Source organism: Macrobrachium rosenbergii, chromosome 20 (genome assembly GCF_040412425.1).
Source record: "Macrobrachium rosenbergii isolate ZJJX-2024 chromosome 20, ASM4041242v1, whole genome shotgun sequence".
NCBI lineage: Eukaryota > Metazoa > Arthropoda > Malacostraca > Decapoda > Palaemonidae > Macrobrachium > Macrobrachium rosenbergii.
Window position 1 is genome coordinate 35,842,667 of NC_089760.1, and position 72,089 is coordinate 35,914,755.

At 37.0% G+C, this 72,089-nt stretch overlaps 2 protein-coding genes across 13 annotated transcripts in view; both read left to right on the forward strand.

The window, feature by feature from the left end:
• Window positions 1-1,137: 1,137 nt before the first annotated feature.
• LOC136849259 (retinol-binding protein pinta-like) lies at window positions 1,138-56,151 on the forward strand. Of its 11 annotated transcripts, none has more exons than XM_067122546.1 (7): window positions 1,138-1,300; window positions 2,586-2,734; window positions 6,350-6,509; window positions 8,918-9,176; window positions 54,278-54,388; window positions 55,186-55,291; window positions 55,893-56,151. In XM_067122546.1, the coding sequence occupies exons 2-7, from the start codon at window positions 2,587-2,589 to the stop codon at window positions 56,042-56,044; spliced, it is 936 nt and encodes a 311-aa protein (XP_066978647.1). In that variant the 5' UTR covers window positions 1,138-1,300; window position 2,586; the 3' UTR covers window positions 56,045-56,151. The 11 variants fall into 11 exon arrangements, with proteins under 11 accessions (XP_066978647.1, XP_066978638.1, XP_066978641.1 ...); XM_067122537.1 differs by lacking the exon at window positions 8,918-9,176 and adding an exon at window positions 13,945-14,203; XM_067122540.1 differs by lacking the exon at window positions 8,918-9,176 and adding an exon at window positions 16,375-16,633.
• Window positions 56,152-71,478: 15,327 nt separating this feature from the next.
• Window positions 71,479-72,089, forward strand: part of LOC136849261 (cytochrome P450 3A31-like) — a 6,638-nt gene continuing 6,027 nt past the window's right edge. The window contains exon 1 of one of the 2 annotated variants that reach the window (XM_067122547.1): window positions 71,479-71,826. The gene's annotated coding sequence lies outside the window, so the exon portion shown is untranslated. Of the gene's footprint in view, window positions 71,827-71,953; window positions 72,061-72,089 lie in introns of those variants that run through there. The other variant, XM_067122548.1, reaches the window with a different exon arrangement.

Below are 72,089 nucleotides of genomic sequence, written 5' to 3' on the forward strand. Positions count from 1 at the left end.
GCACACGTGTGTGTATATATATATATATAATATATATATATATATATATATATATATATATATATATATATTATATAATCATATATATATAATATATATATATATATATATATATATAAAACATACATATTATAATTATATATACTATATATACTGTATATGTATAAGTATATACTGAGAATACATACATTATATATATATATATATATATATATATATATATATATATATATATATATATATATATATTTTGTCTCCTCAAAGGTCTCCCCTATTTTGATGGTATACATTTAGACGGAAGTGGACGCTTTCGTCTAAGATTTTCTCGCCCTGCAACCCGCCTCCCACCCACCCCTACCCCGCCCAAACCATAGCTACGACTCCCAACAGTCGACTAACAACTAAGGTAAATCACTCTATCATAAGATCAACGAAGCATCCTGGATTTTGGCGAATGCGCCCACTGGTCCCTCCTAGCCCTTGTCGGGAATCGAACACAGGTCCCTCAGTTTGAGAGCCTGGCGCCACGAGACCAGTAGACAGTCAGAGAGAGAGATAAATGTACTGTTCTAAATATCATGGTGACTCGGCATTCATTATTCATGTCTGCTAAAGGTATATCTATCTATAGTATAAAATCCTGCGGTTACAACAGCTCTAAGATTCAATGATAATGAAAATTTTTGGAAGGTACTCGAGGGGGAGCTAAATCTTTTGAAGATATTAATAAATATTACTGAATCTTTACGCCACTGGGAAACGTCGTAAATTTCTCTTGACTTTAGGTAATTTACACACAAACCCCTTTTTTCATCCCCCGACTCCTATCAGCCTTCGTTCACAGATAAGCGGCTTAGAGACAGATGTAGATAACTCTTATCTATGATTATTTTCTGATGGCCTCGTAGTCTAGTCATTGAATTTCGCTCACGGCATTATTTTTCAGTCTACTTTCATTTCGAAGGGAACTAACAAGATTTACCCTAGCGGAGGGAAACCACCAAACCTCCTCAGACTATCATGTAGGCCTAACAGACTTCGCAAAGATTTACCAGACCACTTGTCCCATTTCAGTTACTGCTGGCTACCACGAATACTGTAATAATAACGCTGTTCTGACGAAATCAAATGGGAAACGACTGAAACAAAACGGTACAAACAAAGGCCAGAAGTGGTTAGGGAGCATGGGCGTATAAAAAGATGTTTGTTTAGCGCCACAAACTTCGGTCAGTTAGTTCTTTTTTTGGGAGACTCCTCTCTCTCTCTCTCTCTTTGTCACAGTCTTCGTACAGGCAAACAGGTGGGACCTCTTCCTCGTGTTTTTCAGTTAGGAAAATTTCTGCTAATAGAAATGCTTGTGTAATTTTGTGGTTGTTGACATTCTCCTCTAGGGCTCAACTGAACAATTATTCTTGGTTCTTGTGTGATGAATTCGTTATTTTTGACATGGACGGTGGCTTACATAAATGCTGAATGCTGTTCTCACAGCATACAGCTTGTGATTACGTTAACATAACCATAGTCGTAAACTACATAAAGCTACCGATGATGTGACGTATTACGCAGGAATACGTGTGAGGTTTATTTTGAGGAAAAAATCTTTCATCTTGAGTTAAATATCATCTGCATTGATGGCTGGGGGCAACTGAGGAAACCAGAGCATTACTGTTATGGATCCAAACTTTAAAAAAATGGGCATGTCTTCTTCCCACTTACTTATGTCTATTTATGGATCTCCCTTCCATGTGAGTTCTGATAAGAAGTAAATATTGTCACTTCTAGCAATTACATTACTTGATTGACATTACATGCGCATCTTGAGGTTAGGTAGTGCAATGAATTTCTCTGTAGGGTTGTAATTTTCATTACAATCATCTGAGAAAATCAGTGATTACCAGTGTTCTTCATTTACATGATACTGAAAATCATATCGCAATTATTAGCAACCAAAATATTAAAGAAATGAAACAGAGTTTCGAAAACTGTTGTCTTCCACGCGAACTGTTCCAGTTTTCTCTGTGACTCATCAAGCTTGAAAAGAACATAAACAACAAGCCTTATTTATCCCCAAACATATAAGGAGGTAGAAGTAAGAATGTCAGGCAAGTCAGCCTTCCCTCAGTTTGATGGAAGTTAGATTACTGATGGTGGCTTTTCTTAATAACTGTAATAAATCTTACCATTTAGCAGTTTTTGATGTTATCAAGGAAAGAGCTAATGGCCCACAAGAGGGCTTGTTACTCTGCTTATTTGGTAATGCTAATCGACATTTCAACTTTCTCCGCTTCTCCCAAATAGGTTTAGCTGACACTGTCAAGGTACTGAAAATTGTTCAACCGCAATTTTTTTTTTTAGCTGATAGGTAAGATGGGTGAAAGAAGAATGAGGGCAGTTGGCTAAGTAACCGTGGTAGGGAATAGTTTAGAAAGTTAAGTACAGTATTAGTAAGAGTAATGTAAAGTGTGGTTTAGCCACAATTCTATTCAGATAAAAGGTACAATTTTTCTTACTATGGTCTTAATATTAACATATTACAATAATGATTTTGCACTATATTAACACCGTGAATTGTATTGTCTTTTCAGAATGGGCGGAGAATACGTGTGCAACCTGAGTCCAGAGCTCATTCAGAGAGCTAAAGATGAGCTCAACGAGGACCCTGAAAGAAGAGCTGCAGACATCCAGCACATCAGAGACTGGCTCAAGAAACAACCTCACATCAAAGCCAGGACAGGTGGGTGGAAATTCGATTAGTTTTTTAATATAACTTTTTAGTTTTCTGTACAGGAAAACTATTGTGCCGGTTTTGTCTGTCCGTCCGCACTTTATTCCGTCCGCAATTTTTCTCTCCGCTCTCAGATCTTAAAAACTACCGAGGTTAGAGGGCTGCAAATTGGTAGTATGTTGATCAGCCACCCTCCAATCATCAAACATACGAAATTGCAGCCCTCTATCCTCGATCATTTTTATTTTATTTAAGTTTAAAATCAGCCATAATCGTGCATCTGGCAACGATATAGGATAGGCAACCACCAGGCCGTGGCCAAAGTTTCATCGGCTATGGCTCATACAGCATGATACCGAGACCACCGAAAGATAGATCTATTTTCGGTGACCTTGATTATACGCTGTAGCGGCTGGGCAGAATACTCGATTGCGCCGAAGAAACTTTGGCGCATTGTTTTACTTGTTAGTATTTAACATCACTTTCTGTTTCTTCTTTCGAATGAACAACATAATATTCTTTGGACGCTTGAATTTCAAGTCATTGGCCCCTTTGGTGGACTTGTTCCATATGAATAGGTTTCATCTTCTGAATAATGATAAAAATAACAATAATAATAGTTGTCAAGTGTAAATTTTGGAATACCGACTGTTATCCGTTGTCATAATTCTGTTATTAAGATGCTTTGCGTTGATGCACTAGCTTTAAGTCGGGGTTGTAATATCCTTTGAGAAGCAATGTTCTTGAGACTTATATAATTTAGCTTATCAATATCTTAGCTTTCATGATTATATATATATATATATATATATATATATATATATATATATATATATATATAAAATCACACACACACTCATTATATATCTATATATATATATATGTATGTATGTGTATGTACTGTATATATAGATGTACATATATATGTGTATGTATTGTTATACATATACTGTAATATATGTATATATATATATATATATATATATATATATATATATATATATATATATATATATATATATATATATATATTGCACATTTTGAATAATAACAACAACAACAATAACCATAATAACTGCTATTGTTACAGTTTTTTCTAATGAGGAGCAAAATCGCCTAACTTATCAAGTTTAGTGAAATTTACATTATCTCTTTAAAACCTTGAACTTGTAATCTGTTACCATAAAACCTCATTATATTTGGTCAGTTATACTAACTTCCTTTTCTGCTCTTTAAAATTTCAAACCAAAACAACAAGCGAAGAGTAAAAAGAAATTAAAAATATTTTTACACGAAATCTGATCATTATGGCAACCGATTACATAAGTACATGATATCTTGTGTTAAATATATACATCTGATATCTCAGCTACTGGATGACAGGACATCATGTTATTATCTATGCTACTTAAAGACCAAGGATTTTTTGTAATAAGCATAAAAGATAGTTTGATTTCTTTCATGTGCAATACATAAGCAAAAGGGTACGTAATCTTAAACATTTATAGTAAACTGCAAAGTATACCTGGGCAACCAAAACGTGCTAAACTCTTAAGAGTATTTCACAGACGACCAAAGATAATTGTTTTTCTTATCTTAATCATTAAAATGTCATTACAGTCACTATCTAGGTCTCAGAAACTTTCGAATATAAATCTATTTAAAAACAGCACTTCTGAACGATAATTACTGAAAAGTGGTCCGCGTCTATTTTGGTCTGTCACTCAGCAGAATTTGCTTTCAGCAGGAAAATCTGGCACAGAAAAATACATGCAATACAAAGATAGAAAACGAACTACTGTACTGCACTCTTGAAAGTTTATAACTGCCAGATGTAATGTTTTACGAACTCTGCGGCAAAACACGCTTTCTGCCATCCTTGAAATGTAGTTTTCAAGCTGAAAATGAGCAGGACTATTCTATAAAATTAGAAAGCTATAATTACCTCAATTCCTCCATTGGATTTTGGTCTCTGCTCCTGACAAGGCCCGTTATCAGCTCATTCTTATCTCTTATGTGGTCATGCGTGCCTGGGTACGTTACACATTGTTGCCATGTTATCGGAGATAGTTGTATAAGTTCTGATAGTGTTGGCTTTTTTTTTATATGATAAGATCTCACAGAGGTAAATTTATCCACGAGCAGTTGTCTTTGTAAGGACATTTTTTTTATAATAATATGATCACAATAGCCCCTCAATTTATCAGACTTCAGCTTGTCAGATCAATGGTGAACTAATTAAAAGAGATATTTTTACGGTTGGATATTTCCTGGAACTGCTTTTGGCCTTAGGGTACCCTGAGTCTTCAAGTGTTCGCTATACCTCAGTCGTTCTTACTACGCAAATTTTGTCGCTTATCAGAAAGGCAAACCTTTGTGCCTCTCTGTGCCCCTGATAAGCTGATTTCTGGCTACTGTTTTATTATTATTATTATTATTATTATTATTATTATTATTATTAATATTATTACAACTTTACGAGTTGTAATGTGAACATTTAATTAGACTTGTACAAAAGGGTCAACTGCGCCCATCCTTGGGTTATACAAATCCAGCGTTTTATAATGCTTTTTGATTCTCTTTCAAGACAAAAAAATGTATAAATTACTTTGAAAAAATGCGGCCCTTGTTTTCTTATGGAAATTTGGTCGCATCAAAGAAAACTATTCTATCAGACTGCCCATGTAAAAAAAAAAAAAAGTAAAAATAGGCGATGTAAATATTAGGTTGACTTGAAGCAGATTATTAAGATATAATTTTTCCTGCTCAGCCGGCTCTCGCTGTGGAAATTCAAGGACATTCTAAAAAAGTCGGTTTTGGGACATTCTGGGATATTTGGGTGTACAGTGAGACCTAACAAGGATGCTCAACTAAATAGGAGTAAAACTGTACTGATTTCACTTCTTCCAGGATATTTTGCCGAAACTCAAAAGAGATTCTTCAATAGAGTAGTCCTTTTCATTGAAAGAGATACCTTCTTGCAATGTTCTCACTCCACTCACACTAATAAATAGCTTACAGAATTATACAGTCAGATCTGTTTGTTAAGCAGACAAAATAGTTGGTATACAAGCAATCTATCATCACGCAGTCAGAGTACTATGGTATTTTGTCATGGGAGTTGTTATACTGCCAAAACAAGATAAAATCGGACCTTAGTTATGAAATCGAAAATTTGGCCTTAGATTTTAGTCACCAATGCATAGTATGCAATTGCAACCCCGTTCACCTATAGTCAGAGCTTCTGAGATACTGTCAGAACAGTAAAGTATGCAGCCTGGACAAGGTCACTTCAAGTTAAAAAATCACAGGGACAAAAACATCAATATATATCGGTCCTAAAAAATGCAGTGGGTTTTGGGGGGGGGGGGGGAGAAGAGACGAAAATTTGGTTCTCATCTCCAAAGAAGATAGGAATTTACCTTCAAAAGAGGTGAAATGTATGAGTTCTGTTCAGCTATTAAACGCTAGCTAGTCTTTTAAAACTAATTTTAGGATCGTTCCTTGCTATGCAATTGCCAGTGCAATTGTCAGAGAGAGAGAGAGAGAGAGAGAGAGAGAGAGAGAGAGAGAGAGAGAGATCTAGCTTACCCACAATCTCCAGAAGTTTTTCTTTTTCTTCAGATGACTGGACAATCCTCCGGTTCCTGAGAGGATGCAAATTCTCTCTGGAAAAGACCAAGCAAAAGATAGACATGTTCTATACGTGTAAGTCTATGTGTCCCGAATGGTATACGAACAGGGATCCACAGGACAAGAGGCTGAGAGCCATCTTGGAGATGGGGTGAGTGTTAATATTTTTTGATTTACTGATTTTTCATTTTGTTGTCTCCTGTTGATTTCTGTTTTTAAGTTCTAAATCTCTCTTGAAAAATGTGAGTTTTTTATGCAATTCTATTCTTCCATTTATTTAGTGGCATTTTAAAATGCTTTTAAATGCTTACCAATTGCAGGATAAATAACATAATTTTATGCCATTTTAATCTTCCATTAACACTGTGCCATTTTAAAATACTTTTATTTAAATGCTTCTCAGCTGCAAGATAAAAATAATTTTGTTTTGTGTGGGATATAAGGTAAGGATATCTTATGAAGTATGTTTATAGAAACAAAAATGATAATATCTGGTGAAATGTTGTTAAGTGAATACATTGCTTTTATCTTTTTTTAAATCATATTGATTGCACCAAATTAGCCTTGTAGGTGTTGTATGTATACCATGTATTGTAAAGTATATTACTGTCCATTTAATAACTACTGAATCATCTAGGCTTCATTTTGATGACATGCACCACAAGATTTTGGAATTGACGTTTCTGCCAGTCGCCTTGGTTGGCATGCTGTAAATAGAATGTACATTTCAAAACAGGTTTTTATCTTGTTTACCAATGCTGTGTTCCTCCAACACATCCTCTCCGACTGCCTGCCAGTTTGGGCACAGATTTGGGTGGGCGCGGAGTCTCTGTCAGATTGTAAATTCAGCTTTTTTTCATAATCTCTACTCCTTGTTCCTGTCGGTAACCCGGTCTTTTCTGCTTTTGGTCTTCGTGATAAAACTGATTCGTGTGATTTTATTTTCTTAAAAACGTGATGACAATGGCGTCTTAATGACGCAATGTTGAATGTTTGTTACGTCAGTGTCGTATGGTAGATGAAAATGGAATCTTGAATTGAATTTGTAATTATTTTAGGAATAACATAACTCAAGCAAGTAATTAAATCCAATCTGCTTTACTGTATAGTAGCTGTCGAATTTCTAAGCTTTAATGGATTAATAATGAATTCATCCTAATTAATTCATAAATAAAAGTCTGTGATATTCTCAAAACTGCGATGTGAAAAAACTCAAAGTATTTGCATGCTAATGCTGGTCCGTCGAGTTTACAAGTGAATCTCAGTTGTATATATAAAATAACGCAAGAGCAATTGTTTCTCGCGCCAAAAAAATTAAAATATTCATACTCGAAATTTTGCATTACTTCCTTTATTGAAAGTTAGCGGGAAACTTTTATCCCTAGAATATGTATACTGATATATATACATATATTTGTATATACTATGTATATATATATATATATATATATATATATATATATATATATATATATATATATATACTGTATATATATATATCTCTCTGAAACACGTTCCCATGTGTTCATTTCTATATATATATATATATATATATATATATATATATATATATATATATATATATATATATATATATATATATATATATATATATATATATATATATATATATATATATATATATATATATATATATATATATATATATATATATATATATATAATATTAGCTCCTTCTTTTAGTTTTTGTACTAACACTGAATGGTATGGAGCAAAAAGTGAGTTATGCTACATTTTATATCGAATGTTTAAATGCTATCCTCCTGATAGCTTTCAGTGAGGTTTAGACAAATTTGACATTCATTTCCAACGCGAATATTTACTTAGCCCAATGCAACACCGCAGTTCTAACAATGACAGGTGACCTCAGTGGGGAAGTTATATCTTTAGAGTCAGATTAGGTTTCAGGTTACGATTCCTATATTTTTTTTAGTCAGGCTAAAACCCCGCGTGCAAATTCCTGAGATGTACAGTATGCTAGTATTGAATCAGGCCCCCATAGTTCCTCGCTGGGTGAGCGGGTTCCGTTCTCAACTACCACTCTGTTGGTCGTGAGTTCGAATCTCCGACCGGCCAGTGAAGAACAAGAGGAATTTGTTTCTGGTGATAGAAATTAATTTCTCGCTATCATGTGGTTCGGATTCCACAATAAGCTGTAGGTCCCGTTGCTAGGTAACCAATTGGTTCTTAGCCACGTAAAAATAAATCTAATCCTTCGGGCCAGCCCTCGGAGAGCTGTTAATCAGCTCAGTGGTCTGGTTAAACTAAGATATACCTAACTTTGCCATGCCCCTAGGTGAGGTTAGGCTAGGTTAGGATAGGCATTCTATGGTTAGTTTTTAAGGTATGGCGTCCTGATTTTTTCAGGGAAAGGTCTCGGTACTTGGTTACATCTCGGGAAAATGCACAGCGCGCCGTAGGTTGGGTTAAGTAACTGTGCACCCCAATTTTTGACCAGTTTTACTTCTCCCCCACCCAAAGACCTGTCGACATTCCATAATACTAACTTCAGCAACTGCTTCCTGCCGTGCCCTATAGCCTATTTCTGCCACTACCGGGATACGACTATTTAGGAAGGAAAGTCGTCTTTGGTCGCTGGGGAGCCTACGACCCAGCTGAGGTTTCTATGTGTGAGTTCCTGAAAGCGTGTTCCGTTATCTTTGACATCGTGATTGAAGAAGAAGAGCAGGGTAGCGTCACAGGTGTGGTTATTGCAGGAGACTGCAAAGGTCTGTCAGTGGGTCATGCTGTTCAATTTACGCCAAGCCTTGCAAAGCAATGTGCTGTACTTTGGCAGGTACGTTCTTCTTTTGCAAAAGCAAAATAAGTTAAATGGGAAAGTGGTTATGCTCAGCACTGCTTTACATTTCTTTTAAATTCTATTTTACTGTATATTGATTGTTTTGAAAATATGATAGGTAACTTTGGGGGAACAGAATTGGAGCTTAACTACCAAGGACAATAACAGCTATCTATTGAATGGCAGACGGCTGTAAAAGCCATTGGAAATCAGAAGGACCGAAAGGATACCGAAGCTTGCAAGAATGAGAGGTAGGGAGTGGTACAAGCTCATTTTTGGCTTCCTCTCTAAATTCAAAACAGCTAAATTAAGTCCGGACTAAGAATTCGCTCTTGGATATAGGTGTATGAAAGTGCTCCAGTTTAGAATGAGTTAGGGCCTTTATTAAAAATTTTCAGCATGAAATTGGTGGTTACTACAAAAGGGCTTTGTTCCATAATTACATCTAGGCCAGTGGTTCCCAACGTGGGGCGTACGCCCCTACAAGGGGGGCAATTTGATTTTTAAGGGGGGCAATTCGAGAATGTTTATACCAAGTTAATGGCCTTTTAGGCTTCCTCCATGTGAATATAAGAATTGTATACTGGCCTACCTGTCTTTCGATTGACAAATGAATTAAGTTTAACACAAGCTGCATATGACAGCTATTTACGAAGAAAACCAATAAGACAATGTACCAAGCACTCCCATGTACTGTCTATTGTAGACGTCTGAAGATGTGTACAACATATACGAAGGTACTGAGCACACAATCTTTTATCTTCCGAGCTCACAAAGCTTTTCTGGCGCCACGAAGGAAAATTAAACAACGGAGTGGTGCTAGGCCTTTTGACACAAAGGTCCTGCTAGTAAAGGACTGTTGTGTCGAAAGGCCTTGCACCACTCCGTTGTTTCTTTCCTTCGTGGCATGTGCATTTATTTATATATTCATCACGTCCCATATTTTCGTGATTCAGTTATACATACATACATAAATATATATATATATATATATATATATATATATATATATATATATATATATATATATATATATCTTACTAATAGGCAATTGCAGATATCTACGGTGGAGACTCACATCATCTATTTTCAACTTCAGTATTCGGTATTCTCACTGGGAGGCATTTCAATGTATAATGAAGATATTCATCACTTTAGAGAATTATATTCATGTAAGACATTATAGGTAAAGGACACGAATAAAATTATAAGACAAATATAATATTAGCGAGTCATCAGCGACAACAGAAAGGAATGACTGTACTGTTAACAAAATACAGAACGAGAAGAGAAAAATTAAAAGTAAGGAATAATTGCGATATAGCAGTTGAAATGCAAGCATTAAAGAAAACGCATATATCAGTATACGTTACATATATGATTTACCAAATGAATAGCCATTAATACGTGAACAGGCTGGTATAAGACGAAAATATCTGTACAAGGAAAATAATCTCCCGAATAACTATGTAAACAAGACAGCTGATAACAAGCTTCCCATGAACACAAATAACAATGGTTATTTTGAAGTGGTCTTGAAATGTATCTAATTCGTGCAACAATGCTCAGTAAGTGATTTGACCAAGCGGGAATATTTGTAGCAGTACAAGGATGTTTAGTGGTTGATAAGATTCATCCTATCTTTACAAAAGTCCACTGGTTTACTGTAATGAAGTTGACATAACTTAGCGGTTAAATGGCTTCGCTTCTTTTTCACCATTACCTGAAATACCTCGTAGGGAGTTAGTGCTGTAAGTGCACCTCACGAGATGCACTGTAGGCATTACTAAAGGTTCTTTGCAGCCTCCCTTCGGCCCCTAGCTACAACCCCTTTCATTCCTTTTACTGTACCTCCATTCATAATATCTTTCTTCCATCTTGCTACCCACCCTATCTTAACAATTATTTTATAGTGCAACTGCAAGATTTTCCTCCTGTTACACCTTTCAAGCCTACCTGCTCTCAATCTCCTTTCCAGCACTGAATGACCTCGTAGGTTCCATTGTTTGGACTTTGGCCGAAACTCTATATTCCATTCCATTACCCGAAATACAACAAAAATTGTCAGCATTCAAAGGGTTGACCCTCAACTACTGAGATGATGTTTTAAAAATTTTAACGTCTAACTATTGAAATGTGGATGACGCAAGTAGGTGCCGTAGTTCACTATGATCGAGTGCTTTTTCCATAGAGAGATCATCTGTCTTGACTGGTGTTAGCGCACTTGGTTTAACTCGCAAATGACCGTAGGCACACGGGCTAAAGCGTGAGGCTCACCGTCCAAAAGAGTTCGTGGTCTCGACAAGTATTCAAGGCTTCCTCTGGAATAGGTTCCTACCAAGACCTACAGGTTCACTAAATTTTCTAGTTGCTGCTGGCTCTCATGTACTGTATTTACCATTAAGGAGTTACTCTGATTGTCCTCCTGACTGGCCCTAGCATAAAATGTCATCAGGTTCGACCTCCAAACATGGCTTCCTCTTCCATTTCTACAAGATGGCCGCCACACCAACGTTGGTTTTCAGCTAAAAACAAGCACTCCTGACATATTTCCTTTACTCCATTCACACTCTCCGGGAAAAGAGTGATAAGCTAGTAGATAAGACTTTTTTTTTTAGCATTAATTGAAGTTACCACGGTCACAATCAAAAAGGAGTTTTCTATCCCCTCTCTCCATTCTTTATAATACAAAAGCGAAACACGTCAGATCTGGAAAACAATGGGTGCAATGAATTTCCTAGAAAATACAAATTTATTCATTTGACTTACTTATGCAAAGATACAGAATTTTTTTTTATATCAAGGATATTCTTTTCATCATGAAATACTTCATTAAAATAACCACTGACCTTCAGTAACACTTTAGGTTTCATAGTCCTCACTCGCTTCTCTCAGGTAAAAAGGTTTTGCAACTAACACCAAAGATTATATAAATTTTTGAAAGGGGCCTTCGATCGTATTTAAGTACAGTCTCCTCGTAATGTACATACATATTACTGAATTCTTTCCTGTTCTCAAGGTTTGCCCAAAGCAAACGGGCATGTAAATAAAGGGGGTGCTTGTCTGTTGCTTTTTTATGTAAATATACACAAAGGCTTTCTACCGTGAAATTTGACTATTGCTATCTTATGGCCTGTCCACACTAGCGGGCATGCCCGACGGGCACTTCCAGCTGTTTACATTTTCTCTCGCTTCTGAAGCAGTGTTACCAGACAATCGCATCGTTCTGTCTCCATTCTCGGTCGATAAGTTTAGTGGAACGGGTTATGGGAACAGTGTTTGCCGTCGGGCAGTGCCCACTGGTGTGGACAGGGCTTTATAGCTTGTAATCTACTTTCCCCCTCGAAGATACTGATGTGGTATCGTCAAGGAAATGATTAAGAACTGAAAATATTCCACTAAAAGTCATGATCATCAAGATATCAGCAATATGCCAATTTCTGTGACATTACGAAAGTAATTACCTGGCCTATTTACCAGATTTCGCCATTAGTTTAGAAACAAAAAGAATGGCAAAGAGATAAGAGGAACACTGCTCAATTGAGCCACCTCAATTGTGGCCCCACCTTGGTCATGGTTAGAACAAACCTGATTCTTCAATGAATAAAGTTGATTACATTTATGGCATTATCTTGGCCCAGGATACAATGGTTGGAATTAACATAAATCCATGCTACATGAGGAAGCTTTCTTATCATTTTCATAATTTCTTTCCCTGCCGTTCCAGAATCTTCACTGGATAAGGATGATTACAATTATGGCACTATCTTGGCCCAGGATACAACGGTTGGAATTAACAAAAATCCAGGTTACATAAGGAAGCTTACTCATAATTTCCAACATTTCTTTCCCTGCAGTTCTAGAGGAGATGATTCTTAAAGGATCCAACACTATTTTCACTATTCCTTGATTATTAAATTACCTCCAAGTGGCAAAAGGCGTGGTTGGCCCCCTTTTGAATAAATCTGAGTCTCCTTGAACGAGGATGATTCGTGCCAAGTTTGGTCGAAATTGATCCTCTGGTTTTGCAGAGAAAAATGGTAATTTTAATGCAGTCGTACATACATATGTGCATAAATACACTCGCCTCACAAACTTTGATGAGAAAGGCTTACCTGACTCTTCAATTCAAGTGAGGTAATAAAAAATATCCCTTTACAAATTGTAAATTACTTGGGAATGTTTGCGATTTAAAAGCTCAGATTTCAAAAAATAAAAAGATGCTTTGCTTTTGCTTTTTCTCATGTCATAGTCCAATTCTGGTATATGTAAGCCACTTGTTTTGGAAACTCTAGTAAAGTTTTGTATTTCTGGGCAATAACCAGTATGTATAGAATGTAACTTGAATTTCTACTTACTATGAATAAAATCAAGAAATTCATATTTACTGTGATTATAATATCATCTCAAATTAAGTAATTCTCTTTTATTTGATACAAAATAGATTTTATCTTTGTGCATATTTCACTAAATTATCAACTTACTTACAGAAGATACAAAAGTTTTGAATCTTGCATATAGTATGGAATTTGGTATTTACAAGTGGAATTGACACAGAATTTCACATGAAATACAACATATATTCCTATAAATGTTGATAAAACAACATGGAATACCCTTTACGGACTCTCTTTAGAAGTCTCGTAGGTATTTTCGCTGTTACATTTCCAGAATGACTGAATCATGTCCTGACGGATTACATAAAAAATTTTCTGACAGATTGACATTAAATACATCCTGACAGATTACATTAAATATTCTCCAGTGAATTCCTGCCACTGCCAGGGTACGACCCAAAAGGGCGAAAAATAATCCTCATCCGCTCTGCAGCGCATGATCCTAAGGAATACCCAATGGACGAAGTCTTTAAAGCAACCCATTTCATCAGTGACGTCCTGTTTGAAGAGGACGAACAGGCTGGAATCACCGGGGTAGTCAACCTACTGGACATGGAAGGTGTGACGGCAGCCCACGCGTTGCAGATGACTCCAGCGCTGGTGAAGAAGGCAATGACTATTTGGCAGGTGTGCCCATACACAATGTTTTTATAGTAATATTTTGCCAGGCTGGTCTTCTTTGACTGTGAAAGGATATCAGCTCTTACCAAGTAGAAGAAGGCCAATAACTGATGTTGTGCCTGGTAGGAGTGTACTGTACAGTACATAGCACTGGGGCAATAATTCCCCAAATTGGAGCCATGTCTTACACAGTGGGTGTATATACACTTCTAATAACATTGAACTTACTGGTAACTTTAGCTATAGATGCACTTGTGATACATTAGTGGTAGTAGTAGTAGTAGTAGTAGTAGTAGTAGTAGTAGTAGTAGTAGTAGTAGTAGTAGTAGTAGTAGGATGATGATAATGATAGTATTCGTCATTACCATTAGGAGTACCTGCCGCAGAACGATGGTAATGGTAATTATGGTAACAAAAATCACGTCAGCAACAGTGGGGTATTTAGTAGCTCTAATGATGGCGGTGGCAGCAGTAGGGGAAATCATGAAATATATTCTAGTAAATAATAAAACAAGTAAAATGCGTAACACTAAATGGAAAAACGAGCTTACTGATATATATATATATATATATATATATATATATATATATATATATATATATATATATATATATATATATATATATATATATACACACACACACACTATAGATATGTGTGTGTGTGTGTTTGTGTATACTGACCAGTTTTCTATGACTGTGGTGACTCTGGAGAAAAATTAACACAATGGTTACAGCCACATTCATACTTTAACTATTGCATCATGAGTGAACGATCTGTTCAGTAATAGTTCCATATTAGACACTCATACACTGCACAGGTAGCTGAGCAACAGCGCACTGAACCCACTTTGACACAGTGCACCATTCAATCTCGCCTTGCATGCAATTTCGTGCTTCCTGCATTTCAAGTCAATCCCCTCCAGTACCTCTTTCACAGCATAAATCTAACCCTTTCTAGGCCTTCCTCTACTTGAATCTGACACTTCTGAACTGTACAACCTTTTTATCAACTATTACTATCCTTTCAAAAACTCTGACTCATCCTTTCACCTGTGCTAACCTTTTCACCACTTCTATGTATCTGCTTATTTCTAACCCTATTCATTTCTCTTGCTCCACATATACTACACGAAAGGAACACTGCTCAATTGAGCCACCGCTATTGTGGCCCCAACTTGGCTCCTTGGGGTCACCGTTTGAACAAACCTGAATCTTCACTGCAAAAGGATGTTTACAATTATGGGCCTATCTAGGCCCAGGGTACAGAAGTTGGTATTAACCTAAATACAAGCTACATACGGAAGCTTTCTTATAATTTTCATAATGTCTTTCCCTGCAGTTCTGGAGAATATGACTCTTAAAGGATACCACACTATTTTCATTATTTCTTGATTATTTGATTATCTCCCACTAGCAGAAGGCGTGGTTGTCCTACTTTTGAATAAAACTGAGCCTCCTTAACGTGGATGATTTGTCCCAAGTCTGGTTGAAATTGATCCTGGTTCTGCAAAATAAAACAAAATGGTACTTTTACTGCAGTTGTACATACATAAAAAATATCCCATTACAAACTGTAAATTTCTTGGGAAGGTTTACAATCTAAATCTTAATAGCTCAGATTTTAAAAAATAATGCATGCAATGCTTTGCTTTTGCTTTTGCTTTTGCTCATGCCATAGTCCATTTCTGGTATATGAAAGCCACTTGCTTTAGAAACCCTGGTAAAATTTTGTATTTCTCGGCAATGATCAGCATGTATACAATATAATTTGAATTTCTACTTATTATGATTAAAATCAAGAAATTCCTGTTTACTGTTATTCTAAAATCATCTCGAATCAAGATATTTTCTTTTATTTGGTACAAAATAGATTTTATCTTTGTGCATATTTCACTTGATTATTAATTTACTTCCAAGGAAGGACTTCTAACTTGCCAAACAGGTACAGAAGATACAAAAGTATTGAATCTTGCAGACAGTGCGGAATTTGGTATTTACAAGTGGAAATGACAAGGAATTTCACATGAAATACAACATATATTTCTATAAAAGTTGATAAAACAACATGGAATACCCTTTACGGACTCTCATAAGAAGTCTCGTAGGTATTTTCACTCTTGCATTTCCAGAACGCCTGAATCACGTCCTGACAGATTACATTAAATATTCTCCAGTGAGGTCCTGCCACTGCCAGGGTACGACCCCAAAGGCCGGAAAATTGTCCTCGTCCGCTCTGGAGCCCATGATCCCAAGGAATATATGATAGACGAAGTCTTTAAAGCAACCTGTTTCATCAGTGACATCATGTTTGAAGAGGACGAACAGGCTGGCATCACTGGCATTGTCAACATACTGGACATGGAGGGTGTGACGCCAGCCCACATGATGCAGATGACTCCTCCGCTGGTGAAGAAGACAATGACTATTTGGCAGGTGTGCCCGTACACAATGTTCTTTCCATAGCAATATTTTGTCAGGATGATCTTTTACTAAGAGGGTATCAGCTTGCCAAGCAGAAGAAAGCCAATAACTGAATTATGTGCTTGGTAAGGAGTGTTCACAGCACTAAGGCAATAATTCCACAAATCAGAGCATGCCTTAGACAATAGGTGTAAACTTTTATTAACATTTACCTTACATTCACTGGTAACTTTAGCTACAGATGCAGTTGTGATATTGGTGGTAGCAGTAGTGGTAATATGAAAATGATGATAATGATGCTATTTATCATTGTCATTAGGAGTACCTGCAGCAGAATGATGATAATGGTAACTATAGTAACAACAATCATGTCAGCAGCAGCCCCCTATAATAGTGGTGGCCCTAGAGAAAAAGCAACACAACAGTCACTACCAAATCCAGTCTTTAACTCTCCCATCATGAGTGAACTATCTGTGCACTAAAAATTCCATATTATGTGCTCGTACACTCCACCGATGGCTGAGGAACAGTACATTGAACCCATTTAGACACAGTGAGCCATTCAACCTCACCTTGTGTGCAATTTTATGCTTCCTGCATTCTAAGGCAAATCCCTGCCAGTACCACTTTCACAGCATCTACCCAACCCTCTCTAGGTCTTCCTCTCCTTGGATCTGACACTTCCGAATTGTACACTCATTTTACCAGCCTATTGTTATCCTTTTGCAACACGAACGAGCCAGGAACCAGCCATCTCCAAAAACTCTGACCCATCCTTTCACCTATGCTAACCTTTTCCCCATTTCTACGTATCTACATATTTCTAATCCTATTCCTTTCTCTTGAGTCACATGTACTACATGAAAGGTCACCTCACCTTCTCAGTAGCCACATTTTCTAAACATTTCGTTGGCATTAACCACCCACACGCCACTTCCATAATGGTGAGCTGACTTAACAATCCATTCATACATTCGCACTGTAGCTTCCATAGACAGTGTAAGTTTCTTTTCATCTTTTGCAAACGCCTTGGTACCTTTTCTGTTTCACCTATTCCGTGACTTACCTCTTCTCTCACCCTACAATCATCAGTTATATTATCTTGACATATCTATGTGAGAACCATTTCCAGTTTTCCACTAAACTGCTACAAACATATTAACATTCATTGCTTAGTTTTCCTTGTTTCCACTCACTCTCATAACTTTATTCTTCCCCTTATCTCAACTTTCTTCCCTCCCAAACACTTCCAAACTCTTTCAGGAGTCTGTGCAATTTCTCTTTACTTCCCCAATTAGCACAGTACCATCTGTAAAGTTGAGGATTATGAAACACCTTTCGTTCTTCGGATCTTTCCTAGATAGTGACCCAAGGGCAATGACCAAGTATGAAAAGAATTATATGAAATTTATAGATGAATTACACTTTGTACATGTAAAAAGTATAAATCAATACCCCATTCTTTGGGCATCCTTTAATCTAGAGGAATCATTACAGTCCTAAGCTCCTCTTAGGTGAAAGTATATAAGAAAATTGTAGACTCGTCAGACTTAATGCATGCAATACTTAGACGTTTATTCTTCCATGTCAAGGGGAACCTTCCAGTTTGTGGGTCTTGGACGTCAGCTAGTAGCTGATTTCATTTCTTGGTTCTTTTTCATCATTGTGGGATTAGATGTGTGTCTCCAATTTTGCGTGAAATTTGCATGGAACAATTCTGAGTGTGTTGCTTGTAACTAAGTTTCCCTTTCCCCAAAGAGCTAATGTTGTGAAGGAGTGCCTCTCAGGAAAACAATTCTATTTTTGCCGTTACTTGGGAGAGGCTGCGTTTCATACAGTTCTACTTGCTTTCGATAAAAATCTAACCCACACAATCACCCAAAAACCTCCACTTTCAAGTGTCCATCATGGAGAAAAGTAGTTTTAAAGAAATCGCAGCCGTTTTTAATGAACAGGAATTCCATGGAACTAGACAGGAGATGAATCTCTTCTCAATTGGTGACATTCTTCAGCGAGTTCCTGCCGCTGCCAGGCTATGACCGCCAAGGTCGTAAAATCGTCCTCATTCGTACTGCTGCGCATGATCCCAAGGAATACTCGATGGACGAGGTCTTCAAAGCAACCCATTTCATCAGTGACGTCATGATCGAAGAGGACGAACAGGCCGTTATTGCCGGAATCGTCCAGATTCTGGATCTGAACGGAGTGACAGCAGCACATGGGATGCAAATGACTCCTGCCTTGGTGAAGAAAGCGATGACTATTTGGCAGGTGTGCTTCAGTGATGCAGTTCTCTTGAACTTAGGTGTTTTGTTTATTTCTTTGCAAATACTTTGCCTGGGGTAGTTTTGACATTTGCTCAAAGTAAAATAATGATCTGGTAATAGATTAGCTCTTCCATAGGCCTTGAAGCCGCCCTAATTGGTAATCTTATTGATAGTAGTAACAGCAGCAAAAGCAGCTGTAATAGCAGGAGAATCATTAATAGTAGTGATAGCAGGATTTTTAGTTTTAGGAGTGATGTTATCAGCCGCCGTGATGAAACCAGTAATGCCATGAAAAAAACAGTCAACATTCGAATATACTATAATAAAACGTATCTCACTGTGCATATCTAACTAACACAGGCACATGTATATGTATATATATATATATATGTATATGTATATATAGCCTACACACACACACACATATATAAAACAATATATACATATACGTATATATCTTATGCATATTTTGTATAAGTAATACATATGTACGTATTATACAACGTACAATCTTATGAACACAAACACATGCACACATACATACAAACATATATGCATATATATATATATATATATATATATATATATATATATATATATATATATATATATATATATATATATATACTGTATATATATGCATATATTAACTTTATTACATACACCATTGTTCTGTGCATTTGTAGAATTACTAAAAGGACCTCATTCAAACTGGATGGTATCTAATGGAGTATTTATTAAGAAAAAAGTTACAAGCTTTCTTGGACAAACAGTCCACATTATCAAGTATCCGTACAACTATTAGATACCATCCAGTCTGAATGAGGTCCTTTAGTAATATATATATATATATATATATATATATATATATATATATATATATATATATATATATATATATATATATATATATATATATATATATATATATATATATATATATATATATATATATATATATATATATATATATATATATATATATATATATATATATATATATATATATATACTTCAGACACAGTACTTCTCTCATGCAGTTTTCTTATTAAACTACTGATACACTAGTACACTTTTGGCGTCATCTATTTTGCAACACAACTATTCCAGTTTCCTATGCATTTTCGTATCCGCAAGGCTAAAGTTCTACAGGGAACGACGAATTCATTGCTAATTAACCAACGTCGACAGCTGTGTTGACAATCAATAGTGATTCGACAAAGCAACTACAATGCTAATATAATGGCTGGCAATACAAACCTACCTTTCAACTGTCTAGGCGACGGGTTAATTTCGATCAAAAGCACGGAACCTGAATTCGACAGGAATATGTACATCAGAGAATTCGACAGGAATATGCACAACAGAGAATGCGACAGGAATATGTACAGCAGAGAATGTGACAGGAATATGTACAGCATAGAATGCGACAGGAGTATGCACAACAGAGTATTCGACAGGAATATGTACAGCAGAGAATTCAGTACGAATATGTACAGCAGAGTCGAAATCAACTTACGTCTCACTTGATGGGTGAATGGTCGTGGTCACTATCTTCTATTTCCGAACCCAAAGGCATAAGTTTTCAAATCCTAGCAAGAGTAAGAGGACTTATCACACGTGGTTCTCTTTTGGAGGAAGTTACTCCTATGGCAAAATGAATTCGGTAATAATATTTTAAAGAATAGAAATGTCATGTGCAACAGTGATAAATACATAAATACATACATATATATATATAATATATATATATATATATATATATATATATATATATATATATATATATATATGTGTATATATATATATATATATATATATATATATGTGTGTGTGTGTGTGTGAGAGAGAGAGAGAGAGAGAGAGAGAGAGAGAGAGAGAGAGAGAGAGAGAGAGTTTGTGTGTATGAATGTCACCTTACTGCAGTACAGCGGTATAATTCTAATTTATAATAAAAACAAACTTGAATCAAGGAAACCACATATTTTGGCTGATACCATTTCTACATCCTGAACTCTACTGAATGTGGAAAGGCGAGTCGAGTATTTATTATACGGATAGGAAATGACCACTTTGGTAGGATTATAAGCAGTAAGAATATTTAAGTTATGCTGCTGATTAATTTAACCAACGCTACCTAGCACTTGGGCAATGCCCGGTTGGCTGTTCTGTTCTATAACATGTCTCAAAATTATCACCTTTATAAAATGTATCTCCCAGCATCCTGCTGACATGTAAGATACCACAATCTTCCTCTAGAGTGGACGTTTGCTCTTGAGACACAGCGTGGCTTCACTCCACTTTCTGATCAGTCTCTCTCATATGGCCGTGTCTCCAAACTCTCTAATTGGTATCTTCAAGCTTGTGCTCAAATGGTTTTTGTGAAACTGGTCTACCAGACTGAGCAACATATTTTTTTTAGCAACGATTGTTGCCTGGTATTTTGTACTTTTGTTGCTTACACATACATTAAACTACAAATTCACAATGGTCTACTGGACATCGGAAAATAAACAAGCTACTTTCTGTCTTCAGAAAGTACCATGGCATAATTGTACTTAAATTTAGGCTGATAGGACTGATATAGCCATTGAACAAGCTAACCACAGCAAAAGGCGAGCAGTAGGTTTTGGATCAGAGATCTCGGAAATTTAAGTATATGTAAAAGATTTAGGTCATATATCATAATATAGAATGTGACGGTGCTGTTCTGATCTCACTCACATACGGTAACTCCTTTTCACAGTCACCTGTGTTTAGGGGTGTAACTGTAATATCAGCCATGATATATGGTTTTTCTATGCTGCTACGTTTATATTCATGGGCACTCAAAACTCTATAACAATATATACATACACACACACACACACACACACACACATATATATATATATATATATATATATATATATATATATATATATATATATATATATATATATACACACACACACATATATATATATATATATATATATATATATATATATATATATATATATATATATATATATATATATATATATATAGATACACATATATGTTTCATCACCTCAATGATCGTTTCTGAAGCCCTTTACCTAGAATCTGATTTCTAAAACACAATCCGGCTAGTAGCCGTTTGTTTACATGCAAACGCAAATCGTGCCTTGGACATTCAACAGAAAGATCTAACTGCCAGCAAAACAATGTATTTATGTACACATCCACGACTGGATGCATGCACAAATACATACATTTAAATAATTAAAAAAGGTAGAAGATTTTCAGCATATCTAAAACTTTTCATGACTCATTTTTGTGGGTTCTGAAGAAGTCAAATCTATAGCTAAGAGAATGAACTGATGCAAACTAGAAGTAACACCTGTATTTTAAGGAGTCAAGGCAACTTGCCCTTGATAGAATTTGCCACCGTGGTTAAATCCAGCCGCAAGATGAATTCCAGCTTCACAGATTCAAAATTTTAGTTTCACTTCGTACTTTCTACTTTTCTCATTAATGTCTTCAATTTGTGTTTATGTAAGTTATATTCCATTTGGCGGTTTTGTGGCGACTTTTTGACTTGTTACATGTTTTCGTGTTATGTTTGCCATTGTGGTTGACTTTCATCACCAACGTTTGCATTCTCCATTTCCGTCTGTGTGTACATGTTGTTGTTATGTTTTTTCGTAGGACAAGCTGCCTGTCAAAATATTGTGATCTCTGCAGAATTAATTTAAAATTTTTTAACATCATTATAAAATACAATTTGGCATATCTGGCAATATTGTATAGCTTTCTAATGCAGTATACCGTCATCAGAAATACAACAATACGGGATTAATATCTGTAATATTAAAAAAAATGCATTTTCTTTTACACCCTTCGACTCTTATGTCTTCTGTCGGTCCATAACTTTTAATGATTACAGCTAAATCTTAGGTAATGAAAATTAGGATAAATTTTCTGTCATCACATCTAAAACGTTAATTCTTTAAAGAAATAAGTTTATTCTGTCCGTGAGATCAATCTTTAGGTCACCCTGATCTTAACTGGTGACGGTTTCGATAACCCAAATACATGTTCAAGTTGATATTTCTAGATATCCTACCATACGCCAGTCATTGATTATCCAGTCTAGTTAGTATCATATTACACTATCAGTAAAGGCATCAGTGCTTTGATTGTTCGGTTTGGTCATCTCTGTTTAGTGTGGTCTTCGTTTGAACTTGCAATTCGGTTATAAAAGGTATCTGCTGCACATTCATGAAAACTATATGACTATCATATATATATATATATATATATATATATATATATATATATATATATATATATATATATATATATATATATATATATATATATATATATATATATATATATATATATATATATATATGTGTATGTATGTTTGTGGGCTGTCTCCGGTGAACTGCTATGCACTTGAATAGCTTGGTACTGTTGTACTGTTCTCAGGAAGTTTGAAGAAGAATGCACCTATATCAGGAATGTGCAATGTTCAGATATCAGTCATAACCTATAAGAATAACCGTTTTGTGCTGAGTGCAGTCCATTGCCAATAACACCCTCCTTCTCCACAGCATCCGTAAATGTCTGTCTCCACTTTTTGGGGTAATATTTTGAGTTGGCAATCACCTGCAGTATTAGTGATTATGTTCAGAAACAAGAAGGAAGATCAGGCTGTGAAATAACCAAAGTTCCCTTTTCTTTTGCAACAGTGTTGTCCTACCTTTGCCTGGTTTTGACCATTTGGGCAGGAAGGTGGTCTTTGGACGCTGGGGATCCTATGACCCATCCTTCATGTCCATAGACGAGCTCCTGAAACTTTGTACTCTGGCCGTTGATCTCGTTCTTGAGGAGGAAGAAGAGGTCAGCGTCAGTGGTCTAGTTATAGCTGGGGACTGCGAAGGCGTTGTCATGGGTCACTTGTTAGCCTTTACCCCTACGATAGCTAAGAAATGTGCGATTTTCTGGCAGGTACGCTCGTTGTCTGAGGCACTGTGTAGCTTCCTGACTTCAATTTTATGCTTGATTTTTTTTTCCGAAGAGAAATGGCACTTTTCGCAATACTGGTGGAACACTGTTTTCTCTAGAACAATGTTCTCTGCCAGGTATAACTTATTAGTTCAGCAGCTAGATTATAATGAAATGATATAATGTTCCTTATAGAATGGTTTTAAACAATGATTTTCAGTAAATTTCTTCCTTCACGTTGCCCATACAGTAACAGAACTGTTTACTTTCATATCTTGTTTCTAATAGCATGAAGAATTTGTAAAATAGAGAAGAATTCATTCACCTACTTAGCAAAATGTTAATTAAAGAGGGTATGACTTGGACCTGGAAGTAGAATTCCATATGATCCGTAAATTATGACCATGTTCCTCAAGAAAGCACCAACCTGTTAAAAGAGACACATCAACTACACATTACTGACAGTTAAGATGGCAGGGTCTTTCAGAGGGGCCCAATAAGTGACACAAATAGCCACTAAATATACGACAGCACCCATAGAACTATATAACGTGAGTTTATCGCGCTTCATTCACTGTTAAGCAAAATTATATCAGAAGTGTACAATAATGTTTGACATATTCACTGTCTACCAGACAGGAATAGTGTCTTGATCAATAGGCAAGCACCGACTTAGAGTATATTTGTATCACTGAACTGTCAATATATATATATATATATATATATATATATATATATATATATATATATATATATATATATATATATATATATATATATATATAATATATATATATATATATATATATATATAAATATATATATATATATATATTGTATATAAAGCAATGCCAAGCTGCTAAGGACAGTAAGTCGAAGTCGAAAGGCCTAGCACCACTCCGTTGTTTCTCTTTCCTTCATGGCATTGCCTTTATTTATATATTCATCATGTTCCATATTTTTCGTGATTCAATTATACATACATATATACACATATATATATATATATATATATATATATATATATATATATATATATATATATATATATGCAAATTACGTTGAATTAAATGGCTTTTTTGTTGTTGATCAACTTTTATTATTTTCACAATACTTTCTGAATCTTCTGCGTTCTTCAAAGTGTAGTTGATGGATAAAGAAACGAAGATTGGCTCTTTGTTCCATTTACTGGGAACACAACACCACAGCTGTTCCGTCACTTGTGACCTCTTCAAAGTGTACTACATTTCCAACATTTTCTTTGCGTGCTCGTGTTTTATTACATGGTGCGGACAAATTCATCTTTGTAATTTACTTTTATTGTATTGTACTGTATTTAAATGTATTTAATGATTTTGGACACTGCAATTCCGTCCGCACCATGTAATATTTTACGAGTACGTAAAGAAAATGCAGTACACTTTGAAGAGGTCACTACAAGTGACGGAACAGCTGTGGTGTTGTGTTCCCAGTGAATGGAACAAAGAGTTAACCTTCGTTTCTTTATCCATCAACTACACTTTAGAGAACGTAGAAGATTCAGAAAGTTTTGTGAAAATAATAAAGTTGATCAACAACTGTATATATATATATAGTATATATATATATATATATATATATATATATATATATATATATATATATATATATATATATATCGAAGACCATGACCATGTTCTTGAACAAGGGCGCTTGTTGTGATGCAGCCTCATCATTGTCATCGTCATCATCTTCTTCAGGCGCTTCCACATCACCACCAGCAACTGCAGCAGCTATCTCGCTGTCAGAGAGAGAGGTTGGAAGCTAGGGCTTCCACCATCATCATCCAGTACGTCATCCTCAGGAATGTAGTCGCCTCCAGTCGCGAGCTGGGTAGGGAAGTCATCAACTTCGAACCCTTGGAAATCCATCATACCCTCTTCTCCATTCAGCATAAGGTTCCAAGCATGGTTGAGGGTCTCTAGAGTGACGCCCCTCCAATCACCTGCAAAGTTGTAGATGGCATACAGTGTGTATATATATATATATATATATATATATATATATATATATATATATATATATATATATATATATATATATATACCACCGTGGTTGCGCAGTCGTATAATTCTCAACTACCAGTCGACAGGGCCGGGGTTCAAATCCCACCGCTCCTGATAAATTTTGGAAGGTGGGAGACTGGAGAAAGAGTTTATCTGGCCGGGTGGGCGGTGGAAATGCAGTCTGGGATGGGTGGAGGGAGGCAGGCAGGCTTTTTGTTAGAGCATCATTGTGTGTGTGTATATATATATATATATATATATATATATATATATATATATATATATATATATATATATATATATATATATATATATGATTTTCATGCATTTGCTATAAACGCTGTGTTATGTTGCTTGGTCCGTCAGCTGTCATTTGCGAAATGGGCAAATCTTTTGCCTGCATCTTTCTTTTTTGCTCTCTCTCTCTCTCTCTCTCTCTCTCTCTCTCTCTCTCTCTCTCTCTCTCTCTCTCTCTCTCTCTCTCTCTCTGTGGTATTCTAACTGCTGCCAGATATATCTTTATTCCGCGTATTTCAAATGCCTTTAACCACTCTGGCTTTTCTATGTCGACCGCAAGTTAAGTGTACGCACATGTTAACTCTTTTTTTAATTTTGTACGTCCAAGACTACATTTTTAAAAGGAATTCTCCTTACCTTTGATCTACAATTCTTTTGTGTGTGTTTTCTCCTTTAGGAAACGTTTTATCTTTTATCCCGTTAAGGTTCCCTATATCAAAAACTACTGAATTAAAAAAAAATATATATATATGACATATATATATATGTGTGTGTCTCCCTCTCTTAAACCATTGTAGGTGTTTTGCCTGTATCCCAAGCTAAAGGATTTTGGTAAGAAGTCATTCCCTCCTGTCTATTATACTTTGGCAAGACTAAGTCTATCCAGTTAAAAAATAACTCCCTTACCATTGATGTGAAATTGCTTTACGCGTGATCTTCTTCCTATTCTCTTATCATGAGCGCACCTCTTGTGCTGAAGTCTTCGCCAGAGGAAATGGTTTTCTTTTTTTACTCGTAAAATTTTCCTCCCGTTCTCTCCTCAGCTCTGTGCTCCCATTACCTGGGTATGATAAGCATGGGCGTAAGATCATGCTCTTGAGAACCCCTAAAGTTGACATGGACGCCGAAAGCTTGAACGATGGCATTAAGGCATTCCATGTGTTGTTGGATGTTTGGCGCGATGAGGATGAGCAGGCTAGTGTGACGTCATTTGTCACAGTGCAAGACTTCACCGACTTCAACATGCAGTTTGCAGCTCTGCTCAATCTGAATCTAATGAAGAAAATGCACATAGTCTTCGAGGTTAGTCATTTCATGGGTGAAGGTCAAAGACCACCCGATGTCTGCCTCTATATCCTCTGTAAGACGACAGATCTCATCATAATTAAGTAATTCCCCCCTCTGTCTTTCTCCTTTACTCTCTCTGCTGAAGTAAAAATACGTATTACAAAGCATATTCTTGGTGTTGAGTACTCGGTACTCACTAATCAATCTGATCCAATATGACTTGACAACTACGCTGTCGTTACATTACTGTACTTTAGTCTGTCGTAACTGTTAACATTTCCGGAAACGAAAATAATTAAAGTTTTCAGTGAAATCTAATAACACCGATTCTTGGTATGGGACAAAATGAGCACTGGATTTACGCAAGCAAAGTTCACTGAAAATTTTAAATTCATTTTTTGCATAGAATCATCCCTTTTCATCTTTCTATTCAAGATGCCATTTTATATATATATATATATATATATATATATATATATATATATATATATATATATATATATGCATATATATATTATACATATATGCATATACTATATATATACATATATATATTATACATATATACATATATTATATATATACATATATATATACACATATATATAGAATCTAAAGGTCACGTTTACTAGCTACACACTGTAATTGTAAACATATATACATATGTATGTAAGTATGGATGTGTGCATATATATATATATATATATATATATATATATATATATATAATCTACAGGTACATTTTACCAGACATAATTTTGGATATGTTTGTCACGACCATGCCCTAGATTCCTTGTATTTGGATCTAAGGCATCATAATGACAAGCATATCCAAAAGGCGTGACGAATTTGAGAAATTAAGAGGGCACTGTGGATGTCAAAATTACAAATATGTATATATATATATATAAAAATATATATATATATATATATATATATATATATATAATATACACACACACATACATACATACATACATATATATATGTATACAAGTAATCTCTCGATTATCCGGGTAAACAGAGCCAAGGCCCTGTCAGATAAGGGCGAAATCCGGATAATGGAAGGTAAAAAACTAAGAAACTATCGCAACGATATTCTTTTTATGACCTTTGCATCCGAACTGCTAGTGCCCTGGACTCTCACTCGAAAGACTGGGGTTCGGTCCTGTTGTGAGTCAGAAATGTATTTCTGTGAAACATACTCCCACGCGTTTCTTTCCATCATATCTCACGGTGAAGGGTGAAACATACTCCCACGCGTTTCTTTCCATCATATCTCACGGTGAAGGGTGAAACATACTCCCACGCGTTTCTTTCCATCATATCTCACGGTGAAGGGGTTAAGTCAAATAACGCGTTAGCAATTCGAGCGTTGATGGGTCGGGAAGTTGTGTAAAATTCACTGGTATGTTGGGCACTAGGCGCCTGCCCATGAAAAACCTCAGTTACATAGAACTTAGGTTCCAACATCTTTTATGAGCTTTGCATCCGAATTGCTAATGCCCTGGACTTTCACTTTATCTCTGTGAAACACATTACTGTGTTCATTTCCATTTATATATATATATATATATATATATATATATATATATATATATATATATATATATATATATATATATATATTATATATAATTTTCTTGTATTTGCAAAACCTAACTGCATTGCTTGGTACTCTGGCTGTCATTCACAAAATGGACAGCTAAATGGCTCTTCTGCTGCATCTCTCTCTCTCTCTCTCTCTCTGTAGTGTAGTGCTCTAGCTGCTTCCAGATATATCTTTGTTCTGTAGTGTAGTACTCTAGCTGCTGCCAGATATACCTTTGTTCTGTAGTGTAGTAGCTGCTTCCAGATATATCTTTGTTCTGTCGTGTAGTGCTCTAGTTGCTGCAGATAGATATATCTCTGTTCTGTAGTGTAGTACTGTAGCTGCTGCCAGATATATCTCTGTTCTGTAGTGTAGTACTCTAGTTGCTGCCAGATATATCTCTGTTCTGTAGTGTAGTAGCTGCTTCCAGATATATCTTTGTTCTGTCGTGTAGTGCTCTAGTTGCTGCAGATAGATATATCTCTGTTCTGTAGTGTAGTACTGTAGCTGCTGCCAGATATATCTCTGTTCTGTAGTGTAGTACTCTAGCTGCTGCCAGATAGATCTCTGTTCTGTAGTGTAGTACTGTAGCTGCTTCCAGATATATCTTTGTTCTGTAGTGTAGTACTCTAGTTGCTGCCAGATATACTGTATCTCTGTTCTGTAGTGTAGTACTGTAGCTGCTGCCAGATATATCTTTGTTCTGTAGTTTAGTACTGTAGCTGCTTCCAGATATATCTTTGTTCTGTAGTACTGAGCTCTAGTTGCTGCCAGATATATCTTTGTTCTGTATTGTAGTACTCTAGCTGCTGCCAGATATATCTTAATTCTGTGTTGATTTCCTTTTTAGGACGTTTCGTCCCTGTATCAAAGGCAACTGAATTTCCAGAAAAAAAGAAATATGTCCCTCTCTCTTACACCTTTGCAAGTCCATGGCCTGTATCCCACACTATAGGATTTTTCTAAAATGTCATTCCCTCCAGTCTATTACACTCTGGAAAATCTAAGTCCATCCTGTTCAAAAATTCATTTCCTTACCTTTGATGTTCAGTTGGTTTATGTGTGATTTTCTTCTTAAACTCCTCCCATGAAGCTCACCTATTGTGCTGAGGTCTTTGGCAGAGGACATGGTTTTCTTTTTTTACATGTACAATCTTCCTCCCGTTCTCTTCCCAGCTGTGTGCTCCCATTGCCTGGGTACGATAAGCAAGGGCGTAAGGTCATTCTCACTGTTACCCCCAAAATTGACGTGGACGCTGAAACCCTGAACGATACCATGAAGGTATTCTTTATGTTGCTGGATGTTTAGCACGATGAGGATGAACAGGCTAGTGTGACGTCGTTCGTCACAATGGACGACTACGCCAACTTCACCATGCATTGGGCAGCTCTGCTCAATCTGAATCTAATGAAGAAAATGCAAACGGTCGTCGAGGTTAGCCATTTCATGGGTGAAGGTCAAAGGTTATCCGAAGTCTGCCTCTGCCGTCTGTAGGATGACAGATCTCATCAACTGAGCAATTCCCCTTTTATGTCTCTCTCTCACTGTTGAGATAAAAACCTGTATTGGTACAGTGTACTCATTACTCAGTAATCAATCTGATCCAGTGTGACTTGACAACTACGATATTGTTAAATTACTGTACTGTAGTCTGTCGCCATCAATAACATTTCCGGAGAAGTGAAAACAATGAAAAATTCTAGTTAATTCTACTTGAAGCGATTCTTGGTATGGGAAAAGATGAGCACCGGATTACACGAGCAAAGTTTACTGAAAATTTTATTTCATTTTTTTATAGTATCATTAAAATGCGAAAATCTTTCATGTCCCATTTACATTCATTTTACTTCGTTTTGTAAAGATTAAGGGCATTAATATGTGTTTAGGTCTCTGGGACAAAGCTTGCTACTCAGTTTACAGTGCCAGCATCCCCATTCTCATGAGGTTCCATGATGCCACACTGCCCTGTGGAAGACATCTTTCTTCGTCTTCCCTGCAAAACGGACGAACAGTCATCCACAGTGTTATGGATGCGACCACCCTTTGTTTTAAACAAGGTTGATGCCACTTTAAAGAATCCTCTTCCAAACTTAGCTACTGTTTTTGTGTACATATTTCTCTTGGGTTTGATCTGATTATCATTTTTTGCTACTCTTTTGTTTTATCGATAATACTCTGCTGCTCTTCACTTTGTCATTTTTATACATATGAGCATTCTGTTCTGTGGAAGCTTGTTTAGCATGTTGATGGATTTCTTGGTTTGTTCCATATAAATAAGTGATCATGATGATACAACATATGAAGGCTGTATCTGCATGTTAAACTCCTCCTTTACAAGTCCGAAATACAACTCCTTCCATTTACTCAGAAGAATCATGAGAAATACGTCACTTATAAGAATGTACGAAAGACATTCAAAAAGTTCTTGGCTTCACCCAGAAAATATCAGAAAGAGAAAGGTAGCTCTCACCTAACCTCATAGCACTTGGTCCACTGATGTTCAGAACACTGCTATCCTATCGCAGAAGATGGCTGCATATTAGGCATCCAGATACTTCTAACCAGCATTAATGATTTCATTAAAGCTCCGAAAATGGTGACTGTACAAGTGAAATAAACATGTACAAGACAGACAGAGGCAGGCCGGGCGAGTAAAGGCAGGTGACAACAATTCAAAGCCCAATTAGAAAGGGACACTGTACTAGGGCAACAGTTTCTTTCAATTGTTGGATTTCTTGTGTATATTACATCCATTATTGTCTTGATCCCTTTCCAAGTAGTGTATCAAGATAGTAGACCCTAACATCCAAAAAACAGATGCCAGTGTCTTGCCAAAATATGCCACTTTCTTGGGTTTAAAGGAGGTGGACGAATCATGGCATTTTCATTTCTGGCATTTTACATATGTGACCTACGTCCTAATTTGTGAACTCATATCTCATCCTGGATTACTAGGCTCCTCTAGAATTGTCTGGATCAGCTGAGAAATGAATCAAAAGTGTCCAGGAATTTTCCTTCTTAGTCAGCTTCTGATTTGGTGTCAGTATTCATGGCACCAATCTTACAAACAGACTGCTCATCCGACAGATGTCAGTCCATGGCACTGGTTGCCTGTTGGATAGTCAGATGTCTCGTCATCCAAAACCATGCCATGAATGTCATCCACGTGACTGTTAGTGGTTGATGTTTTGAACGTCCCCACTGGGGCTTAACTTATGTCCTGTCTGTTTTCTTTATGAAATCATCAGACCATTTCTTATTATTGGAGTAGAAAAAGTAATCCACACCAGTATGTTAACCATTTATATGGAGTCCCAGGAAGGTCATACTCTCACTGCAAATACTTCACCATGGAGTAGTCAGCTTTCATGCCTATTGTGATGCTCCAGGAACTCCAAAAAGCCTTAGTTAGAAATGTTTTTAAAGGCAGTTTCATACTATATATTTATATATATAAAAATATGAAAAAAGAGTAAGTGATTAGCAACCTTGGTGAAACCTCGAAGTGGGCAGCGCCATCTAGTGCAACCCACTTTGAGGGAAGAAGATGCATGGTTTGAGAGAAATAACTTATCATCCTGGTTGCTGTGATTAGGATGGTGCAATTACCCATGTTTTTTGGTTCTCGGAGGCCATGTTGTTTTAAAGTCTACTGGGGTCTCTGAAATTTGTCAAAGAAGCTGGGTCTTCTTGTTAATGAAACAAGTATCATAGCCATTGAGATATGATGTGTATACATGTACATATATATATATATATATATATATATATATATATATATATATATATATATATATATATATATATATATATATATATATATATATAATATATGTATCTGTGTGTGTGCGCGCGTATGTATGTATCTATACAGCGCCTGTTTTAGTGAGCTTGTGTGACTGGAAAAACTGCTATTAAGTTCTCTTAATGCTTCTGTATTATTGCTTTTTGGTCAATATTCTATCATTCGCCCCAGAAAACTAAAATGGTAATTAACTTTCCGAAAAAGAAACAAAAATATCTCATATCTACAACATGCTTTGTTTCTACTCTATTCATGTTGGCACAAATATATAAATATATATATATATATATATATATATATATATATATATATATATATATATATATATATATATATATATATATATATATATATATATATATAATATATATATATATAAACATATACATATATGTGCTTATGTATATGTATATATATACATATATATAATATATATATACATAATTTCTTGCATCTGCTATAAACAGTGTTAGTGACGTTGCTTGATCCTTTGGCTGCCATCCTTAGCAAATCATGGTTTACACAGCAATTCGCGAAACGGACAGTTGAATGAATGTTTTGCTGCACCTCTCTCTCCCTCCCTCTCTCTCTCTCTCTCTCTCTCTCTGGTGCTCTAGCTGCCACCAGAAATGTCTTTATTTTGGGTATTTCTAATGCTTTTAATAGCTTTGGTATAACTATGTATACACACAAACACACCCATATATATATATATATATATATATATATATATATATATATATATATATATATATATATATATATATATATATATATATATATATTTTATATATATATATATATATATATATATATATTATATATATATATTTGTTTACTTTTGATGTATATTTTTTTACTTTTGATGTACAATTTTTGTTTAAGGACAAATTTCGTCTTTAATCCCATAGGGTTTTCTGTATCAAAGGCTATTGGATTTTCGGGAAAGAAAATATGTCCCTCTCTCTTACCACTTCGTTGGTCCATGGCCTGTATCCCAGGCTAAAGGATATTAGCAAAGAGCATTGCCATCCTCTCTGTTACACTTTGGAAAGTCTAAGTCTTTCCTGTTCAAAATATCATTTCCTCACCTTTGATGCGCAATTGTCTTACGTGTGATTTTCTGATATTCTTATTTTCTTCTCATGAAGCACACCTATTGTGCTGAGGTCTTCGGCAGAGGAGATGGTTTTCTTTGTTTACTTGTAAAATCTTCCTCCCGTTCTCTTCCAAGCTGTGTGCTCCCACTGCCTGGGTACGATAAGCAAGGGCGTAAGATCATTCTCTCTAGAACTCCCAACATTGACGTGGACGCCCAAGGCTTTATCGACGGCGTTAAGGCCTTCCTCATGTTGCTGGACGTCTGGCGCGATGAGGATAAACAGGCCAGCGTGACAGCGTGCGTCTCAGTGGAAGACTGCGCCAACTTCACCTTGCAGTGGGCAGCTCTGTTCAATCTGAGTCTGATGAAGAAGATGCACACGCTCTTCGAGGTTAGTCATTTCAGGGGCGTGAGCGTCGTCAAAGGTCGACCCTCTCCAGGACGATACCTCTCGTCGTAACTGAGTTATTCTTACTCTCTCTCTCTCTCTCTCTGTTGAGATAACAACGTATCGGTAATCAATCTGATCCAGTATGACTTGACAACCGCGCTATCGTTAAATTTCTCTGTTTTAGTATGTCATCATCATTAAAATTCCCCTAAAACTGAAAACGATGAATGCATGTCTCATTTACACTGTTTTCATCAGCTTATGACGACAGGACTGAAATATTTCCAAAATTCTTTTCTTTTAGATGAAAAATATGTATGACATTTAATTACAGCCATTCTTGGTATAGGAAAATATGAGCGCAGGATTGACGCAAGCAAAATTCACTGAACTTTTAAAATTTATTTTTACATAGCACCGTCAAAATGAGAAGGGTCTCTCCTTGTCCCACTTACATTCATTCCACCGTGTTTGGTAAAGATTAATGACAATAATATTTGTTCAGATGATCTGTTTAAATAGTCAGCATCCCTTTCTTCTGAGGTTCCATGATGCCACACTGCCCCTGTGGAAATGGGCTTTCTTTCCCTTCCCTGCAAAATGGAGGAACAGTCATCCAGAGTGTTATGAATGCGAACGCCTATTACTTTTAAACAGAAGCTGATGCCATTTGAAAGCTCCTTTTCCACTGCCTTAACTTTTCCAAATTTAGCTAATAGATTTGCGCATATATTTTCTTTTTGGTTTAATCTGCTTATGGTTTGTTCCTTATCTTTTGTTTTATCATTGTTACTCTGCTGTTCTTCGACTGTCTTTTTTATACATGTGAGCATTCTGTTCTGTGGAAGTTTCTTTGGCGAGCTGATGGATTTCTTGGTTCGTTCCATATAAATAGGTGATCGTGTTGATATACTATTCACAAGTTGCATCTGTATATCTGTAAGTTAAACTCCTCATTTATATGTCCGGATACAGCTCAATGTCAGTTGCAAGAAAATACAAAATACATTCGAAAAGTTCCTAGCCTCACCCAGAAAATATCAGAGGAGAAAGCTTTCGTCACAGTCTCACGTAACCTCATTACGCTTGGTCCACCAAAGCTAAGATCAATGTTATCCTACTGCAGGAGATTGCTGCATCTTAGGCATCTAGATACTCCACTTTAGCATTAATGACTTCATGAATTCTCCGAACTTGGTGACTAAGCGACTAAGCAGGTGAGATGAACAACCAGACAGTACTAGACCGGGTGAGTAAAAGTTTGGCGTCAACAATTCAGAGCCACAGTTGTCCACTTCAGCCTCTGCCACTGTGCGGTCAAACGCACTACACTAGAGCAACAATTTCTTTCAAATGTTGCATTTCTTATGCATAAAACTTCCATTAATGTTTTGATCCCTTTCCCAATAATCTATCAAGATGTCATGCCCTGACTTCTTAGGCAAAGAGCCCACTTTCATGAGTCTCAAGGGGGTGGGGAACCATGGTTCTTTTCATTTCTGGTTTTGCATCTTGAAAATGAATCAAAAGCGTCCAGGAAAATATCAGCCAATACAATGAGAAGTGAGCCAGCACTTATGCCCATGGTATAAGTTGTCCGTTGGACAGACAGACACCTGTCATCCAAAACTATGCCATGATTAGCATCCACATGATTGTCAGTGGATGATGTTCTGGCAGTTCCGATTGGTTCTCAACTCATGTCCTGTCTCTCCTCCCTGCATGAAATCATCAGATCATTTCTTATTTCTGGAGTAGGAAAAGCAATCCACAGCAGGGGAGCTAACCATTTCCTCTTGGATATGGAAACCCCTGAAGGTCATACTCTTCTGCAAACACTTCATCATGGCCTAGTCAGCTTCCCTGCTCATTGTGAAGCTTTGATCCAACCTTAGGACAACTTAAAAAAGCCAAACAATTGTACGAATGAAAAATGTCAAATAAGTGATTGCTGTATGCCAAACTCCAAAAAGATTTGGTTTACATCACCATTGGACGGCAGTGTCATACTATATATTTATACATATGAAAAGAGTATGTGACGTGATTTACATCACCCCTTGACGAGTAACATAGTCTGAACTTCGTGCATGAAAAATTATATATATATATATATATTTATACATATGAAAAGAGTATGTGATGTGATTGGCCATATATATGAAATATATATATATATATATATATATATATATATATATATATATATATATATATATATTGACGTCCACACCATGAACAGCCATAACATATTTATGAACAGGTTTACTAATGAGGAGGAGAATTAATACCCAAAACGACACTTCTTAGCACTTTATTATGCTTAAACAAATAATAACTTGCAGATACGAACGGTATCTAAGAACTCTGGTAATATATGGAAAAATAATTAATAAATATAAAAAACCCAAAACTTATCTGACATTAAACAAGCAGTTCAAGGGGTCTCCGATTGAATAGAGAGCAGTATCCGGAAACAGTTTCTTGAGCGAGAGGTTCTTCTTCAACCACTGATACGAAGATACGCCTGGACACCAAAAATCCAGGAAAAAGCCACATTCCTGAAATTCCCAAAATCCACAGGCCACACGCACATAACACGAAGGGGCCAACACTGCTCCTCCGACAGTCAAACTCACACGGGAACGGAATGCTTCAGCTTTATGGCACGACGCCGGTTCCGACGATGTATCTTCTAAAAGTACCAGTGGCCTTCCTGAAGACAGACACCTTCTCACTCTCGACCATTTCTGCCGTCGCTGTGACGTGACCTCCGCACCCTTCGGTTCTGAATGATAAGAGTCGGAAACAAGCAGTTAAATGGAGTCTAAAATTTCTGAACAATCATTTAGTCAAACTATTCTACGCTTATGCTGGAAACCATTCGTACAAATTTGCTTTCTTATATAACACCTCCCCTAAAAAGAAACAAATAAATATATATATATATATATATATATATATATATATATATATATATATATATATATATATATATATATATATAATCACGAAGTCATGGCAGTTTTTATATACCTCCAAATACTGTATATGTGTGGGACTTACTCATCTGGCTATGTTTCTTGTTACAGTATATGTTCACAGTTTTGGGGGTCGAAACACAGGGTACACTATAGAAAAGAGGTAAGGCCCGAGTTATCAGTAGATACCTTGTGAATTTTCCTTTTCCAACATACTACCCATGTATTTACATTTTTATGTTAGGTCCATGACCAAAGCTAATCGACGAAGCCAATTATTCTACTGTTTGTTATTACTTGAAAAAGCATTGCACAAAATTGGAAACCTTTCCTTAACAGGAAAACATATCTCTTGTAATTGTTAGCATGAAAAATAATTAGGTAGTACAGGATATATCTTGCCACTGAACTGTAGACACTGACATCCAGTACACATACACTTTTTCTCAGTTTTAATTGGCTCTAAAGGTTGTTTCAAGCTTCAGATATCACTAGGCAAATCAATACGTAACACGTTAAATTCATCGTGATATCCCGTGTCTCTTCCCAGTTTAATCCTTCCTTTGCCTGAGTATGACGTCCTCGGTCGGAAAGTGCTGCTCAATTGCATGAGGAAAGTTGACTTGGAGACGTTCGATCTAGATGACGTTATCAAAGCAGCTTTACTCATGATAGACATGTGGAATGAGGAAGATGAGCAGGGCAGTGTAACCTCCTTTGTTGTGCTGGAAGACTGCACGAACCTTACTTTCCAGTTGACCGTCATTCGTAGTCCTGGAATGATGAGAAAGCTGTCTGCCCTTTTCCAGGTACACCTCTCTTCTTCAAAGAGGAAATTATTATTTGGCACCTTCCAGTCATGGCTTGTTTCCTCTGCTTGCTCTCAAGACTTATGTGGTGGCTAAGATTTTGTTTCTGTGCTTCTGCCTTTTCTAAGAAGTCTGTCTGCCTGGAAAAGCAACCTATATTGTATCTGGAATCGTTTATTTATATTTTCTGCCTTGAAAGCTTCAAGGCGCCTTGCATGTGGGAGTTCTGAAACCTGACAGAAGACTTAAAATACTAAATCATTAATAACACGTCAATGAGCTTACCCTATGCAAAGCAATTTTCCTTACATATTACTTATTGGACAGACAGACTGATGTCTAAACAGTTATTTGAATTACAGATGCATATTGCCCCTTTGTCCCTCTCTCTACTGCGCATCCTCTCGCGTTCCGTTGCAGTGGAAATGGAAAACTATAATTGCGTAATCAAAATGGAGGACAAGAGCTGTGTAAAGGAAATGGAAAACTATAAATACGTAACCGAAATGGAGAGCTATAACTGCGTAACCAAAATGGAGAAATATAATTGCGTAACCGAAATGGAGAGCTATAATTGCGTAACCGAAATGGAGAACTATAATTGCGTAACGGAAATGGAGAACTATAATTACGTAACGGAAATGGAGAACTATAATTGCGTAACCGAAATGAATATAACTACGTAACCGAAATGGAGAACTATAATTACGTAACCGAAATGGCGAACTATAATTGAAAAAGCTTCTTGGAAACCTTTCCTTAACAGGAAAACATATCTCTTGTAATTGTACGTAACCGAAATGGAGAACTATAATTGCGTAACGGAAATGGAGAACTATAATAATTGTGTAACCGAAATGGAGAAAAAGAGCCGTAACCGAAATGAAATAACTACGTAACCGAAATGGAGAACTATAATTACGTAACCGAAATGGAGAACTATAATTACGTAACCGAAATGGAGAACTATAATTGCGTAACCGAAATGGAGAACTATATATAATTGTGTAACCGAAATGGAGAAAAAGAGCCGTGTGAAGGAAATGGAAAATTATAATTAAGTAACCGAAATGGAGAAACATAATTGCGTAACCGAAACGGAGACCTGTAAGTGCGTAACAGAAATGAAGAAATATAACTGCGTAACGGAAATGGAGAACTATAACTGCGTAACCGAAATGGAGAAATATAATCGCGTAACCGAAATGGAGAGCTATTAATTGCGTAACCGAAATGGAGAACTATAATTGCGTAACCGAAATGGAGAACTATAATTGCGTAACGGAAATGGAGAACTATAATTACGTAACGGAAATGGAGAACTATAATTGCGTAACCGAAATGAATATAACTACGTAACCGAAATGGAGAACTATAATTACGTAACCGAAATGGAGAACTATAATTACGTAACCGAAATGGAGAGCTATAATTGCGTAGCCGAAATGGAGAACTATATATAATTGCTATCCGAAATGGAGAACAAAAGCTGTGTAAAGGAAATGGAAAACTATAATTACGTAAAATATAATCGAAAAATGGAGAACTAAAATTGCGTAACCGAAATGGAGAACTATATATAATTGCGTAACCGAAATGGAGAACAAGAGCTGTGTAAAGGAAATGGAAAACTATAATTACGTAACCGAAATGGAGAACTAAAACTGCGTAACCGAAATGGAGAACTATATATAATTGCGTATCCGAAATGGAGAACAAGAGCTGTGTAAAGGAAATGGAAAACTATAATTACGTAACCGAAATGGAGAACTAAAATTGCGTAACCGAAATGGAGAACTATATATAATTGCATAACCGAAATGGAGAACAAGAGCTGTGTAAAGAAAATGGAAAACTATAATTACGAAACCGAAATGGAGAACTATATATAATTGCGTAACCGAAATGGAGAACAAGAGCTGTGTAAAGAAAATGGAAAACTATAATTACGTAACCGAAATGGAGAACTATAATTACGTAACCGAAATGGAGAACTAAAACTTGAACTGGAGAACTATATATAATTGCGTAACCGAAATGGAGAACAAGAGCTGTGTAAAGGAAATGGAAAACTATAATATCGTAACCGAAATGGAGAACTATATATAATTGTGTAACCGAAATGGAGAAAAAGAGCTGTGTAAAGGAAATGGAAAACTATAATTACGTAACCGAAATAGAGAACTAAAATTGCGTAACTGAAATGGAGAAAAAGAGCTGTAAAGGAAATGGAAAACTATAATTACGTAACAGAAATGAAGAAATATAATTGCGTAACGGAAATGGAGAACAAGAGCTGTGTAAAGGAAATGGAAAACTATAATTACGTAACCGAAATGGAGAACTAAAATTGCGTAACCGAAATGGAGAACTATATATAATTGCGTAACCGAAATGGAGAACAAGAGCTAAAGGAAATGGAAAACTATAATTGCGTAACCGAAATGGAGAACTATATATAATTGCGTAACCGAAATGGAGAACTATATATAATTGCGTAACCGAAATGGAGAACAAGAGCTGTGTAAAGGAAATGGAAAACTATAATTGCGTAACCGAAATGGAGAACAAGAGCTGTGTAAAGGAAATGGAAAACTATAATTACGTAACCGAAATGGAGAACTAAAATTGCGTAACCGAAATGGAGAACTATATATAATTGCGTAACCGAAATGGAGAACAAGAGCTGTGTAAAGGAAATGGAAAACTATAATTGCGTAACCGAAATGGAGAACTATATATAATTGCGTAACCGAAATGGAGAACTATATATAATTGCGTAACCGAAATGGAGAACAAGAGCTGTGTAAAGGAAATGGAAAACTATAATTGCGTAACCGAAATGGAGAACTATATATAATTGTGTAACCGAAATGGAGAAAAAGAGCTGTGTAAAGGAAATGGAAAACTAAAATTCCGTAACCGAAATGGAGAAATATATATAATTGCGTAACCGAAATGGAGAACAAGAGCTGTGTAAAGGAAATGGAAAACTATAATTGCGTAACCGAAATGGAGAACTATATATAATTGTGTAACCGAAATGGAGAAAAAGAGCTGTGTAAAGGAAATGGAAAACTATAATTCCGTAACCGAAATGGAGAAATATATATAATTGTGTAACCGAAATGGAGAAAAAGAGCTGTGTAAAGGAAATGGAAAACTATAATTAAGTAACCGAAATGGAGAACCATAATTGCGTAACCGAAACAGAGAACAATAATTACGTAAAGGAAATGGAAAACTATAATTGCGTAACCGAAACGGAGACCTGTAACTGCGTAACAGAAATTAAGAAATATAATTGCGTAACGGAAATGGAGAACTATAACTGCGTAACCGGAATGGAGAGCCACAAATGCACAACCGAAATGGAGAGCTTTAAAAGCGTAACCGAAATGGTGAACTATACTACTCAGCCGAAATGGAAACTATAACCGCATAACCGAAATGGAGAACTATAACTGCATAACCGTAATGGAAAATTATAATTATGCAAGCAAAATGGAGAACTATAATTGCATAACCGAAATAGAGTTATAATTGCGTAACAGAAATGGAGAATTATAACTGCGTAACCGAAAGGAGAACTATAATTGCGTAATCGCACCAGAGATTTATAACTGTGTAACCGAAAGGAGAACTATAATTGCGTAATCGCACCAGAGATTTATAACTGTGTAACCGAAAGGAGAACTATAATTGCGTAATCGCACCAGAGATTTATAACTGTGTAACCGAAGCGCATTTTCTACTTAAAACACATATTAAATGAAATTCTCAAGCATGCATGTACAGTATGTGAAAATTACCGTAAGCTGATATTACACATAAAGACTCAACGCTGAAAAGTAAAGTGCTTTACAGGTAAAGTGCTTTACAGGTAGTGTTGGGGATTTTCAAAAGTTGCATTCCTCCGCTAAACTGCTTTGTTTGGGTCTTCGTTCTCCTGTGGGTTCCGTCTTTTAAACCTTGCGAGGTTTGAAGCATTTTGTAGTTCTATATGGAGGTGGGAAAATCGCTCTCATACTTGTACGGATGCAGTGATTTTGAAGACAGAGCATTCTCAGGCCGCTGTTCATTTCTGATATTCGCCTTTCATCCTTAAACACAAACAAACATTTCTCTTTAAAAAGTTCTTAAAATGAGCATTCGCTCAACCTGTATCATCGTATACCAAAATTAAATTAGCGATTATTCTGTTAGTTTGTTCACCATTACTCATACACCCACACTTCAATTTAGTAGAACAAAACACGTCATGAGAAGTCCTTTTGATTTTTGACACCAAACGCTTCTCTCGGCGTTTTCTAGACTCGACACTTCCCTAGTATTAAGAGACGATTCAAGTATGGGGAACAAGAATGTTTTTAGGCCAAGCGCTGAGACCTTTGGGGTCATTCAGGGCTGAAAGGGAAACTGAGAGTAATGAAGGTTTTAAAGGTGTAACAAGAGGACAACCTCTAAGTTGCACTCTGAAACAATTGTTCGGAGAGGATGGAAAGTAAGTTGGAAGAAAGATAAAATGAACGGAGGTACAGTAATAGAAATGAAAGGGGTTGCAGCTAGGGGCCAAAGGGACGCTGCAAAGAACCTTAAATGTTGCTTGCAGTGCACCACGAGGTCCAATGATGACACTACCCTCTAGGGGAATTTCCAGTTGTAGGAAACGTTAAGTAATTCTTGATAATTAATCGTTTTATGAGCCCCCTAGCTCTGTAGTAGTATTCATATTCATTATCCATCATTATGTTCATATTTAACCCTTTCCACACCGTTGATGGCTGTAAAAATGTAAAATCATATAATTCTAGAGGGAAATTGTCAATGAAAAGACGAAAACTATAGAGTTATCGGGTATATTTCTGATATTTCTTACAGATAAATAGTACACTCTTTTCCCCTTTATCATGATTTCTGTCTAGGAAAAATACTAGGTCCCTCTGGTGGATATACTGGGAACAATCTTCGATCAGGACGCAAGGACATATACTATACAGATACTTTTTTTTCTACTCAGTTTTTAGCTGTAAACGTTAAAGTGTGAAATATCGATTCTGCAAAATATCCTTCTGTTAAACATTCATCGTTGTGTCTGACTGTCATTCGGGATTACTGACAATCTTTTTCTGTATTTTTGGAAAATGAAGCATCAAATGCATCGATGAGGAATTCATCATTCATAATTCTTAAATGCACACGCTAGAAATACGACAGTATGTATTTAGGTAGGCATTTAGATGGGACATAAACAAACGCACATCACAGTTAATTCATAAGTGGGCTATGACCATTAAGAAATCAAATTCCATTGAAAACTTTATTACAGACAGCATTCTGACTTCCCAACACGTTGCATATCCCACCTTACAAATCATAATGATGAATACCTGTGATTATTTTACGACCTGATGGAGGAATGGACAACGCAGGTATACCTGGACTATCACTGGATTTCTTTTTCTCCCTCTTCACTCTACCCAGGGGTATTCTGCCACTACCTGGGGTGTCCGTCCGCGGCGCACGCCCCGTGATATTCCGCATGGGCGTACCCCTTGACATCGACTATACCATTGACGAACTGACCCGGGCCAATCAGAATGTTATTGACGTGCTGTTCGACGAAGACGAAGCCATTGGAATCGACGGCATTGAATTTATCGTTGACGTTAAACATATGACTCTGGGTCATCTCGCTCAGTTGACGCCAAGCTACATTAAGAAAGCCGCCACGGTTATGCAGGTTTGCTCTTTCTCTCTCTCTCTCTCTCTCTCTCTCTCTCTCTCTCTCTCTCTCTCTCTAAGAACATTATGAACAATGGATTTATTTCTCTAAAGTCTCTCTCTCTCTCTCTCTCTCTCTCTCTCTCTCTCTAAGAACATTATGGAAAATGGATTTATTTCTCCAAAAGCAACATAAAGTCTCTCTCTCTCTCTCTCTCTAAGAACATTATGAAAATGGATTTATTTCTCCAAAAGCAACAGAGTCTCTCTCTCTCTCTCTCTCTCTCTCTAAGAACATTATGGAAAACGGATTTATTTCTCCAAAAGCAACATAAAGTCTCTCTCTCTCTCTCTCTAAGAACATTATGAAAATGGATTTATTTCTCCAAAAGCAACATAAAGTCTCTCTCTCTCTCTCCCAGAACATTATGAAAATGGATTTATTTCTCCAAAAGCAACACAAAGTCTCTCTCTCTCTCTAAGATCATTATGGATAAGGATTTATTTCTTCAAAAGCAACATAAAGTCTCTCTCTTTCCCTCTAACGGATTTATTTCTCCAAAAGCAACATAAAATCTCTCTCTCTCTCTCTCTCTCTCTCTCTCTCTCTCTAAGAGCATTATGGCAAATCTTTATCTCCAAAAGCAACATAAAGTCTCTCCCACTCTTCTCTCTCTCTCTCTTCTCTCTCTCTCTCTCTCTCTCTCCTCTCTCTCTCTCTCTCTCTCTCTCTCTCTCTAAGAGCTCTCTCTCTCAACATAAAGTCTCTCTCTCTCTCTCTCTCTCTCTCTCTCTCTCTCTCTCTCTCGATTTCGAAGTGACATTTGAAGATATTAATTAAGCTGGACTTCATAGATGTTCACTCATCTTATTGAAGTGTACTTTAGTTTACCCGAAGGCACTGAGCTGTACTTTTTTAATCCCAGCATAAATCTATTATTACAAAACCTTGCTAATAATGTCATTGGTTTTGAATTAATGAACATGTCCTCACGATTTAATGCTTTTAACATTATTGTTTTATCTTTTTCATTTTTTTTTTTTTTCGTTTTTTATCATTTTATATACATTCAGTTTTACTTGGTATTCATTGCAAATTTAGTTTCGTTTATTGATATTTATTATATGTTAACCTCCACTTATTTCAACTTCATTTATTATCGGCATTTTCTTACTTACAAAACATTGCTAACCTTGGATTGTTAAGTTCATAACTTATTGTTTTATCCAATTTAATTTTGCCCATTAATAATAAGTAATAATAATAATAATAATAATAATAATTATTTCAATAATAATAATCTATGGAAGAAGAAGAAACCTTTTGGCTTGTCCAATATAACTGTGCCCAATAATAATAATAATAATAATAATAATAATAATAATAATGAAGAAGAAGAAGTAGAAGCAATAATAATAATAATAATAATAATAATAATAATAATAATAATAATAATAATAAATGATGAAATCTGTACATAACTTTAGTTAGTGCCTACGTAAAATTGTAAATATCATTTTCTTGATTACTTTATGTTTTTATCGTTCTCTTGTTTTAATTGTTCGTCTCACTTCTATAGATTCAGCAGTTCACTGACTTCACGTAACTTTCTCTTTTGCATCATTATTGAATGCTGACTGACATTAAAGAAACTGAATTTGAAATCGCTACATTGGGATTCGTATCTTTTGTTGTCTCGATCACTTTACCCCAGAACAAAGTCCCATCAAGGAAGGACACAAGAAAATTATGGGGAGAGTAGAGGAAACTCAGAAGAGGTGTATTGAAAGTGCTTTGCATTGTCCATTCAACTCTTGGCTGCATTGCTTTTCGCATTTTACTCTTCTTCCTTTCTCTTTGGCTGCTTTCCAAACAACTGTCTAACTTCTGTTACTACTTCCTCACTCCATTTTCACTCTCAATTAACAGCAAATCTTTCATGCCAGCCGTATGATACCCTAAAAATGACTCGCTTGTCTGGATAAACTGTGTAATCTTATAATAAGAGTTGCAAGCTGCTCACTAAAAGACCGTCTTTGCCATCACTACCTGACCTCATTCCCCAACCACGCCAGGATATTCCTCCCCTTGCCAAGGATCGAGCCCACGCAGCCTCTCATCGTCCTGGGACGTCCCGCGATTAGAGATCCCTACTCGTCAGACATGAACGACGCTGCCAAGGTCATCTTGCTCATCTGCGATCTCCTCCTGGAGGAGGACGAGGCCGCAGTCGTCACTGGAATTGGCGTCCTCATGGATTCCGGAACCATGACTTTGGCGCATGCGTCCCAGCTCAGTCCGACGATCATCAAGAAAGCCGTGATAATTATGCAGGTTAGATGCTTAGTGCCCAGACGGATATGCAGTGAAAGAGCGGGAAGTGTAAGAGTTTTGCACGTTAGGATTTTAGTTATGCGGGATCTTTAGGTAAATGTCAGGGGGTGTGATAGCCCTGAACCGCGTAGAGGGATAGTGCCGTCAGTGCAATTCATGCGGTGCACTGTAAGCATTGCTTAAGGTTCTTTGCAGCGTCCCTTGGGTGCCTTGTTGCTACCCCTTTCATTCCTTTTACTGTACCTCAGTTCATAGTCTCTTTCTTCCATCTTACTTTCCACCCTCTCCTAACAATATTTTAAATAGTGCAACTGCGAGGTTTTCCTCCTGTTACACCTTTCATAACTTTTTACTGTCAATTTCTGTTTCAGCGCTGAATGACCTCATAGGTCCGAGCGCTTGGCCTTTGGCCTAAATTCTGTATTCTGTTCTGTTCTGACAGCCTTGAGGGTTAAACTGCTAAAAGCTATAACAGTCAAACTTCAGGGAGGTTTAAATTTATTTAGTAGCGTTCTTAGATAATCACTGGTTATAAACTGGTGCAGATGGGTTTTGGTGTTTAGTAAAGAAAAGTAACTTTTCACAGGACACTACTGCGAAAATTATACTCTAGAGAAAACAAGAAATCTCGCGAAATCTGAGCAACTCCTCAGCCAAGTGCCCCCTTTGATGAATTTATGCTCCGAATCATGAGTAAGTGGGTAGAAATGATGAAAATTCACGCACACTGAGCCATTGTGCATGAACTTTTATTACTTCAGTTTCAGACTTCAGATACTGAGGATTCCCTGTTTAACTATAGCCCACACCAGTATAGTTTAATCGTCCCTAGAGAGCCCGGAAAATTTATTGAAGTGGCAATTACATGTGCTGAAAGTTTATCCTGAAATGGAGCTCGACATTTTCTATGTAGAAGTTGGCCGATAATGTAGAATTACCATAAAAAATATCGATAAATCTAACAAGATGACCATAACACTTCTGACTGGTTGTGACAATAGAGCGGACCAAAATGGAGAGCATTCCATCGTAAATGACACAGCCGATGAGTGGAGGATTTTACCTCCCACTATATGAGATACGAAATGCAAATCTTAATTACTGGTATTTCATTGCCAAGGATGGCTTAGTGCTAACCAACTGCGCACCTACCATCTTTCGAGGCTACTGAAAGACTCGACTATGCCCCAAAAGATGAAGTACTACACTTCCTACTTGGAGACTTTGGGAACTGGCCTCACACCCACACGCAGTTACTCAGAAAAGAGAGTAGTACAAGAGGGGAATTGGGAAAACAAAGGGGATTTTCACAAAAGAATGTTCGTATCTGAACTATACCAAGGTAAATCAACACACATACGAATACATAAGTAGATAGGCAGTAATTGTCGTTTATATATATTTATACTTATATATACAATATATGTACATACATACGTACATACACACACATACTGTATATATATGTATGTGTGCGTACAAAGTTACATCCACGACGGAAAAGTGAAACAATAAGATGGTAAGTACTTTCGTCTTATCACCAAGACATGGTCACAGCAACTGGTAATAAGACGAAAGTACTTAGCATCTCGCTGTTCCACTCTTTCCTTCGTGGCTGTGATTTTGATCGCATAATCATCACGTTTTTACCTTTTCCTGATTGAAAATAAAATATATATATATATATATATATATATATATATATATATATATATATATATATATATATATACTGTACATATATATTATATATATATAAATATATATACAGTATATATGTGTGTGCGCCTGAGTCGGTGTGAAGAAATAATATTATTTTAACATTTCGCTTTCCTTCTTTACATAAATTTTTTGTATACAATAACATTAATATAGGCATCATATTAAGAAATCCAGACTACAGAGGGTCCCTTCTCCCTTAAAGCTACATTCCTGTCGCCCCCATAACCTAATCACTTACTGCCTAGTCACCTCCAGGACCACGCCTAGAAAAAACATTCGTAAAATCAAATATAAGAATTTGCATAATCCTAGTAAAAACACACAAACGAACAAACCGAAGCAGAAACATTTAATCTTTGTTGGAGGCAATAGTGGTCATTATAACAAGCAATACCGATACGATCCATATCGGTCATGACGAATCACCACTAAATCAACTGGCATGCGTTGTTTTTCATAAGGGCCGAGTTTTTTTTTTTTTTTTTTTTTTTTTTTTTAGGAAATCCAATTCGTCACCTTTGGTCATGGCGTATGGTTATTAGAATCTTCTGAATTATTAACGTTAATTTATCATAAATGGATTTTATATGCCTAAACATAGTGTATGAAATTGGTTCGTCATAAAATTAATTATTAAATTTTTAAAATACCTGTTAAATTAATCGCAAAATTATTCTCTAAATTAATTGTTAAAAATTGAAGGTATCGTGTGAATCTAAACACATCATGAAATTAGTTTCTAAAGCTTTAACCGTTGATTACTGTCGCCAGCTTATTACATTCAATCATTTCAAAGCTAAATTTTCACCATGTGGATAGAGATCTAAAACTCATTCACTGCCAAAACTATTTCTGGGTCGCTTATCGTCTTTTGTAACTACTCTTAAAAGCTCTGTTGATATGGCTGCTTGTTCTAATAACCTCAAGATAATCAGAGTAATTATGAGTAATTAAATACATGTTCCTAAATGCATGTTTCGTTCAGGTCCACGTCGGTAACTGCAGAGTCATGTCGTAAATTTCTTAGGGATTTTAATATTATTTTTGTGGTGAAAGCAAAGCGTGTGTTAGAATATACAGAGTGACTACATATAGAACATGTGTTAGAATATATAAAGTGATTATACATAGAATATGTAGATTGGCTAATTTGGTAGAAACGTAGGGTTGAGACAAGAATGTGGTGCGTCTCTTTGTGAGAAATGGGAGAATTCTCTGAAAGGACAGGAAATGGGTGCTACTTTGGCTTGTTATCTACGCGTCACCTACTCCGAGGTGCTAGTACTAAACACGGAATGGTAAATGTAAAGTAGACGGCCGCACGAAGATATGGTTTTTTCACATAATTTGTCGACCAAATGATATAGAAATGGGTGTATATAATACTTTGACCCCCCAGGGGCTAGTACTAAACACGGCGTCCCAAGGAGCTTCCGCCACATTTAGTACTAGCACCTCGGAGTAGGTGACGCGCAGCTAACATGCCAAAGTAGCACCCAGGAGATGTACTGTACGTGCATAATTGAAACATACGAAAAGAAAGTAGCGACTGGAGAATGAAGCGACTAGGTGAAGGTAAAGAAAAGCTGCTGAAGCTCGTGAAAGTTGTGAATGATTGTTCGACGCTGACGTTTAAAGTGAATCCTAGACACAGGTTAAATGGAAACCAGGAAGATGATGGGGCTATGTGAGTATGTATTGTTGATAAAGGGAAGAGGATTACTCATATAGCGATCCAGGGAAAATGGTAATGTGGAAAAGCTGACTTAAGAAACATGTAAAGCAAGGAAGGTAGCAGAGTGTGAGCAAAAGTTTGGGAAGAGATGGGGAGTGTTTATGATAGCAAAAGGTGGAATGTTGAAGTGATTACCCTAAAGGTTTAATACCTTATATATGGAGGTGAAGAGTGCATTTTGAATGTGAATGAAAGATAAAAGGCGGAAAGTAATGAGTTGAGTTTTTCTTGTAGTAATGTGTAGTAAGAAGGGTTTATAAGGCGAGGAATGTACGAACAACAATGGTAAGAAGGTTAGCATACTGACAAGATGGAATAGGGTGTTTTGAGGTAGTTAGTGGAGAAAACGAGGTAGAGACGGATTGGTGAAAAAGGCACTGTACATTGTTCGTGTGTGTGTGTGTGTGTATAGTTTTACAAATACACTCAGGTCTCATAACACAACTCAGATGTATGCTCACTCATTCTCCTTTCCCAAACACAACTATATCAAGCACACAGCACTGAGCACTAAGTATCCACTTAGGTTAGCACTCCCTGTTCCTCGACTGAAGGAAGACCAACGTCAGATCATCATAGGTCGGCCAGGTCACCGTGACCCCAACACCACGGGCTTCGATGACATGGCCAGGGCAATATTCCTTTTGTTCGACCTCCTCTTAGAAGAAGATGAAACCTTGATTATAAGAGGACTTGACCTGGTCTTGGACGCTGGGGAGTTGAACTTCCAACACGCAGCGCAAATGTCGCCTCCAAAGGTCAAAATGGTCTCGGTCCTGACCCAGGTCAATACACTTTTTTTTTTTTTTTTTTTTTTAGATTTTTCTATTTTCTTCACTGCAAAGAGATTTTTATAAGTTTGATGATTTTATGATGTCGTCTTGGAAGGAAAAGTGAGTTTACTTCTCTTCACAGGTGCATAACCTATAAATTCTTTGGACGTTTTCATGTGAAGATACAAAAGCCTCTCGATGGCAACATTAGAATTAGGAAAATCGCTGCATTATCTTCGTAAATTTTCAAAAATAAACAATTTTGTATACCTCTATGAGTCCTTCTTGAACACTACTGTTAATCTGTATTTCCTGTGTCAACAATAGTAGATAATTATATCCCTGTATATAGTTAATATATCTAATAATGTATCTGTGTAAAAATAGATATATTCCACAACATGCCATCTTGAGATATAATAAATACTAAGCGTCAGAGATGCTTCCTTTTTATCTTACATGCGTATTATTATAATAAACAGACGTGTTTTGTGGGTTTCTTTTTTTGGGGGTTGTTTACTAAATTGGTCATAAGTCAAAACCGACCAAGGCTGTACACAAGAGCCATCTGTTGGTAAACTCAGGAATTAAAGGAATGTTGGTTTTACTCAGTCGAAACAACATACCAACCGATTTTACCAGTCTATGATGTGTTTTTGTGAGCTGTTGTACTTTGTTTTTCTTTTAAAACACGCCTAAACACCCGTGTTGTACGCGCTTTCAACATTGACCGTTAACATGCACAAACTACCTTTGTGCATATAAAGTTACATATTGGATCTGTTTCTCCGATACTAGCTATTTTCGTTTGCTGCTTGTTTGGGACAAAGATCTCGTCATTGCCTTGTGAATAAATGCGTATCCTGAGTAATATTAATCTTATCAGGTGTTAATAGAAATAAAGAATTAAAAAGTGTTAATAGAAATAAATAATTTGAAAGTACAGAAATGTACTGTACGATAACATGCGTGGTACCACCGGCAACAATCAGTGTTGCCAATCTCTCTCTCTCTCTCTCTCTCTCTCTCTCTCTGTCGCTGTATGCCGTGACTTTGGAATATTAAACGTATACTCTTTTACTTTTTATTTCGTTACTTAGTTCTTTTCAGTCTTTTAATAATTTCCCAAAAACGGATGTCAAACTTTCTTATGATTTGGCAGTAAAAGATTGGTATGGTAAACAATGTCACTTTGGTTGGCGCTCAGCGAACACAAATCATTACAATTTACATTTCGTGACCAACTGACTTCCTGTTCGTTCCACTGCCTTGACGCAACGTTAAATTATACATTTGGCAGCTCTCATTCTCATGTACTCCTTTACAAGGTTTTACGTCTGATTTTGGCTGTTTTTCACGTGTAACTCTGCTTCATGATAAAATCACAACATACACAATTGCTATAAAGTCAAACTGTAAGAAAAAGGCCCGAAGACCAGCTAAATTAGTTGACCTTTCGACTGCACAATTTTACTCGTTAACGATAATACGAGTGAAATACAAACTTTACAGAGTCGTAGATAACAAATATTCTTTCAGTACTATATGGACTACTAGGCGATAGCTATACTATTACTCTATAAACATCTAATGGTCAAGTGTACAAGAGTAACAATAGCTGTATTATTACACAGGCACTGTAAGCATCTGTTGGTAATGCGTTTCTCCTGAGTAAAACAAACCTATAATTCCTGTGTTTTCCGACAGATGGCAGTACCGTAAAGTAACAATCGCTTTATACAAGTTAAGAACAAATCAATAAACATCCGGAAAAAAATACGTCTATATTTAAAACTCATATTTGGTACGGAAAATATCGGAAAGTCGCTGTATCTTTTCGTATCACAAACTAGGTAATCAATATAGGTAATTTAGATTCTTGTAGCAAACATAGACATAATTATATATATATATATATATATATATATATATATATATATATATATATATATATATATATGTGTATATATATATATATATATATATATATATATATATATATATATATATATATATATATTCTCATCTCTAATTCATCTAGATCTCACCATGCATTTTAACCACTGGTGTTTTAAAACTTATCTCTTGTTTGTCTACGGAATGGAATGGAATATAACATTTAGGCCACAGGCCAAGCACTGGGACCTATGAGGTCATTCAGCGCTGAAACGGGAATTTAGAGCAGAAAGGTTTGAAACGTGTAACAGGAGGAAAACCTCGCGGTTGCACTATGAAACAATTGTTAGGAGAGGGTGGATAGCAACATGGAAGAGAGAGAATATGAATGGAGGTACAGTAAAAGGAGGTGCACTGACGGCGCTATTCCCCTGAGTACAATTCTATACTCAGTACATTTAAGGGGAGCACCGACCGTTTTAACATGCTTCAACTGTCGGATGGGTAGTACCCATTGGTACTGCATGGAGTTTGTGAACTTCAAAAGTTCAAGTGAAGATGCAACGCATTCCTGCCTTAAAACAATTCTCCTTGTATTTTAATAATTTACTTACATTTTATTCATTCACTTATAAATTTCTTTATCTATTTTATTTTTCTTTTCTCATAACTGATCTCTTCTTTCTGTATTTTCTGTTACCTTCTGATACTTCCTTCAAATGAACACCGTATTCCTTGGAAGCTTTCATTTCAAGTCATTGGCCCCTGCGGGCTTGTTCCATATGAATAGGGTTCATCTTCTGAATAATAATAATGATACCATCCATGCTCCAATTCATACTTGACTTTGGGAAGCCTGTCCTACCTTCTTGTTGCCAGTGGTCAATAATCATCTACCTTAGAGAAAGGTCTGTTATTATAGAAACAGGCTGTCCATTATCAGTGTTCTTTTATTTTATACTCCCAAGCGAAAATTAAGCTTCTTTTGTGAACATCTGCGCCCTCTTTGGAATAAGGAAAGGGAAAATGCTGCTGCACTCGTCCGCTTATCTTGGAAAATTACTCCAAGGAGACGAGAACCTGAAAACTCTGTCGAATAGTTAACAGATTTACTGAACATTTGTTGTTTATTTAACTATTCGACAGGACGCACTTTGATGGTGTTTTGTCTTCACTGTAATTTTAGAAATTTCCAGGCTCTTTAAATTAAAAAAGACATTTACCACACCTGTGATTACTTGATGATGAATGCTCTCTCTCTCTCTCTCTCTCTCTCTCTCTCTCTCTCTCTCTCTCTCTCTCTTCAAGTATTGTTAATTTTTTCCTATTATCTTAATAAGGAAGGCTCAAATAAAGTACTTGAAATTTGACCGCGACTTAGGCCATACGATAGATTTATGTACAGTCATCAGTTTGTATATTATAGATTGTAATTCATTAGGAACTAGTTGATTTACAGGGAGTAAAACCTGACCTAGGATTTCTTTTTAAGGAATAGTGGTAGGACTTATGGATGCAAATGAAGTTTGATTAAGAATATACATTGTCTTCTCTAACTCGTCCATAACGATGAGGAATTTGAAATTCAAACCTTCAAAAATAAATTATTATGCAGGTTTATGCAGTCTTAAAATTAGTATATGCAAATTAGTTTGTCTAGACAGGCCCCACCCTTTCTAATCTTTGAATTAGAGGAAAATACCGGAGAATTTGTTTTCAAACCCACAACTAGACGATGACATGGTTTGTTTTAAGTGAAAAATGAATCTACGAGGTAACCCAAATTAAAATTTAGGGACTACATTACGTATTACAATTGCCGACATTATTCATTAGTATCAGTTATAGCAACATAAATTACCAAACAACTGAAGAGTGCTGTTTCTCTTTATTTACACTTTAATTCACTCTATATAATGTAATATAACAAGCAAAGTGGAATTTGGAACGTTTCATGCTGCTCAATAAACTGATAAACTGATTTGCATAGTTCCCAGTAAAATAGAATTTTTGAAATAAGCATCTGACATACCATGATGAAAAATAAATGAAACTTGCTAAAAAAAACTGAAATTCTGAAATATGTAGTATATTTTTTTCAGTTATAATGCATGCAGTATAGAATGAGGTCTATTTAAACGGCTGTCTTTCTAACCTTCTGTCTTTCTTTTCACGAACTTCTTTGAATGCGCTGCAGGAGGGCTATCCCATGCGACCAAAGGGTCTGAACTATATCAATACGCCTGCAGCCTTTGACACTGTCTTCAATATCTTCAAGTCGTTCATGAAGGAAAAGATGAAGAAAAGGGTAAGTGTGAATCTCAAATGGAGGAGAAGATGAAGAAAAGGTAAGTGTGAATCTCAAATGGAGGAAAAGATGAAGAAAAAGGTAAGTGTGAATCTCAAATGGAGGAAAAGATGAAGAAAAAGGTAAGTGTGAATCTCAAATGGAGGAAAAGATGAAGAAAATGGTAAGTGTGTGAATCTAAAATGAAGGAAAAGATGAAGAAACAGGTAAGTGTGAATCTCAAATGAAGTCCAGAAGGTGTGTTCAATAAACTCAACATGCTCTCGATTTTTTAAGAAACGCTAATAGGCACTGTCAGCACAAGTCAACATCTGGATGAGTTAGCTGAATGTCGTTGTGTATATCTGAGCTTCACAGGTATGCTGAAATTACATTTGTGATTAATGGAAAGATGTAGGCAAGTTATGACAGCTTTCAAAGGTATAAAATCCTCGTGGTATATTTTGGCATTACTTACATCCACAGATTAGGTCTAATGATTTATACAAAAATTTTGTATTTTATTGAGGGTTGTTTCAACATTGTGTTTTTACAGCAGCTGGTGTTACAATATTGTGCTAAAATAATACCTGTTTTAAGAATTTCTCAACTTGTTTTTTTTTAAATGTTGATATTTTTACCGACCATGTTAAGTTAAGAAGAAAATCTTCAATGTTTACTAATGCTTGATTAAGTATTTTAATAAGTTTTGTCTTTTTTTTACTTTTCATCCTGAAATTAACGAAGTATCATTATCGACCCATATGCTCTACACATTCCAGAATCAAATTACAAATTGTCCTTTATTTCTTCGACAGATTCACATTCATGGCAGTGACCTGGAAAGCCTGTACAAAGAAGTGCCAAGGGAATGTCTTCCTGTTGAGTACGGTGGTACCAATGGCACCATTGAGGAAATCAAAGGTAAATATGATAGCTATACCTTTTTGTAAAAAAAAAAAAAATAATTTTCGTCATCATGACACACTTTTTCTATACTGCCGAATGAGTTTAGGAATCCATTTCCATACTGATGAAAACTAATGAATAATTTAGAAATTAAAGAAAATTAACTTTGACAAAAGGTTCGTTGCAACTCTATTAGCTGATATGAATGTAAGGAATAAAATAAGGAATCGAGAATATTTGATAACAGTTGTATATCACAGTGAGATACTCGACAGTCTTGTAAAGCACGTATTACTCACATTAATATGTATACAAATGACGAATGTTTATTCCAGAATTCCTCAACTTTACATTATAGTAAAATCCTGTAAAATATCTGGGAATACTCGTATATCTACAATGCAGTTGCATCTACTGACCAAACACTTTCTCTAACTTCTGCAGAGTGTTTTCAGTTTTCCATTCCAGTTATCATCGGGTTTACATTACAGTAAAATCCCTGTAAAATATTTGGGAATATATCTGCAATGCAGGTGGATCCACTGACCAAGCACTTTCATTAACTTCTGCAGAGTATTTTCAGTTTTCCACTCAATATTAAATCTTTGATTTCCAGACTACTGGCTGAAGAGAGTTGACGCCCGTCGCGACTGGCTCCTGGAAGACGAGAAGTACGGAGTTGATGAGTCTAAGCGTCCTGGAAAACCTAAGACAACTGTTGACCTCTTTGGCATCGAAGGATCCTTTAGGAAGCTTAATATTGACTGAGGGATTAACGTCAATAGGAAATCATTCAAAAACTGTCAACCAAACCACTGATTACTTTCTGTTAATTGTTATGCATAAAGGAAAATTATATTAAATAGTAATTAGCACTGATGTATTTTCTTGTCATTGCTTAAATTTGCATCATAGCCAAAAATGTGCATAATCTGGTCCGGTTTACAAGGGTTTCCCTATCAACAACTGTGATGTTAGTGAAATAAAATGTGATACCATGTCATTTCATTATTTACAATCTACTCTATGTTCACAGGCATAAAATCAGGCCTTTGGTAAAGCACTGAACAAGAACCGATTTCAATCAAAATTTTGGTCGATTTGTTAAAAATGACTTTTCACACTGTCCAAGAGATATTATGAATTTTCTCTCCCTATTTTACCTTAAGCCATTTAAATGTTGTTAGAAAAATTGTGGATTCTGAATGCTAGATGCCATTAACCATTACAAAGGATAATTGAGAACAGCAGAACAAACTTTCTATCATCACTGGGATGGTGGTTTCACATTAATAATCACATTTTACTCTCAAAAAAAGAGTTCACTCAACTACTCCATTGTATTATTCCATCAAACAAAACTGCACTCAACCATTCCATCATACACCCCAACTTGCGCTTCCACTGATAGCCTCCTGTTCCACAATATCTGCATGTATCCTGCTACCTTCTTTGACTCATTTATTTTAGGATTGTCTTCTCTTTCTTCTACCATCAAAGATGCTCAGAGATCCCGTGGGAGAGTTAATCCTTTCCATTCTTTAGCCCCTACTCTACATTATCAGCACTTCATCTCTTATCTCATTATATATCCTCATGGCAATACTTTTGCCAGCATCCACTTTCAACTTTTTTATCTTATAAAACGCTTCAACATTCTTTTGGCAGTCTTGTCAACTTCTAACCATATTTTATTTGAAGTTACAATCATCTAAAGAGATCGGCCATCCCAAGTCCTATCCTCACTGTAAAACAGGCTTAGATGTACATCCTTTACTATATCTAACTTCTTTCATCAGCCATAGCACACCCATTCCTAAGAATTACACCAAAGTAGTCTCTTTGTCTCTATAGTCATCTGCAAGCTTCACTTCCACGTAAGTGGTTCTGGTTGCTTGCTCAAAGCAAATCACTACCCGGTCCCCCAAAACCATTCACTCCATACCACATCCATACTCATTTAATCAATAGTTTTTTGGTCTTATGATTCATATAGTTTTCCCTTCACTTCCAACGATCCCTTAAAACACTATCATAGCAAACAATTAATACACAATCTCACTTCCTTGTCTAAACCAACAGTCTTATTCTTCTACAAAAACTTGTCATTTGACTTATCAATAACGTTTCCTTGCTCCTTCCCAGATTTGCCAAAAATAAAATGGTATTAACTCATAATTTATGCATCCTCTTCTGTAACCTTGTTTCTTTTATGAATTGGAGATTGTTCCTGAAATGTATTCCTTTGGTACCTTTTCCTCACTGAGACTACACCAACATCGATCAGCTTGTAAAGGTAAGCTCATATTCAGGATGCCTAGAGCACACTACTTTATTTTCGAGATCTAATCTGCTTTTGATAACGGGTGCAGACCGAAAGTGCTTACGTGGTTCAGGTGATTCCGGTGACTCATGACCACATGGTATTGAGGGTACTCCATGATGGCTGCTGACCTCGGCAACTAAAGTGGGGCGGGGACACACAGGGCTCCTTTGGAGATGGAACGGTTTCTCTGCTATCCTGCTATCCGTTAGCAGACAGATGGCTCAGTTGTCAAGACATAAATTTAACTGTGGATGTGTTTGAACTTTCATTTGACAACATCTAGTGTTTGCTTTAACCTTTATGTGAGTGTTTCTAAGCAGTAGATTCGGCAGCATTTAGTCCGTTACACACCAAATTTTGGTGCGAGGATTATAAGCTTATACCTACTGTGCTCTAGAAACTATCCTACAACGCTCTGGAGAGAGACTTAGCCATAGGTAAAATGCTGTATTTCGACTGCTAGTGATTTATTTCAGTGAGGATGGCCGTATAAGATCCATTAGTCACCAGGGTTTAATACAACAACCATCCTCTGCCTACTGAGTGACCTACAACTAAGAGCTTTCAAGGGGAAGTGAGCCAGAGCCATTAATGGCTGGTTGTTGTTAGGTGGGGCATAACTGGGAACCATGGTTTTGTCTACCAGGTTGTTCCAAGGGGTCACCAATATAAAGGTCAGCTCATATACTGGGTGACCAGAACACAATGATTTATTGTCTATTACGACCCTGTGAGGGCCGTAGTGCAAGTTCTTAAAGCACCAGTAAAGAGAGGGCAGTAATACAGTGTCCAATAAATAAAGGTAAATTTACAGTTTCAAAACAAATTCAAAACCTATATAAAATTACATTTTTACACAAAATAGTGTACTTTCAAACGAATCTGACCTTTATTTCTACAGGACAAATGATTAGATTTAGAGATCCTTGGGTACCGCTCTCAGTTTGGGTGGTGCAACGCTAAAACTAATGCACATTTTAAATGATTGTTGCAAATAAACATATGTTCTGGCAAGCAAATATTGCGCTGCGCCCAAATAACAGGGGTTACAGGGAACGAAATTTTACCCCTAACGGTTAGTTAAGTTTCGGTGAAATTCACATACGAAAAGAAAACACTTAACCACTTCACTTACCTTAAATAGATGGTAGTACTAAATGTTCACAAAGAAAGGTATTCACAACCTGTGGAGTTCCATTGTAATGTCCATGGAAACGACCAACAGCCTCAAAAAGACAGAAACACCCACTGCAGGCGTGCACGGACGGAATCCATGGCAGTCAACTGAGTTCTTTTGTAGAAAGCAAAAATTCCAAAATCGCAGTTAATTGGATATTCTTGAAACAAAGCAATAATCAGGTTTCAGCATTTGTACCGTACTTATAATTCATAACGAAAAACAAAAGACGATTAGGCATTTTTACCCACAATACATTGACAAAAACAAAAACAATCAGCAGAAAAACTGACATGGCAGCATAAACGGTCCCTCACAGATAACAACAAGGCACAATATTCATCGGCAAATATCTCCGTAACTCTTAATTTGGGAAGATGCAACAGGGTATTTCGATGAATCATGACAAAAATATATGATAGCAAGTAAAAAAATATTAGATATCCGAATTTGACAAAAACTGTAATAATACCAAATAAAGGTTCAATGGAGATGAAAAAACGAGAAAAAAACTTAACAATATTTATTACACAAAGCAAGAAAATAAACAGTCATCTCCTTGTGACTGGACAAAATATGCAGTCCTTAAATAAATCCAGTAAGATTACCTAACCTCTAAAACTAAATCCTAAGACAGTAGAAAAATAGCACATAAGCAGTATCAAATAAGGGCCCAAATAACATACCTATAACTAAATAAGGTTAGGAAGGAAGGAGGAACATACAGAAAGAAAAACACTTAAATTCCTACCTAATATTATAAAACTAAACAGCATTAATAATAATAACAAATAATAATAATAATAAAATGTGAGAAAAAGGCACCAACACCCTAGGATAGGGGCAAATAAATAGTTCTCTATATGAGACAACTTCAAAAACACCAAAAACTAAGGAATAGCTCCTCACAGTTTATAGGGGAACAAAAAGGTTACACCCCACTTAAAACGTCTAATGGTGCTAGACTGAACATTTAAATAGAACTCTGACACGTCTCTATTTGCAAAAACCAGGGACGGCGTGACTCAACAGGTCACAGCTATCGGAGGGAGTTCTGGAGCACAGGTAGCAACATGGGTATACGACTGGTAGTGACACCCTGAAATAAAAAAAAAGGACAAACCTAACTCCCTACGTTCCTTCGAGCCAAGTGCCCCACAACTACCGCACTGACGAAGAAGACGTCCTGGAGGATGCAAACGCGCCTTTCCCGTAAAGACTGAGTCAAAAATTCTAATGTGCGTTTGAGCCCAGCATGAAAGTCCACACCACGCACAAACACTAGCCTAGGGTAGGCTACAAGTAACTCAGAAACCATGGGTGGCACAGATTCTGGTGCCCACAGACAAAAGGTAATCCAAACGATCCAATAAGTGCTTAAATGTGTGGGAGAAACATGCAAGTCAGGCTCGTACTCATATATAAACTGCTGTATTGCCATCACTCATATATATATGATCCTCATGAAAACGGCGTTGCTGACATTTACCACAACAAGGTGATCCTCCAAAAACTGCTGCTGCTGTGTTCTCGACAGAACATTTAATAGAACCTGCCGTTCTGCTTTCCAAAAGTGATATATTTGCTCATTATGAACCTGACTGACGGAATGTCAAGCACTGACAGACGTCAACTCACCAGCACGAAAAAAAACACAAATAAAGGGGCAACAATCCACGGAATGTAGGAACAATCGACAAACGATTGTTCCTAACATTGTCAAAATCTAATTTGCTTTTGACATAGCATGTGGACATAAAAGTCCTTACGAAAGTAACCCTAGAGGCAACCTGGACCACATGATTCAGGTGACGTCAGTGACTCATAACATGATGAAGTAGTGAAGATGCTCTGTGAGATATATATATATATATATATATATATATATATATATATATATATATATATATATATATATATATGTATGTATGTATTCTTATTGCTGATGTTACAACGTCTATGACTGTTGATGTAAATAACTTAGAAAGCAAAGGCATCTGTACAGTAAAGCGCACTAGATGTTCTGAATTTATGCAATTTAGACTATCAAACCTGCCACTGGGATCCTTTCCACCAATCAGCGATGAAGACAGTGCAAAGAGGGAGTTGGAGTAGCTAGACAGCAAGATAAAGAGATCCCCAAAATACAGGAGATGAAGTACAGCTGCACCATAAAGTAATAGTTAGAGAGGTTGGACAACAAGATACAAAAAGGAAGCGGCAACAGAATTAAAGTAAAAGGTTAAAATGTTTTGGTTCACAGTGAAAATAATTTGTTCTTCGAGTTACAAGAAAATTATTTTCGTTCGGTGAATAAAATGTGTTCACTAAGTTAAGGAAAATATTTTGTTTTCGAGTTCACACAATAATAAAAATTGTTAACATCAAATTAAAAAGATCAGGAAAAGAGAATGCTACTTTCAATTTAGAACCTGTAACCTGATGGTCATTGAAGATTTTGAAGCAGAGTAATCAGTAGTTACAACAAAAAATGGTACGTTTAATTCTCTCTCTCTCTCTCTCTCTCTCTCTCTCTCTCTCTCTCTCTCTCTTCCTGGAGCTGAAACATCCAAATAAAAAAATGAACAATTCAACCAGAATATTTCAAATTAAATTCCACACAAAGTTAAATTACAAAACCACTTTAAACAAACCTAATTAATGAATGTTTATGAATTTACATAATCAAAGTTGCCATAATTATATATATATATATATATATATATATATATATATATATATATATATATATATATATATATACCTGGGGTTTCCTAGGATGCCTGGAACCGACTTAAAAATCTGCCCTTCTAGGCAATGCATGGTGATCCCAAATAATGAAAAAACATACATATAGGATATATATATATATATATATATATATATATATATATATATATATATATATATATATATATAGTAATACTTTATATATAAGTACAAATCGTCAACAGCTTACTTCCCTAATCCTCCTGCCCTGTGACCTGGGTATTAGATCTAGTACTGCTGGCGTCGACTCTATATTTAATATATATTTAATATTATATACATATATATATAACATATATATATATATATATATTCATATATATATATATATATATATATATATATATATATATATATATATATATATATATATATATATATATATATATATATATATATATATGCTGAAGTCACAGGAAATATTCAAAAGGAAACGACAGACACCAAAAATCTTCGTTAATTTTACGCACTTCTGTCTCTCTAATTTCACCACCAACCATCAGCTTATTTAAGAGAGAGAGAGAGAGAGAGAGAGAGAGAGAGAGAGAGAGAGAGAGAGAGAGAGAGAGAGAGAGAGAGAGAGACCAAAAATCTTCGTTAATTTTACGCACTTCTGTCTCTCTAATTTCACCACCAACCATCGGCTTATTTAAGAGAGAGAGAGAGAGAGAGAGAGAGAGAGAGAGAGAGAGAGAGAGAGAGAGAGAGAGAAGACTCTGTCACGCAAACACTTCAGATGCGAAGGTCAGATAGGATGACCTCTGAGTTGGTTTAATATTTAATGATGGTACCCTTGGTGGGCTGAGAATATATTTGGTGTGTTGTTGCAAGACTAAACAGTCCTATTCAAGAACTCTGTGGTACTGACTGACGCTCAAAGTTTTACTCTGCACATTTACAAACTGCATTTTTTTCTTTTTTTTTTTTTTTTTTTAGTTTATCACTTCAATCCATTTTTTAAAAACTGCCTCTTGGACAAGACCTCTGAAAGTTTTTTTTATTTTTTAAAGTAGCAAAAACAGCACGAAGTAGTAGGTTTCGAATTTTGGTAGGCTACTTATAGCCCTATATGGCAACCCCGCTGGCCTATAGCAGACCTATAATATAGGTGTCTGCAGACAACAGAGAAAAAAATTTGTATATATCTTTTTTATTTATATTGCTCAATATGGCAACATCGCTGGCTAACAGCAGACATTCAACACAGCTCTTTGTTGCCATCACAGATAATGACTGATTATATCTTTTTTCATTTGTATTTATTTTTTCAATTAGGAACACCCTGATTGTACCAAAACAGGCTATATAATTTATTTCAAGATGAGAAATGAAAAATAAGTTTAAAACCAAGCCGGTGAAAAGAGAGTTTGAGTGGTTGGACAGCAAGATGAAAAAAAGAAATTGGGAATAGGGGTTAAGAAACACGATTATTTGAAGATATGTTTCGTGTTTTATCGAAACTGGAACTTTGACAAGACCTCAATCTGATGGAGAATGCGTTTTAAAACAAACTTCAGATAAAATCAACTGTTTTTTCCCGTCCCCATGCAATTACAGAGACGTCTCTTACCCGTCATTTCCTCATTTCCACTAATTTCTACAATCTTCTATCTTTAAAAGTAGCGGATCTGTTTCTTAATGTCTCTAACCCTTCTGATTTACCTTTCTTTTCTTTTTTATTACCAGAAACCCACGCTTGCTATCATAAGCGGCATTACGTAAGAGGGATCACTATAAAACCTAATATCAATGGCTTTCACATACAACGGTGATCTTCACCGTAAAAATTCAAGGGGGCAATAGCACATTCTGAGTTTCATGATGACCATGCAAGTATTCCCTCTATTATCATGGGTGTCACGGTGATGGGGCATATTTTCGCTGAAAATATTTCTTGTCTAAAGTTTACACATTACACCACTTATAACTCGTTTGTCAAAATATTGCAATCGTTATTAAAGGTGCTAACAACTAACCTAAAAGAGTGTTGATTTGCTGTTTTGTTTTTCTGGTGTTTACTACGGCAATATTCTTCTCTCTCTCTCTCTCTCTCTCTCTCTCTCTCTCTCTCTCTCTCTCTATATATATATATATATATATATATATATATATTATATTTATAATAACTAACTACTCCTAATATAAAAGAAAGCGGAGAAAACTGCGCCTGACTGTGTCCTTGGAAGGCGAGTGACTTGGGCCCACACCCCTAGCACCGGTGCATTCAATTTATTTACACAGCATGAAATATCTCTCTTATTTCAAACAGAGTTCTTTTCCTTTCCATTCCTTTCCATATGTTGAATTTTCGTCTTCCATGCAATCACTGACATAAAAAGTAAGACATCTAATGATTAGAATAATAAAGAAACCTGTTATCAAAATAGTATCCCATCAGCATAAGTTCAATGCAGGCAAGCACACTAGTGCAGCAGATAATTGCATATTTCATAAGAATCGTTCAGATAGTGAAACAAGCATGAAATTTTGCACAAGTGCTCTTTAAAGTTCCCTCTATCAGAAAAGGGCGCTGGCCACGCAAAAATTTAATATGGCGGCCAAATTCCAAGATGGCGGCCAGTATCGACAGATTTTGGCTAATTTTTCACTAGAATGGCATGTATTTGCTTCTAGCAATATGGTAAAGCTCTTCCATACTATTTCTTGTGAATATTATGTTTCTGTAGCTTCCCAGTACAGTTTACCTTTAAATATGGGGGCTATATGGCTGCCAAGAAAAGGTAGAAACAATAATTATAATGAGAAATAATGCCCGTTCAACAATTATCGTTTTAAGCATGGATCTTGGTTTCTGTGGTTTTAGATCCTAATGAGGCCATCTCTTTCGAATAACTCATCAATTTTGAAGGAAAATTAATAAATGTAAAAGAGTGTATGTCTGCACACAACCAGGGCACACTGGTGACATCACTGCTGTGTAACTCAGCATGGGGTTCAGTGCCAGCTAATCCAGCTTTACTAATCCTGTAGTCTTAGACTAGTAGTTGTAGTATAGTTTAGTTTAGTGTCCCAAATGCTTTCTAACAGCCCCAGACCAGCTATAGTTAGATAGCCGCACCTGAATAGACAGGATGTGCCAGCGGGAGAGAGCCGAGCCAAGGGTATGGGGGCTGTACATGATGGTTCATGTACTTACCGGGATGGTGTACAGATCACACGGGACTTAAATGACACTGGATGAATGATCGGGCTAGGTGTAGGGAGACCGAACCTAGTTGAATCCCATACAGGAATGTGTGCTTTGTTTAAGGTGGTAAAAGGATAACCCCTCGGCCTTAATCAAAAGTGAAATCATGGCAGAATGTGATGCCAATCCAATATTGAGCAGTAGAAAACAAACTGGAGTTTGTGTTGTCTTTGTCAGAAGGACAAAAGAGGTGAGCACTTGACATCACCTCCAAGTCATCATGTCCTAGACCATGATGGGTACACAATGCTGGCAAGGAACATTCCCATGTTCAGTGAAATTAATGAAATGCCACTGATAATGGATCCAGCAAGGCTGGATGAAGGTGATGGCATAGAGGCCACTCTCAGGAAAAATGCAGCAAAATACCATGTGAACTGTCGCTTGTTGTTTAACAACACTAAACTGGACCGTGCAAGAAAGCGACAATCCAATGACCAGACCAGCAACACTGAGACTAGTCGTGCAAAACTGCGCCGAACCAGTCATGACAATGAAGTTTGCATTTTCTGAGAAAGTGGCACCTGCATCTGATCTCAGACAGGCTAGTACTAAGGGCCTTGACTTGAAATTGCGTGAATGTGCAGAGATACTTAGTGATGGCAAGCTCCTTGCTAAGTTGACTGGTGGGGATGTCATTGCACAGGAGTTTAAGTATCACCATGCCTGTCTTTGTGCCCTCTACAACAGAAAAAAAAAAGTTCTACCTGAGGAGCCTTGAGAAAGACCAAGGTAGCACTGAGTCAGAATCAGATGTGTATCCACTAGTTCTGTCAGAACTGATGACATACATTGTTGAAAACAACCTTTGTTCAGATGATCCAGTCACATTTCGGCTGGCAGATATTTGCCACCTCTACCAACAACGTCTGGAACAATTAGGGTGTAGAGTCACCAAGTGTAAATTCCACGAGACTCAAAGACAAACTTCTGGCAGAAATTCCAGAACTTGAGGCTCATAAATCTGGCAGAGATGTATTACTTGCATTTCAAAAGGATGTGGGAAAAGCACTTGCTCAATCATCTGATCTTTCAGAGGCAGTTATCATTGCTAAAGCAGCAAATATTCTCAGAAAGTCTATACTTGATCATCAGTCACGGTTTGATGGCACATTTTCTGAGGCTTGTGTACGAAATTCTGTGCCTCCTCTCTGCTCCAGTTTGTAGGGATGGTTGAGCATGGGGCTGACATCAAGTCACAGTTACGATTTGGAGCATCAAAGTCAGACCAGGCCATTGCACAGCTCATGCAGTTCAACTGCTACTCCCCATACAAAGAGGGAGCAACAACTCATAGACACTCCAAAGACAGAGAAACACCATTCCCAGTCTACATGGGACTCTCAGTCTATGCCAAAACCAGGAAGAGAAACCTGGTTGAAATGCTACATCAATATGGCCTCAGTATCTCTTATGACAGAGTACTGGAGGTCTCTGCACAGTTAGGAGATGCCACAGTTAGCAAATATGTGGAGGAGGGTGTGGTCTGTCCCCCAGTACTGCGAAAAGGGTTGTTCACCACTGCAGTGATGGACAACCACAACCCATCTGCAACTACTGCCACTACCTCCTTCCATGGAACTAGCATCTCCATATTTCAGCACCCCACCAAGGAGAACACTGGACAGGAAAGACAGCAACTAAAGTTTGCACCTGAGAAAGTGAGGTCGGTGCCTGAATTGCCGGACACATTCACAAACATCTCACCAGCTTCCTTTCAAACAAAGAACCCTGTGCCACCAAACACTGCAATACCAAAGCCACCCACAGATATCTTGGGGCCACAGCTTGCACTGGAGTATCAGTGGCTAGACAAGGTCATAGTCACCCAGGAAATAGATGATGCAGTGAATCTGACGTGGTCAGCTCATCACGCTTCAATGAAGAGAAGCCCAGAATTTGAAGTAACCATAACTTCATTGCTTCCTCTCCTACGTGATCAGGCTCATTCTGTTGCTACGATCAAACACGTGATGCAGAAAGTGCAGGATGTCACTGATTTTCTGAACCCTGGCCAGATACCCATAATCACAGCTGATCAGCCAATCTATGACGTAGCAAAGCAGGTGCAGTGGCAGTGGCCTGATCAGTATGGCGAAGACAAGTATCTGGTAATGTTTGGTGGTCTGCACATTGAGATGGCAGCAATGACATCTCTTGGTACTCTTCTTCATGGCAGTGGTTGGACAGGAGCTCTGGTGGAGGCAGGAGTTGCTTCATCTGGAACTGCAGAATCCTTCCTGTCAGCTGCAAGTGTAACCAGGACACGGCAGATGCACCAGGTTACAGCCTCTAGTTTGTACAAACTCCTGAGGACAGCATACACTGACTACTGTGCTGAGAAAGCAAACAACAATGAGCAGGCATTAGAGTTTGAGGAGTGGTGTGACCTTCGAAGACAGCAGAGTCCACAGTTCCACTTCTGGCACATGGTGTTGTCTATGGAACTTGTGATATTCCTACTGATCAGGTCCTTCCGTGAGGCCAATTTTGTCCTCTACTGCCAGGCATTGCATGAGCTGATACCCTACTTCTTTTCCAACAATAATACAAACTATGCTCGTTGGCTGCCTATTCACCTCAGGGACATGCTTACCCTAGAGAGTTCACACCCAGAGTTGCACAAGGAGTTCAAGGCTGGCAACTTTGTTGTGCACAAGACCAGTCGCCAGTTCTCAGCAATGGCTCTTGACCAAGCTCATGAGCAGACCAATGCCTTTATAAAGGCTGATGGCAGAGCCATTGGGCTGACTGAAGATCCGTCAGCACTCAGAAGATGGATGGTGGCTGGCCCAGAGATCATCCGCTTGGTGTCTGCATACGAAACAGAGGTTCAAAGTAAGGAGTCTAATGAGCAGACAACACACCATGAACAAACACCTCATGCGCAGAAGACATTCTTGGAGAGAGTCAGCAAGCTGTCATTGGCTTTGCAACACTTGGGAAGTCCTTTTCAGGAAGAGAGCCAGGATCTGTATTCCATTGACAACAAAGACATTGCCCACCCCAGCTCAGCAGAACTTCTACAGACACACCTTGACAGAGGCAGCACTAAATTTCAGAAGTTTTCAGACTCTTTGGCAAACAATGCGGTCTCCTTCTATGAGCCGATAAAGAAGAACAGAACTGACTTCTTCAGGCAAGAAGCTGCTCCTGTAGAACAGTCAAAGCAGAAACTTCTGAAGGAGGATTGCCAGCTTTTCTCAAAGCTATTTATATCCTGTCAGAGCCGTGAATGTGATCTGCAGGAATTCTTCCAGCACGAGAATCAAACATTCCCAGCTTCCTTAGTGAGGGTGGTAGGCTGTACACATGTCAGAAGTCTCAGCTGACCTCGGTCCTGGAGAGTCATGTTACACTAGAAGACAAAGAACCAAAGACTGATGTCCTCATTGTAGATGGATCAGCTTTGGTCCATGCCTTGCCACCAAAGAAAGGAAAGACCTTTGAGGGCTATGCACTTTGCGACTTCTTGCCTGTGATACAATCCTATAGCAGCAAGTACACATCATCACATCTTGTATTTGATGTATACAATACATCCAGCCTCAAAGCTGAGACCAGGCTCCAACGTGGTCAAGGAGGAAGGCGCAAGGTGACAGACAAGAACACAATTCCATCCAACTGGCGCAATTTCCTAAGACACGATGCCAACAAGACAGAGTTGTTCCAGTTCCTGGCAGACAAAGTTGCCCAGATGTCTGCCACAAATGTTGTCATTGCCACGAAAGGGTCTGCTGTCCTCAGCACTCATGAGGCTACTCTTCAGGGACTGGAAAAGTGCTCTCATGAGGAAGCTGACACCTGCATCTTTCTCCATGCCAAATATGCCACAGAACATGGAGCCAAGACCATCACGGTTAAAGCAAATGACACAGATGTTCTTGTCGTTGCAGTCAGTGCTTTCTCCACTCTCCACAATCTAGGGCTAGAGAAGCTATGGGTGGCATTTGGCCAAGGCCAGAGCCTGCGCTGGATTGCTGTGCATGACCTGTGCAACTCTCTGGGCCAGGAGAAGGTGACTGGCATGCTCTTCTTCCATGCGTTCACAGGCTGTGATACAGTGTCAGCCTTCGGAGCAAGGGCAAGAAGACCGCCTGGCAGACATGGAACATCTTTCCAGAGGCCTCCACTGTGTTCTCCAAACTGAGTCACTACCCTCTCAGAGTGGAAGAGAGTGACCTGAAGGTCCTGGAGAGGTTTGTCATACTTATGTATGAAAGATCCAGCACTGCTGGCACTGTGGATGAGGCTAGACTTGATATGTTTGCCAGAAAACAAAGGGCATATGAGGCCATTCCACCAACCAGGGGAGCTCTCCTCCAACACACCAAGCGTGCTGCGTACCAGGCTGGTTGTGTGTGGGGGCAGCTCCACCAGTGTCAGCCACAGCCAGAGAACCCTGCTGAGTGGGGATGGCAAAGTCTGGTGAAGCATGGCAAGTCCTCTGGACAACCAACTCGCCCTTAGCCAAGAGTTGCCAACAGCTTACCAAATGTGGATGCAAAGCAGGCTGTCGGGAAAGGTGCAAGTGCTACAAGCTGGGTCTTCCCTGCACAGCTCTGTGCACTTGCAAATGTGAAGTCTAGATAAATATTGCCCTCTCTTCAGTAGATAATCTAGCTTGAGCATCCAACGTGTCATGCTATGCCTACCTTCTTATCCTCGAATTTTTCAAAGGTGTAGGTTGAGAGACCTATACATAGATTGGTTGCGTTTAGTCCGTATTTCTCTTCTTTTCTTTTATGGTTACAGTCTTAGACACAATGTTGTATGTGACCATACCATTACTATTTCAGTTGAAAATAGCATATTAGTTAAACTGTCTGATCACATGAATATACCATTAAATAAAAACAGTTGGTCTCTATGTCTGCTAGCGCTGTGGATAGAAAAAAACTTTTATGGCAACCATTTTGTACGCCATCTTGGTTACAATTCATTTAGTAAGGGTTTTCAATAAAATGTGTGGTATGGAACATTTTTATAACCTAAAAGTCGAGGTTTAAAAAAAAAAAAACTGGCATATTCCATCCAATAGATGCTCCCAAACCAGTGAATCTCAACATAGATGGCGGCCATTTTGAAAAATAGCCGCCATCTTGGATTTTCAGGTGGCCAGTGCCCTTTTCTAAGAGAGCGTAGTCTTAAGAATGTTTGTGCCAAATTTCATGCTTGTTTCACTATCTGAACGATTTTTACAGCAATCTGCTGCACTACACGGCTTCGGAATGACTCAGTCGAATACTGCTTCGTAGTAGTGCCTGCAAGACAAATTTCCTTCCTTTGTAGTTATCGAATTATTGTGCGTTCATCTGTCCTTGCTATTCTTCGTTACTTTATTATATCAAAAGCTCTCTCTCTCTCTATCTCACTAATAATGCACTTCTAACGTTGAGCTTTAGAGACCCTGTTGTCAACTGCATCAAGCAAAGAGCGTTGATGAGATAATTTTTCGAGTCTTCAAAATAAACAACAACTTTACGCGTCGCTGGCTTCACATTCCCACAGACATCGCGTGGAGAGCCAATTAGTTTGCCAGTGCTGCATCGCACATGATTCTCGAAAGGAGAGCTGCTTCCCATTCTCTGTTCCAAGAGCCATTTAAGTCATCTGGCAATGACCCAGCTGTACAGTATTTAGGAGGTCATGAACTCCGCAAGATCTTCAACACACACACATACACCTTTGGAATGTACAGTGCAATCAGACAAAGAAGGTGACGTACATGTAATGCAGGGCTCCGCTCGTGTTTACAGAGTCCGTCGATTACTCCCAGCCTCCCGCCTACCAGTCCACCCATCGTCGTTGCCCATAGATATGTCCTGAGAACTAAAAGGCTATACCCTACCAATGCCACCCAACACCAAAACGGAAAATGAAAGCCATCGGCTGAAATAATTTATATATATATATATATATATATATATATATATATATATATATATATATATATATATATATATATATATATATATATATGTATGTATGTATGTATGTATGTGTATGTATGTATATATACTATACATACACTCACTTCAAATTGTGACAGATTTGGAATGGCTTAGAAAACCCAAATAAGAAATAAGCACATACAAAAGACGGTCTGCTCTTTTCTCTCTCTCTCTCTCTCTCTCATGCAGGAGCGTCATGGTAGGATGTCTCTCAGGATGACTTTGTTAACAAACACTAAGAACAGAACCGGCGAAATGTTACACAGCCATTCCCTTCATTTGTTCTTCTATCACTCCTTGTGCGGAATATTATTAGTCATTCAGTAGATATGGCATGTTCTTACGTAAATGGTCACGAATGACAGATCAGAAATGGATGGGAACAAAAACATGCAAAAATCGCAAAATCTACTAAAGTATATAATTTTAGACTCCTTTGCCTTTATCCCTGTGGTAAGACACAAGCGTTAAATACATTTTTAACAGAGCTATTGTTATCTCACTTGGTAACAAAGACGATAACGTAATGAGACGCAACTGGGAAGGTACTCAATAAAGATACGAAGAGAGAAAAACGTACATTCGAGCACTATGCGTAGAATTATATTCGGGAGAATTTTCTTATAATGGTCTTTTATGTATTTAGTCAATTTTCTAACAGGTTTTCTCATTTCATTATTGATTTAGAATTTACAGATCATGCAGAACTTCTGTGAGCTTGGAGTGCGTAAACCACAACGAGCGTTGTATCATAAGCAAACTGATGACACTCCGTTTCTCGCCTTTCACAACACTGTGGTACTGTGGGCGTAAGACGCCCAATTAATCTAGCGCGGATAAACACTGTATCTAGTAATATAAGGCAAAACAACAGCTAAGGTTCAAATGTGTCATAATAGATCATTGCGCCACTGTCGATAAGATTAGCGGGATTCTACAGCGATATGAAACAAACACACTGCTTCTCATACAATCGAATGTGGCAACTGCCTTCGGACAAAGGTTCCTCTAGCCTGGTGATGGCGACCAGGTGATTCGAGGATTAGTTTCACCCTGGAGCTCGGTTAAATAAGACACGAAATATCGTTATTGTCCGCTGCGTAGATCGACGTGCAAGTAGGTCCTTTCGCTGTTGTTTCATTGTGTACTGTTGTTTGGTTTTCTGAGTGATGCAACAGAGATGTTTCAAAGGTGAAAAAACTGATAATTGTTTTTCGTTATAAATATAAATATTACAACCCCCCTCCCCCGTCCACCGTCCCCCCTCCCTCCCCGGTCTACCGTAAGTGTAGACAAATTCACGTTGGGATGAACGACGCATTCACCATCTATGACGTGCAGTTTGCAGAGGTGAGCAAATTCATTACATTTCAGTAAAG

What these genes read in the sequence shown, in the direction of transcription:
- LOC136849259 (XM_067122546.1), top strand. Translation starts at nt 2,587, where the DNA reads ATGGGCGGAGAATACGTGTGCAACCTGAGTCCAGAGCTCATTCAGAGA. An exon ending in AATGTGCTGTACTTTGGCAG is followed by an intron (nt 9,177 to 54,277) that starts GTACGTTCTTCT and finishes AATGCGCTGCAG; the next exon opens with GAGGGCTATCCCATGCGACC. An exon ending in AGGAAAAGATGAAGAAAAGG is followed by an intron (nt 54,389 to 55,185) that starts GTAAGTGTGAAT and finishes TTTCTTCGACAG; the next exon opens with ATTCACATTCATGGCAGTGA.